The sequence below is a fragment of the Pipistrellus kuhlii genome, unplaced genomic scaffold (assembly GCF_014108245.1).
Source record: "Pipistrellus kuhlii isolate mPipKuh1 unplaced genomic scaffold, mPipKuh1.p scaffold_m20_p_6, whole genome shotgun sequence".
Taxonomy (NCBI): Eukaryota; Metazoa; Chordata; class Mammalia; order Chiroptera; family Vespertilionidae; genus Pipistrellus; species Pipistrellus kuhlii.
In genome coordinates, this window is record NW_023425562.1 from 33138820 (window position 1) to 33210908 (window position 72089).

At 42.4% G+C, this 72089-nt stretch overlaps 1 protein-coding gene across 1 annotated transcript; it reads right to left on the reverse strand.

Annotated features, from left to right (window-relative positions):
- Nucleotides 1-20284: 20284 nt before the first annotated feature.
- Nucleotides 20285-28235, reverse strand: ADCYAP1 (adenylate cyclase activating polypeptide 1). The gene is made up of 6 exons (XM_045574550.1): nt 27158-28235; nt 26715-26825; nt 24578-24709; nt 24081-24179; nt 23295-23345; nt 20285-23016 (listed from the first exon to the last, which is right to left on the reverse strand). Exons 2-6 carry the CDS (start codon nt 26816-26818, stop codon nt 22827-22829), a joined length of 576 nt encoding a protein of 191 aa, XP_045430506.1. The 5' UTR covers nt 26819-26825; nt 27158-28235; the 3' UTR covers nt 20285-22826.
- Between the last annotated feature and the right edge of the window lie 43854 nt (nt 28236-72089).

Consider the following 72089-nt stretch of genomic DNA (forward strand, 5'->3'; position numbering starts at 1 on the left):
AAACACAAATTACTTACTTTTCTTTTTGCGGCCAAATATATATACTTTTGATTATGGTTTTCCAGACATTTCTTCAAATGGAAACCTCTATTTCTTTCCAGAATAATTTTCAGGAATTGCAAGTTAAAAGATTTTTGTGTTGTTGACAGTGTCACAAAGAGAATAAACAGGCTCATTGAGGTAAAGATTAAACTTTGTCAAGGAAGCTACAGGTCCAGGACTTGACTATCCACCAAGACTAGACTTTAGTTAGGAATTTTTATGTTTGTACCATCCTATGTGGTTACTTCTGGACTCTGAATTTGTAAGGCCCATTACTGAGGCCACTCCTGAGCTTGATTTATTATGTGGCTCTTTTTCATCTACAACATGGAGCAGAGCCAGAGAAATAAGGAAACTTGCCCAAGGATACAAAGCAAGAAAGTACAGGAGTCAGGGTTGAAACTGGTCAGCTGACTCCAGAGCCATATTCATCAGAAATTACTCAGTCACCTAGACCTCGAAGGAAAATTGAAAGAGGTCACACACTATACTTCAGATATTTCTTCAAAGAACATTGGGCTGCTTCTGAGGATATACCAGATTTTCCTGGTGTATAACCTATTATACTTCTAGGAATAACGTAGCCTCCTGAAGCTCTGAGCTGGGGGCAGATCTATAAAAGGTCTGAGGCTCCCTGAGGACCTCCTCCACCTGTCAGCTACTCTGTCTCCCCCAGAGGTGGCCTGGTCTTCTTCCAGAGCCTTTGAAAGAAAGACTGTAGAGTGGGTCTATGCTGGCCACTGCACACAGTCAGTTCCACTGGTCATGAGCTCAGTTGGATGAGCTGATTGGGGTTAGAAGGACATAGCTAGTGGGTCCTCTGTGTGGTCAGGCACTCAATGAGAGGAAAGTGACCCCTACTCCAGAGCCAAACCACTCAGTCTCTGCCAAAGTCTCCCACTCAAGTTCCCCCAGGAGGAGAACACTGCAGGCTCAGGTTGGGTGCAGCCATCTGTCCCCTATGCGGGAGCAAGGTCAACAAGGCAGAGCCACCAAGAGAGTCTCCCATTGGTGGTGTCAGTTGAGCCCCCAGGATGAGGCCAACCACTTCGTCCTGATCCCAGGCAGTATCTTCCAAGGAAGCTACCCTGAGAACATCCCAGCTCTAGGCAGGTCTTTCGGAGTGCTTTAAATACAAAATAACCCTGAGAGGGTTTCTCCAGCTTTTCAAACAACAGAATTAGACATGTAAGTGCTCACATGCAAAAAAATAATAAAATAAAATAAGCCAAATATTTTAAATGAGAGTTTATAGAAATCTAAAGAGAAACAGGAATTATCTTAGAAAAGTTTCCCTACCATCTTAAGGGCAGGTCACGCTTAAAATGTTTTGGAATCCAGTCAGCTGAGGTGACTGCTGATGGCAGGGCAGTCCTCTGGGTGGAGCAGATTTTGCAAGGGGCCTGCAGAATCCTAAGAAGGCACAGTGGAACCTGCAAAAGCCCATGAACTGGGCCGAGTGTTAATCATTTTGCTTACACCATCAGGAACTTGGGAAGCAGAGCAAGGTATGTATGATTTGCCACTCACTGCCCAAAGAAACAAAATGTGTCTAGCTTTATCAAGTCTACTGTTCGTTTGCCAATTCCTAGGATAAGACACCCTAACGTCCAAATTCTTTCTGGCCTCCAATGCATTCTTGTAGTAATTTTTTCAAACTAGCTGTGCGCTTTAAAACTTTATCCCTTCTGGATTCATAATGCACTCCATTTATTTTACAATTTATGCTCACAGCTCTATCCTTATCCCTAAAATATAGGTGGGGAAACTAAAATTCAGAACTATAGTTAGGATTATCCAGAGCCAGAAAGTAAATTCCAGATGGGCTGGACTAACCCAAATGCTCTCTCTAAGTGGTTACACAACTCTGTAGTGTGTAAGTGAATGTGTATACATATTTTACTTGCTATTTCTTCAGGGATAATTTCCACAGTCAGAGTAGCTATCTTAATAGCCTCTTGTTCCAGACTCAATTCTCTAGAGTTCAAAATGTATCCAGCATAATTTGAGCTAATTGCTAGAAGGGAGCATAAAGGTGTCATTTAATAAGCCTATTCATATATGGTAAAATAGGTTTTGAATTAAAAATAAGGCATCTCAAGGTCAGACAATGTAGCAGAAAGTGTAAATATCAGAAGTGTCCTCAAACCTAGTCTATGTTTACATACATCCACAAAAATATAAAAATAAAAAAGACATCCGCATGTTTATATGTTCAATATTATCAGTAAAATCATTGTTGAAGCAGTTTAAGATTGTAGTTTAACTTTGCTTGTAGTTTAAGATTAACAAATGCCTGATAACTATAGACTTGAAAATACACAAAGCTATCAAACAGACTACCTTCCTACCTTAAAGGAGCTGAAAAGATTATTAAATATCCAAGTAACACTGTCATCTTCTGTGCTTAAAGGAAAATGACCTTTCATTAAGAATTTATTAAGAAGCCATACTTGGTATGGTTCAGTGGATAGAGCATTGACCTGCGGACTAAAGGGTCCCGGGTTCCATTCTAGTCAAAGGCATATGCCCAGGTTGTGGGCTTCATCCCCAGTAGAAGGTGTGCAGGAGGCAGCTGATCAATGATTCTCTCTCATTATTTATGTTTCTATTTCTCTCTCCCTCTCCTTTCCTCTCTGAAATAAATAAAAATGTATTTTTAAAAGAATTTTTAATTTTTTTTAAAGAATTTACTAGGAAAACTGAAAATTTTAGGGAGACCCTCCTATGTACTGAAAGTAGATTAAATGCTTTGCAGACAAAAGTCATTCCACTTATTTTCAATAAGAACTCTTCAAGGTAAATATTGTTACTGCCATTTAGCAAATGAGAAAACTGAGATTCAGAGGGTTTGAGTAGCTTTCCCAAGAATACACAGCTACTAAGTGTTTCTTGAATAAAACACACAAATAAAGAAAAGAGGAAATTAACAAAAATCCCACTGGAAGGAGTTCCAAAGGCTTGCCTATCATTTCCTTATGGCAAAATTGTGCTTCTTTATGCTGGCAGAAGGCATATGTCTAGCCAACTAGACCTGAACATACCCAATTTTACTTTAGTATATAATCAAGTAAATCAAATTATAGAGTCCAATAGGGCTATTCTTTTCCTCTGCCCCTATCTTTTTGGGGTAGTTATATTTAGGTGGAAAAGTATAATTTTGGGAGCATAAAGGGATGTAAAAATTACAGAGAATCTACTATTTGATGAAAAAAAATTAAAATGGTAATAGTTGAAGTTGTAATAATTATAACAAATGATATTTTTATTATTTAGCATTATTTTAAGCACTTTATACAAAGAACTTATTTAATTCTCCTAACAGTCTATGAGGATATTATGATCAAATCATTTTACAGGCAAAGAAATTGGAGAACAAAGAATTATTAATAACCTGCCAATGGACAGACTGAGCAAGTGCAAGAACCAACATTTGAGTTCCCAAGTCTGGAGTTTTAGAAATGCAAGGGATTCAGGTCCTCCTGGCTTTTCTTCTCACCCCCACCCCTGCACAGAACAAGGGCTCTTAATTCTTCCCTTTCTTAAGTGACGACAAAGGTTACAAAAGGAAAACTGGCTTTAAATAGGAGCTCCGTTATATGAGAGGCAGTCTAGTCTATTTTGTTACTTGGGGGAAACTGTCCTACCCTCACCCCATTGCACCTTTCCAGCAAACGTATCCTTCCTTTTTCCACCCCAATAAAACACATCCATCCTATCTGTGAGTTATAGCAGCAAAGTATACTGATGACGCAAGGCATGTCACTCACAGAATGCCCATAACCCAGACATGTGCCCTGACTGGGACTCAAACCCTTACTTCCTGGTTCATAGATGGATGCTCAACCACTGAGCCACATCAGCTGGGCTTCATTCCAGGTTGCCAAGAAGGTATGTGTCAAGATGGAAAGTAACAACAGTTTGGTAGCTTCATGGTCAACTTTTCAGAATTTAGACATGTTTTGTGAACCTCTATTCAGTCTCATGCCCCCTGGCTTTGCAAATTTTAAGAATGCTTCCTTCAAAGTCTTTTCTTAAACTTCAAATATCCAAATACAATGAATACACTTAATGAAATGAAAACCTGCCCACTTAAACCTCTGAGATTTTGTATGTTCTCCAACTTAGCAACGGAGTGCTTGGTCCAGGTGAATAGGTCCTCTTGAGGCAGATTATGAGCATCACAAAATTCATCTCCAGTGGTAATAGTATTCATAAATATTATTAAAGTTTTGAGCATTTAGCATAGCCCAGTATAGCAGCAAGGAATTTGCATACAATATTCTATTCAATTCTCAAAACTCTAAAGAAAGTACTAATATTATTTTATTTTATGGACTAGAGGCTTGGTTCATGAAATTCATGCACTGGATGGGGGTTCCTCAGCCCGGCCTGCACCCTCTTGCAGATCAGAACCCCTCCGGGGATGTCCTCCTGCTGGCTTAGGCCTGATCCCCCCAGGGCCAGCAGTCAGACATCCCTCTCACAATCTGGGGCTCTCCCGGTTGGGGACCCTTGCTCCTTACCACCTGCCTACAGTGGAGGTAGAAGAGGCTGCTGCCACTGCCGCTGCACTTGCTTCTGTCTGAGCAGCACTCCCCCTGTGAGAGCGCACAGACCACCAGGGGGCAGCTCCTGTGTTGAGTATTTGCCCCCTGGTGGTCAGTGTGTGTCACAGCGATTGGTTGTTCCACCGGTCATTCTGCCAGTCATTCCACCATTCAGTCGATTTGCATATTAGTTTCTTCATCCTAAGATAGAGGTAAGTTCAATACTTGTTCAAGTTTGCATAGCCAAAAAAGACAACATTCTGGGCCAGCTGGATTCCACAGCCTGCAGAGTACCCTCTCTCTGCCAACTACTCCACTGCCCCCAGAATGACAGTCCTCTCTCAGTCTCTGTCTCCTCTCTTCCTTTCACCCTCTCAGGCCTCTGGCCTCCAACCCCAAGTTTCTAGTTATAATTATTTATTGGGTTAAACAGAGAGATTATTTGAGGGGGCTGATGCTTTGAAACACATACATGGAAAAGGAAAGATACTATGGATTTAGGGTCCCCTGGAATCAGGCAGCCTATGCCCCATGAAGGGATGAAGGAACTGGGGCCGTGTCATGGAGATTCCCAAGGGAGTGGTGGCAAGTCAGAGCATGGGGCATGTACAGTGTACACTGGTGCTGGGAGTCTGCTATGAGTGAGCGTCTGTTACACCTCGCAAAGAAAGCGACAGACAGAAAAGGACAGAAATGAGAAGGTACATAGACATTAGCATCAGGACTGAAGCAGAGGAAAAAGGTGTCCAAACTGAAGGAGAGTCTCAGAGTAGGGAGCACAGTTTGGGTCAGGGAGGAAAAATCAGTAAAATTCACTCTTCCTCACTAAACTCCAAACCAAACTCACTCCTGTTTATTTGTTTAGTTCCACCCTATGTTTAAAGAACAAACCTAACCTGTGTGTTTTTGAAATATGGAGCTGAGGAGGGAGTTATAAATTTCCTCAAAACAGTTATGTGTTTGGGTTATAGTTCATGAGCCCAATAAAGAATCAAAGTGTTCCCAGAAGCATGTCCTGAGCATTCGCAAAGCCAGGGAATGCCCCTGAACCTGAATTGATACCCCCAAGGGACAGCTTAAACCCATGCATGACGGACAGGTGCAGAGGATAAAGCCCTGCTTCTCTACAGCCTGACGGGAGACAACTCAAATGAGTGCTCCCCTTTCGTAGGACTGCTTCATACTACAGATGAAATCACTTGGGAAGGAACAAGGGGACAAGAGGAAAACCTCTTTCCTCTATCACCCTTTATCTTCCTTTCTTTCAGATTCAAATGCTGTCTATGCTTACTTTGGGGAATAGACTGAGGCACAGTCCTGAGATCTGCCCTCTACATATAGAGAGTGGAGGTATTTTGTTGTAAGCCCACATTTCAATTCAACCTCACTCTTTTTCTGGTGCAAAAGCATCTTGGGCACTCAAAAACTTGCTCTTGTTTCTGTTACCACGACAACAGGCATGTGCTCTGAGTGGACTGGAAGGATAGGGAAACAAATACGTTTCAACCTACTTGAATATTTTCCTGTTGATAGCGCTCTGCTTCCAGTGTTGCTGGCTTCCTATGCATAGTAAGTGGTTAATGAAAGTGCCTTCAGGAACCTTATTCTTTTCAGGATCTAAGCTAAGGGACAACACATTCAATCCAGTTCATCAGCTGATGGGAGGCTGCAGGTGGGGCTCACCAGGAGCCCTCTGCCAACTCTCAACAGCAGCCAATGTCCACAAGGCCTGTGGTTCTGCATGGACTCGGACATGTGCATGGCTTGTTGGAGACAAAGTCAAAAACCCTTCATAGAGCCTAAGTCCCTAGGTATAACTCAAAGAGGAAATAACTAAGTTCCTCTGCCAGCAGTATTTGTTTTGTATCAGATCCTATTCAATACTATTGAGTCCTGTTGTATGTTAGAGCACTATATAATTATTGGATCTAGTCATCTCAACACCTTTTTTCAAAGCAGGTTTAATTATCCCCACTTTTTACCAGACGGGAAGAAATAATGCTCAAATAGATAAATGACACGTCCAAGTTCACATAGCCATCAAGAAAAAAATTTAATCTTCAAATTCACTTTGGAAAAAAGAAGAGCCTACCCTGTGGTCTGCCATTGTACAGAAAGTGGGGGAAGCTGGGTAGGCCACTTATTGAGTCACAACCCAATAATCATTGTTGAACTAATAGCTTGGCCCTTGGTCTAATGCAGCGTTTTTCAACCGCTGTTCCGCGGCACACTAGTGTGCCGCGAGATGTTGCCTGGTGTGCCGTAGGTGCAGACAAGAATTTTATAATTTTTCACTATTTTGTTTACTTAATATTTCATAATAAAGTAATTATAAAATACTTTCTTTGTGTTTATTTGATTCCTATTCAAGAGAATTACTTTATATATAGTCAATATAGGCACAGAGTTAAATTTTTTAACATTTTCTAATGGTGGTGTGCCTCGTGATTTTTTTCATGAAACAAGTGTGCCTTTGCCCAAAAAAGGTTGAAAAACACTGGTCTAATGTAACTTAGACTGAGGTATTCAGACATGGACAAGTAAAAACATATATAATTACTAACCATAAGTATTGTTTAGAAAATGGTGCCCTAAAAAATAACTGTTTTTTCATCCTTATGAAAAAGTCTGCCTTCAGGTGCCCTCCTATTTGCAAAGAAAAGCTAAGGCTTTGATCTGCAGGTCTGAGACAGTGTGTGGAGCTTTGCACAGTGACCAAGAACATGAACTTACTCTCAGTCTACAATTTAAGCCCTAGCTTTTCTACAACCTGAGACTAGCAACGTAAAATTCTGTGGGCCTTGCCAAATGCAAAAATACCTGTAATGCATATAGCAGAACCTGTCACATAACATAAATTTGAGTTTTCTTAACTATGTTAGTATTGTTATTACTTTTCTCCCACCCACACCCAAAAGTCTCCCCCCAACCCGCTGAGGAAAAAAAAAAAAGAAAAAAAAAGTCTTTCCAGATGTTGCCTGTGATGGCAATGTGGCAATGAGATGGCCTCTAGAGATTATGCAACGAAAGCCATGGAGTATCAGCTCAACTGGATGAAAATGTCTTCCTCTTCTGCCTGAGGGAATCCAGCTCTTTTCCCTCACCTATTTTCTGGGGGCTGCTGTCAACAACCTGTTCACCTGACCTCAAATCCCCTCACCATGTTCATGCTCACTGGATCCCACTGCACATTCACTCCCAACTGCAAGTACCTGTGTTTCTCCTCTGGTGGCCGGCAATCCAGCTGCCTGAACCCAAATTGATGCCCCTTGGGGACATCCTAACCCCATGCACAAGCAACAAGAACAGAGGATAAAGCGCTGCTGCTCTGTAACCCAGTGGACTTTGTTTCCTACCACACCCTCCCTTGGCCTCTTCCGCTTATAAGTCACACTTCCAAACCCCCTACCAAAGGATGCTTCCTAATAAATGAATGTCTTTCCAAGAGTCCTCTTCTCAGAATCTGCTTCTGGGAAACCAATGTAAGAGGCTGAAGTTAACTGACCCACGTACTTGCTTTAAGACCTTGGTTAGAAATCAAACACTTGGACAAGAAACGTTTCCGTCTTAGCAAGGCTTCCCACACAAGCTTTAGTATTCCCTGAAAATTTGAGAGAGTGGGATGAGCATTTTGTCCTTCATGGCAAAAGATGGAGGACTACTAGAGTTGAGAAGTGAAAACACAATGAACATTTTGGGACAAGATGACCTTCTGGGTAGCAATCACTCCTGAGTTAAGAGTCATCAGACTTTTCGTTGTTGCTTGTTCCCAAGTGAAATACTTTCTAAACAAAATTCAGAATGTGCCAGAATAAGCAAGGCTTTCTTTGATGTACAAAATAACAAGGTAATTGTAACCTTCTAAGTAAAATACAATTAAGTAGGAGTAAAATATTCATCATTTGAATGTTTAATGGATTTTATCTAAGAAAATCTCTTTATCCTTAGAGCTTAACTGTTTTCTAAGAGCTGGAAGGCTTATACACTTTTTCTATAAATAAAACCCTGAGCCCTTCACAGTAGAGGCATTTATAGTTTATCTTTGTGTCTCTAATAGTCAATGCAAAATGTGTTAAACGAATAAGTAAATGGACTTAAGTTAACATTTAGTTATTGGTATACTAAACAACCAATGGCTTTTATTCTTTAGAATATTATTTGTTCCTTTTTTGCTTTCCTTCTGTAAAGGTCCTTTTGAAAATTCCAATCTGACCAGGCTGCAACTAGTGAGGAATTATCCAGACCAAAAGAAAAGAAGAGACTTTTTGTAGTCATATGGGGTAATGGTAGCAGTTGTCCCAGTTGGAAAATCAGTGAAGCTTGGAGACCAAAGATGTCTCAACGTTAGCATGCTTACCTAAGAGATTGTGAAAGTGTTATGCCCAGACTTCGTGATCCCCAAGGACCACCAGGGAGCCGAGTCCAATGCAATAAACAAAAGAGCCTTCTCCATGCTAGCATGGGCCCCTCCCACCCACGCCGGCAGCATGGTGGAGAGAGCACGAACTTCTCCCAGTCCAGGGGTTTTACTCCGGTCGGTGGTGATGTCACTGCCTCGGCTAACCCTGATTGGTTGGGTGAGGGCTAGGGATAACTCCGCCCTGCGGGGTGGAGTTGGGAGCTCATCCTCGCCCCGCCCTGCCCTCTCAAAAGCACAGATGGTTGGGCCCCATCTCCAGAAGTTCTAATTCAGCAGGTCTGAAGTAGGAATCAGGGATTTGCATTTCTAACAAATTCCAGATGAAGCTAATGCTGCTGGTCCAGGACCCACACTTTGCCTAAACCACTGATGCCCAATCTTGGCTTAACCTGGAGTGCTTTTAAAATGTTGATGTCTGAGTTCTCTCCAACCCTGATATTTTGATTAGTGGTCTAGATCAAGAGTCTGGAAATCTTGACTTGTAAAATGTACCATTGCCCTATCCCATGGTGCATGAGGCATGTGAAAAAGTGTATAAGCCTTCCAGCTCTTAAACTTCTCAGGCCCTCCTCCCAGTTCGCCACAGTAATGTGTGGGGGTTTTTTTTAAATATGTTTTTATTGATTTCAAAGAGAAAGGAAGAGAGATCTAAAAACATCAATGATGAGAGAGACTCATTGATCAGCTGCCTCCTGCATGCCCCACTCTGGGGATCAAGCCCACAACCCAGGCATGTGCTCCAAATGGGAATTGACCATGACCTCCTGGTTCATAGGTCAACGCTTAACCAATGAGCCACTCTGGCCAGCCCCACAGTATTGTTTTTAAATACACTTCAGTTATGCCTCTCTTCCTGTATCACAATTTCTTGTTTTACTTGTTTGCATTTCTATCTTCCTCCCATAATAAGGGAGCTCCTTGAAGATAATTTATCTCCCTTACCACCCCAGTACCTACCTAGCTCTTAATAAGTGAAAGGTTTTTGAATGAATGTTGAACAATTGTATTATTCAGATTATTGACTCCTCCCTTTTGGGCAAAAAAAAATGGTTCTTACTCTTCCCAATTGACTCTCCATTTCCACCTAATTGCTGGAGGCCTTTACCTTTAGCATAATTTAAAGATAAAAATCAAGTTAGTAAAATCTCATACCATGAATTGCAAAATAACCAAACTAAGCCCAAACTATTTGAATGGCTTCCAAAAATAGAACCCAAAACAGAGATCTCTATAAAATGAACTAATTAAATAAGGAAATGAGAATTTTGCTATTGCATTACAAGTTCCTGGTTTTACCTAAATAAATGATTTTTTTTTTAAACTGTGGAAGAGCAAAATGACTTCATGGTAAAACTCTAAGCCCTGGAAGATCCTAGCATCCCTTCTAAACTTAGCTCAGCCACTGGCCCACCATGTGAATGAGTCACTGCTCTTCCTTGACTTAAATCATCCCTCTTATAAAACTTGTTAGGGAAAGACGTCACTGCAAATTAGATGTTGTAGCTAAGTTTAGCTATCCTTATGACATAAATATTGTAACGTATGTGAGTTCAATCATTTTTGTCTCATGACTTATATTTGGGCAGGTGCTTGAATATGTGTTTTTATGCATACTGTTGCTAAAGATATACCTTTAGCATAGACCTAGATTATATATACATATATAATTAATATATATGCAAATGGCCACAGAAAGCACCTTGCACAGAAACATCCTTGAGCTATTTTAAGAAGCAGCATTATTTTACTGACAAATGTTCAGAATTTAGCTCTTCTACTTGCACCCAGCCTAATCTCTATGAATTAACTGTTCTCCTCAGAGAGGCTGTGTATGAGTATATAAGTGTGCATGTTGGAGGAAAGATAAGAAAAACTGTGCTCCCCCATCCCTGACTTCTCCTCAGGCGGTGCCATTCCCATTAAGCCGTACACACAGGTGTCCATGGTATATAACCTAGGGGCCAATGGGGTCTCTACCAGAAGAAATCCCCCACAGGCTTCTCAAAGAAGCCTGGGGTTCCAGTCATCGAGAGTATTACCTTCATTTTTTAAAGAACCTTTTCAAAGAGATCATGCATTTTACCTGGATCAGGACATGGGGTTATCTGGCAAAGGCTGCCCATTTAAAATACAAGTGACAAGAGATTTTCTGATCAATCCCACTACCACCCACTTATTGTCACTTTTTTGGGATTCGGACACTGAAAGAATGAGGCAAAGGAAGGCTACATACAGATAGACTTGAGAAGGCCTGAATCTTTGTTGGGAGGAGGAAATTAGAAACCAGAAGCCCCACGAGGGTCTAGGCATCAGGGAGCAAGAAGCAGAGAACAGTACTGGGAACACCAGAAGCTAGATAATTATGAACAAAAGGTTAACTCTGGTCAGCAGTGACTAAGACTGATCTCTGCATGGGAATGCAGTTTATGGAGAACTTTCTCAGCTCATTTAAATCTCATAAAATCCCGGTGATTTAAGTATTGTTATTTTCATCCTCATTTTATAGAGGAAAAATGTGAGATTCAGAAAATCTGAGTGGCTCACCCAAGTTCACCCAGCTAGTAAATGCAGAGACTGGACTGCAAACCATAGTCATCAAAGTCCAGCCAGTCTTCTTGTTACACCTTTCTGTCTAAGTGTGTCAGGTCATCCAGTGGCTATGCCAAACGATTCTGTCCCTTCCAATACACACAGATGTGGTTTTATTCCACCACTGAGTTTTCACTTACTGTGGCCAGAACTGACCCATGCTCCCAACAATAGTCAACAGGCTGCTTATATCAAGGGAACCAGTACATACCAGTAAACCCTAAAACATGGAGCAAATAACTAAATGGAAAAACTTAAGAGGGAAATAAATATTAAGATAGGTAAGGAAGGTATCCCAACCCCCCTAATCCAGAAGAGTATGTTGTTAACATCATCCTATGAGTGAAAGGAATATCTGAGACCACAGAATGTAGGTTTTGGGAGGGGCCTCAAGGGTGTGGACTCACACCTCCAATATCAAACCCATTGGCCATCTAGCCTGTCCATCAATACTTGGGGGGGGCTGGGGGGGAGAATCCTTCAATTTCCTTCAGAAACCCATCCCCATGTCCAGTCACCATTCCTATGGAAAAGGTACTCTTTTTTTTTATCTAATTTAAATATTTTCTATTCATTAGTTTTCTTAGGTCTATTTAAGAAGAGATTATCAATGCCATTTAAATAATACATTTAATATTTTAAAGCCTACTAAGCATCCTTTCAGTATTTCCTCCCTCGTAAAACAGGCACATTTCCTCTGAGATCTCATAAGTCCTATTTTTCATGCCTTTAATCAATTCCATTGCTCATCTGTGGTCCCTTTCCAATTTTACCACATACACCTTAAGATGTGAAGACCAAAATACAGTACCCTGGAGGCAATACTCTGCAGAACAGACCAATAAAAGGCTGGTTTCCTAGCTTCGTGGGGGGCAGGGGGGGGGGGATCACAAAGTAAAACCCGGCATCAAATATCGTGTCCAAACATCACTAATAAATCACAGCACCACCTTGCCAATTCATCGAACGTGAGGCCCATTCACTGCCCCTTTCCTGGTGCCCTCCTCTCCCTCCTCAGCTGTTTCTCAGTGGTCCTTGTTGAATGCTCCTGCCCATAACCCTATCCTGACCCTTCCCGAGCAGCATCTCTAGAGAAGAAAGATCCACAGCAGCTCACACATTTAAAATATAAGAGAAGCCACTTCTCATTATCACAGATGACTGGAGAGTCACAAAATTTTAGAACAAAAGGAATGTTTAGTCTAGCACCACAATGGGGTAAAAGGAATTCACAATATGCGTAGGTGCTCAATGAAGCCTCTAGACTAGAGGAACAAATAGCCTAAGGACATTTGTAGGTGATTATACACTTAGGTCTGCCTATATCCAGGGAAGCATTATCCTTATTCTCCCTCTCACAGGTTTGATTAGCAAAGGAAGCAAAACTGAAAAACCAGTAGTACTTGGAGCTTGTTAGAAATATATGGCGGTAGGGCCAGCACTTGGCTATTTTCTCCCTTTTTTTCCCTTTCCACCTGCATATTAAACCAAGCTATTTGCTCCTCACAAAGGGAAACTACTGTAACCTGAACATTCCCATTTTTCTCCCTGAAGCAAAACAAGATTGTGTAAGTAAAAGCCTCAGAAATGCTCTAATCAAGAACGAGAACTAAATCCCCAACAACTAAGATTTAGCAAACGAGATAATAGATTCCAGAATCAGCAGAGCCTGCTGATGTCGCTAGCAGCATTGCTAGCACACAAAACTCAATCCTTGGCTCTTAATAGAGACATCCTCAAAGCTGGCTGCCCCAGGCTTCTCTGCCTGGAGGGGCACGGACCCTGCTGACAAATATTTACTCAGTCTCAGAGCCTTCTTTCCCCAGTGGTGTTTTTCTTTACTCTGCTGATGGAATGCAGCCCTATGGAGGCCAATGAAGTAGCACTATGTGCCACTGACCCTCCTAAAGCATCCAGTATAGAGCCTAGGCCATCTCACATTCTCCCAGAATGCATTTAGTTCTCTGAAAAGTTAGCATGTTGCCTGCATTGCCAGCTGGGTAATCTAAGGTAGTCATTTCAATAGAGAAGAGCCTGAAAAACAGGTAAAATTATTCTATTACATTTATGTCACAGTTAAACTGTATCTATTTCCAAAAATACACACAGTTATTTATTAGCCATATTTACACTGATTAAAACACAATGAAGATAAGAAATACTGGTACTCCCATGTGCAATGAAGCATTTTTCAAAATAGCCAAGAGGAGGAAACAACATAAGTGTGCACTGACAGATAAGCACATAAAGAAAATGTGGTATAGCCCTGGTAGGCGGGGCTCAGTGATTAGAGCTCTGGCCCAAGAATCAAAGGGACAAGTGTTCGATTCCGGTCAGGGGGACATACCTGGGTTGCAGGTTTGATCCCCAGCCCTAGTTGGGGTGTATGAGGAGGCAACCAAACAATGTGTCTCTCTCATACTGATGTTCTTCTTTCTCTCTCTGTCTCACTTTCACTCTCTTTCTCCCTTCCCCTTCTCTAAAAAAATCAATAAGCATGTCCTTTGGTGAGAATTTTTTTTTTTTTAATCTATTCTCTTGTACTTGACTGTGAATGGCAAGCTGAATTTACAACAAAATTATGTTCATATCAAAACACACATAAACTAAAGATGAGGATTTAAGAACAAATGAAGATAGTATCTAGGGTAGGCTCTGGTCAAGCATGCTGTCCTCAGCATTCTTAGATCTATAACCAGGCCCAATTTCATGGCCATATTGATTTCAGAGAGGAAGGGAGAGGTATAGAAAGATAGAAACATCAATAATAAGAGAGAATCTGCAAGCCCTCTACTGGGGATCTAGCCTGCAACCCAGGCATGTGCCCTTGACGAGAATCAAACCTGGGACCCTTCAGTCCGCAGGCCAACACTCTATCCACTGAGCCAAACCAGCTAGGGCTCAATTTCCTTTTTCACCAGCCTTTCCACCAGGATACCTAGCAATCAGCAAATTGAACTGGTTCACAATTTTGTTTCTTCTCCTTTACCATCTCTATTGAAGCACAATAAATAATCAGAAGATAAAATCTGCGAGTGGGATTATCAGCTCCTTACATAATTATAAAAGTTATGTGAGCAAGATGTGCCCCCTGCAAAATCACAATCCCAAGATAGTTAATACTAAGAGCATCATTTATTTTCCCAGTTCACTAAAGGACGGAGCATCTGGTTTCCACAGACAAAAGAGTATATGGCTCCTTTAACTGAGTGATATGCAATTAAGTGTCTTCCATGGCTTTTCTTGCTAAAAGCTCATTGCTTCTTAACGTCGCATAATATTCTATTGTCTGGATGTATCACATTTTATTTATCCATTCATGTACTAAAGGACATCTTGGTTGCTCCCAAGTTTTGGAAATTATAAATAAAACATGGGTGTGCAGATTTTTGTGTGAACATAAGCTTTCAACTCCTTTGGATAAATTCTAAGGAGCCTGATTTGCTTGATCTTATGGGAAGAATGTGCTTAATTTTGCAACAACAACCAAACTGTCATCCAGAATGGCTTTTTATTGAGTTTTATCTTAATTTTCATCAATATAGGGAATAGCAAAATTTTTAATTCCTCACCCAAGAATATTTTTCCACTGATTTTTAGAAAGAGTGGAAGAGAGAGTGAAAGACAGAGAAAGATCTATGTGAGAGAAAAACACCAATTGATTGCCTCCTGCATGCACATGCCCCCAGCAGGGCCCAGACCAGGGAGGAGCCTCCAATGGAGTGACATGCCCTTCACTGGAATCGAACCTCAGACGTTTTGGTCCACAGGCCCCACATTCTATCCACTGAGCCCAACTGATTAGGTTACAACTTTTTTTTTTTTTTTTAATTCAGGGTAGAGCAGTTAGTTCTAAGCCAATAGTGGTTCAAAGAAGTAGCTTAGTTGATGACAAAGATAGTCAAGGCTCCTCAAAGGATATTTCTTACCATAGTTAAAAAAAAAAAAAAAAAAAAAAGTTGCTATGGTTCACATCTATATGTTTTGTAATATTTAAAACTTGAAATATTAAAATAAAATTTTAGTAGAGAATGTGAAATCCTTGGGACACTGGAACGTGTAACACTTCCTGTTCACTGGAAACTCTGCACACCAGTCGTAACACTTTCTTCTGTATTCTAAAGATACTAAACCAATTTGAATTGGGTTTTCCATTATTTATAACACAGATCCTAACTTATATTACAAACAACAAACACCAAAACTGGTTTAAGCAACGAAGGGGATTTATTGGTTTATTTAATGGGGAAGTCCAGCTGTAGTTCAGGCTTCAGAATTGATTTGATTCAAGGGCTCAGTGATGTTGTCAAGGACATGTTTCTTCCAGTTCATCCTGTCTGTCTCTTATGGTGTCAGTTCCTCTACAAGGCTGCCTTTTATACGGTGTGTTGCATTATACATTCAGAAGGAAAGAAATAACTTCTTTCCCAGAAACTTCAAGAAAAAAAAAATCTTCTCTAATCCAACATCTTAAAATGGGTCACATGTTAAGTCCTAAACTGTGGTCATGGAGTGCAATTATCCAGATTAGTTATGGCTAGAAGTGGAGTTAGTGTCTCATAAAAGCCAAGTCCTGCATGAGAGACATGTGGCCAAGACAGCAAAAATCAAGATAGTGAACAAGAGAAGGGGAAATGTGTGCAGATACACACTAGACTATTTTCTTTTAGGTTTATAGGTAGTATTCCTCCCTGAATTAGGATTCTGTAATATATATCAAAGCTAAAGCTAAGAAGAAAATAAACTTAGATCAGACGATATCACCTAGATATAATGTTCCACTGTTAAGAAATATTTTTCGTTATATCCGTTTTCCTGTCTATGAACTCATGTTTCAAATTACATTTCTGTTGATGGGAGAAGTTTCCTTGGCAGCTGCAGCTAACTGCTCTGTAAATTATCGCTTTGAGGGCAGACCAGTTCCCAGTCTGCATCTCAAGAAAACCTTTTCCCTTTATTCTAAAAAAAAAAGGTATTACTGTCTTGAGACATAAGGTGAATTCTCTTTAGTTTGAAAATACAATTCTTATTTTTCAGAATCCTATATAATAAAAGCTTAATATGCAAATTGTCCCCTGGACTGGGAGTTCTAACAGAAGTTCAACTGCTCACTATGACATGTGCTGATCACCAGAGGGCAGTGCAGAACATGGCGGGAGTCAGCAAGGCTGCGCTATAAAGAGGGGAAGTTAGGGTTAGACCCTGATCATAGCAGGGCAGAGCCCCAGGCTGGGATAAGGGGCTGGAGATGGGTGGCAGTGACCAACCTCTGTGGTGCCTGGGGGGGGGGGGGGGGGGGGGGGATGAAGGTGTGGTGAGAATGCAGGATGTCTGCCCAGCTCCCTCTCACTCCCCCTACTACCCTCCCCCAGGATGTCAGGGCTATTGTGCTGGGGAAGTCCCCTGCACTCAGGTGCCTGGCACCTGCGAGGAGCCCACCCCACACCCATGGGGCCTCTTCTGGGAGAGCCAGGCGACAGCTGCTGGGACCACAGGGGCTTCCCGTGGGCTTGCGCAGGAGCGGGTCTGCCAGGCTGGCCAGGAGAGAGCATGCTGCCCACCTGGCTTCCATGCAGTGCTGCTTGGCTGCCCAGAGACCCACGCTGAGACCCAGCCCCAGGCATCCAGCCACGCTCACTGCATCTCCGCATGGGGACTCAGGCACCATGACTCAAGCACCATGACTCAGGTGTGGGGACCCGGAGGCTTAGGTGCTGCCCAGGGCCCAGAGGTCAGCTGGGACCTCCCCTTCCACTCCAGATATTTGCACTTCTATTGCCAGCCAGGTCTAGGGACCTCACCATGCACGAATTTCATGCATCAAGCCTCCAGTGAAAAAATAAAGGCCTAGTGGCTTGAGTCTGTTGCAGCTTTTTGCCTCTATGTGAATTTAAAGTTCATTTTTTTCTTACGGCAGAAACACACCTAATTAATTTGGCATTGTTTTCTATGAGGCTTGGGGGAGTGGGGGGTGGGGGGGAGATCTAGTTTGATACATGATGAATACCCAAATTAAATTCACTCCCTATATATGTTTTATAGTTGTCCTATTAGAATAAGGGAGAAATGTCATAGTGAATTCCCCAAGTCCTCTCATTATTTCCATCACCCAAAAGAGATATTTATTATGTTCTCAGAAGTGTGTTGTATCATCTATGCCCGTCAGGAGGTCATCTGACTGGGGAGATGAGCCATCGTCTTTCAAAATAGTTAAGGAACAAGGCAGAGCAGTGTGCAATTAAAAATCACAAGAAGTGCTACGGAGAGTAAAGGTCACAGGAAAAGAGGGCAAGAAGGATGGTGATGGGGAATGAAGATGTGGTCATTGCGGGAGGCTGAGGAGAATCCCTAGAAAAGGAGGGCTTGAGTTGGACCTTACAAAATGTGTAGGTTGATAGGTAGAAAAAGGACATTCTGGGTGTGCAAGAATTGTTGACCCACCAAAGATGAAAAGAAGCCTTTACGTTTCAAAGATTGATAAGAACCCCTCCTGCTGAGGAAGGAGGACCCAGGTTGGGGAATAGTAGGAGGTGAGACTGGCTACACAGTGGGTCCAGCGTATGAAGAACTTTGCTCCCTGTAACAGTAGAGGCTTCCCTGGAACATCGCACGAGAGGAATATGGTAAGAAGGAATTAAAACTGCCAACTGAAGGGAGAACCAAGGGCAGGCTGACCAGTGTAGGAAGCCAGGGAGACCATGGGCAGCAGCAAGAGCAATGAGCATCTCCTTTCTTCAAAGGGTTACAATGAAACAGACGAGTTCAGATTTGATCTTGGTTTCCAGTCTTGTAATGGTGTGAACAGTAGGGCTGAGTTTAAGGTCACAGTGGGGCACCAAGTGAAATCAACTTATAAATAGTTGAGAAGGGGGTGCACTCAAGCCAAATTTAGACAAAATGCAATTGCAAGTAGACTTCTGGATCTGAAGAATTACTGCTAGCTAGCTGCACAGTTTCTCTCTAATATTTCAATAATCTCTCAGTCATGTGATTGAATTTCCTTGACATTATTTATAGGATCACTCTCCTTCCTCTTTAACAGACAGATCCAACCAAAACATGTAAGTAAAATAATGCAAACTGTGGCCTTAGTGGCCTAAAGGAAAATATTGCAATTCTCGAAGAACCTAATGTCCATCCCAGGAGAATATGGCTCATTGATGCATTTATTACTTTGTGCAGACAGCATGACCTGTTACCTACTTAATGTGGGGAAAAACACTCAGTCCCAGCACACATAGATGCCTACGTGTCACCAAATTCTAAATCTATGTGATCTCAAACTTTAGTGCCTATTAATCTAGAATTTTTTGTTATAATACATATTCGCTGTTTCTGTTAGCGCCCTAAAATCTGCATTATTAACAAGTCCCCCAAGTGATCATGTTGTAAAAAAATTATTCTTTGGAAAAGTTAACTCCCAGCTGTTAGGCTCTCTCAACCAGCATGCCTCGCCTCTTTTAGGTGTCCCATAAATTGTATTTTATTGAATGTGTTCTCAGCCTTTACAGCCTTAAAGCCCATTTATAACTTTTCGGATACCTAAATATATCAAGCCTTCCCATGAAAAACAATTTTTTTTAGTTATCCTACGTAACAAAATAGCCAGTTGCTATACAAATACACTTGACTTGAAGTCAGACAATTCTGGGACTTTTCTCTACTTTCTGGACAAGTCATTAGCCCCAATCAAAACAATTATCTTTCTTAATTTTTTTTTCCATTTACCACACTAGGACATTATATACAATATGTCTCCATGGAGAGGAAGTCAGTTCTGTAGATAGTGTTTTAATTCTTGCTGATCTTTTGATTTTTGCTGGTCCTTTAGTATAATTGTGACATATTTACTGACTTATTAATTTACTGCATTAATTTAAAATAAAAATCTGCCAACTTAAATAACATGACTAATTATAAGTGACTTTCAATACAAAAATGTTTAACCCAGATATCATCAAAGGCTTCAAAAATAAACACCTCTGAGAAATTTATAAAAATTTCATATGAAGGCTTTGTTTTAAAGTCTGCTAATATAAATAAATAAAACAAATAATTCACAAATAACTTTTCATATCGTGTCCTAGGCTTCAAACTACATTTTCTCTTAAAGATATTTAACTAACTCTTTGCTTACTTATGGGTTGTTTTTTTTCTTCTATCCAAAGCATTTTAATCAGAGATAGTTGTCTATAGGTCCCTAAACATATGTTAAAACCTTCAAAATTAATTATTTAAATCATCTTTATCCAGAACTTTACAAAGTCCAATTTAGTCTGCAGAGTGACTTGCAAGAAAATAATGTTAGACTGATATTTTAGAAGCGTAATTATTACGCAGGTACTCTCTCCCACCACTGGATAGTAACTTTCTTAAATACTGAACAATGTATGTAAACATTAGGGGATAGAAATCGATCTAAATTGTACATCCTATAAATGTCCCAACATCAGTGCCCATTTATAAGCTTAATATCTCCTCGGGCATTTTCTCTGAGTAGCTACTTCATATTTTTAGTTGAATCCATAACCCATCAAGCAGATATTAAAGAACATTGATGGTTAAGTAAGTATATATCCCAGACATTAAAATTCTTATGGCTGGTAAAGAAAATATAATACTTTAAGAGATTTTTAAAAGTAGTTATTTCCTGATGTCTTTTTTCTCCAAACATTAGACGAAGTTGCATTGTTTACAAAAATTTATTCATACAAATTTCACACACTTCATATAACAGTTATCAAAGACCTAATTATAGATAGCATGTGTGTAATACTTGGTTAAGATGTTTTTATAATCATTTGCACACAAAATAAAAGCTTCAAGACTAACATCTACCTAAATTTTCACTATATCATAAATCTGCGTTAGGTTAGTAAGGCTCTTGGCATTTCTAAAAAGTATACAAAAGATTAAACTGGATGATCACTGTAAATGCTTGCAACTCGCCACAGAAACACTAAATTAGACTTCATAAATAAAAAGGTTAACTAGAGCCCTATTTCACCACTAACAGCTGACACAAATACAGAAAATTCTGCCCATTATCCAAGAAACAAATAAGACTAAAATGCAAGCCGATGTGTTGCAGCATTGTAGGGCCACTAAATAGCCATCTGTGATTCGTGGCGATTTAAAAGGCAAAGAAAGGCACTACAGCTGCAAACTGCGTCCCAGGTCACATTGCCTGAGGAGACTGCAGAATTAAAGAAAGATTGATCCCATACACAGGGCTCAGGCATAGATCGAATGCCTCTGTGCTTTCACTGTCTGCAATGTGATCTCCTGGCAGCATCCATCCCGCCTGGGAATGCAAATTCAATTCTGTTTTCTTTGATTTATGACTTCATACCGATCGAATCCGTAAAGGAAAAAGGAAAGGTCCTTTAAATTTTACAGGCTAATGTTTAATCTTTTCTTGTTCTTCTTCTTCTTCTTTCTTCCTTTTCAACAGAATCTGTGCCTGAAAACTGGGAGTTTGTTTTGCGTGCTGTTGCTTGATCTGGTTGTTGGGTGAAGGTTCTTTTGTTATTAGAGATTACTTGGTATGTTCAAGAATTTGAGAGGAATCAGACAGACATGCTTTCTGTCGCCAAGAAAGGATACACAGGGAAGTTCTCAGGGTCTGTTGGAGCTTGTTTACCTTACTCTTGATCACAAATACAAGATAATACTCATACATAAGATGAGGTTTAAAGGATTTATCAGTTAGTAAAACTGAGCAACATGTGAACACTACACATTCTAATATGACAAAGGTTGGTTTATGAAATAACTTTTACTAAGCAATAAGCCATGATGTAGAAAAATACATTTTACCTACAAACACAAGAAACAAGAAACAAAAGGTTCATATTTAGTGCATAATTACTTAGCGATAACTACACAGGGTTTCCTAAACTTTACAATAAGCACTTGCATCAATCAACGACAAAAATAAGACACATTCACAAGTTTAAGAGAAGTGAATGAAAATGGTAACCAGTATTTAAACAGTGCAAGAGGGTAGGAAGGCAGAGTCTTCAGGAAAAAAAACAAACAAAACAACAAAACAAAACAAAACAAAAAATAACCAGAAACACCAAAGAAAAGGGTGGCTCCTATGGAGCAGCGTTCACAAGGGAGAATCCTGGCCATTTCACAAGATGAGAAGCATGGACAGCACTGGAGAAAAACACATTGTACTTTGCACCCGTTTCAAACACCCAGCACCCAGTCAGTCAGGCTGGGGACCTCAGGTGGGGACTCGGCTTAACCCCAGCGTCCCAGATCTGGGGCAGCCCCAAAAGAGTCCCTCTCCGGGGTCCTCCTCCTGCTGCCTTAGGCTCTGCCTCTTCCAGTATACCTGCCTTTCTTCCACTTGGTTCCAATTGCCCTAACCTTGGGATAGTGGGTTTCCTGGAAGTACAGAAAAGGGAGCTTCTACTCAAGTCTCCCTTCTCTGTATAATCTCCCAACTCTTGCCCCCAGGAAATGGTGTCAATTCTGGGGAGAAGCACAATTTAGATAGAGCTGTTGTTTTTTATCGGGAGAATTTTCTTGTGGGCTGAGAGTCTAAGGAGAGACGAATACACATAAAAGGAGAATCAAAGAAAGCAGAAGTATTAGAATTGTCACCCAGCGAGGGAGACAGTGCCCAGTTGAGTTGGGCTGGGATTGTAGCAGCCTGCCCCAGAGACTCGCTGGGAGAGAATGCCCTACAGCAATTCTCCCAAATCTTGACCTCAAAATCTCCCTGAAGCAGGGAGTCTTTGTTTATATACAGTAGCAAATGGTCAGTATTAACATCTTCAGGCCTGTGGTGGATAAAAATACTATCCTTTTAATTCCAGTTTACAAAAATAGGAGTAATATTTAAAACAATGATTGTCTATTTTTCTATCTATTTTATATATAAATACATAAACAGCTCAGGTGAATTTTTCAATCCTGGTGCACATTTTTATGAACTGCTCTCTATTATATATATATATATATTCTTAAATATATATATTTATAATATATATATCAATAATTGGTCCACAAAGTATATCTGTGCATTCTCTAGTGCTTTGTAAAAAGAAAAAACAATATTATTATCAAAATATTCATTTAATGGCTTTACTTCATACATAAATACATGTTTGGATAGAACACATGAGCGATGACTGTTCCAGTTTGTAAGGAAAATGACTTTTCATTGTGTCAGGGTTGTATACACAAGGTAGCCGGTAAACTCATCGCTGCTACAAATACGTTATTCGGCGTCCTTTGTTTTTAACTCTTTGTTTATACCTTTTCCCTAGGACGGCGGCCAAGTATTTCTTGACAGCCATTTGTTTCCTATAGCGGCTGTAGCTGTCCGTGAAGATTCCGTCTGAGTGGCGCTTGGAGAGCGGATCCGAATCGTCTTTGGCGTTGCCGCTTCGAATGCCACTGCAAGGAGAGGGGTCGGGAAAGGTTGGCAGGCGGAGCGGAAGACACAGGTTCAATAGCTGCCAGGAGCAGGCGGGCCCCACCCCACGAGGGAGCCTGCAGACGGGCACGGGGGTCTTACTACCCTCTGCCAGGCCTTCCTCTGCCAGGAGGAGCCAGAGGGGAGCTGCCACAGAAACCTGCATTTTCCCTCCCCGCCCAGGACTTCCTGGCACCACTCGCTTAGGAAAGGGGCCCCTTCTGAGGGCCCGGCCAAATGCACACAATTCAAGCCTAACCTCTGTCCGTGCGATATGACCATCCCGTCCATGCGATTGCGCTGAATTGTCCTAATAGGAAATAACAAAAGAGCGGAGTTTTGCATCAATCCCGTTATTGCTACCTGGTAAGACACAAGCACTCCCCTTCCGCACGCTACGTTGCAAAAAAAACGTGATAATAATACAAGTCGACAGGCTGTGCGCAATATTTTTCATCCCATGAATTATTTATTACGAAAAATGTAATCTGTTCTCCCACGGGCTTTATTAAAACGCTGCCTTCTGCTGAGAGGGGCTCCCCGCACCCTGGGTAGGTCTGGCGCAAGCAAAAGCGGGTTCCCTGGGTGTCCAGAGTGGAGGGAGGGTTTGCTGGCTTCCATTTGAATTTACAACAAAATAATCTTTTAAGTCAAACTTAGAGGAAATTATAGCAAATCATCCCGTGAAGCTTGAAGGTGTTGAATGACTGAGGGGGAGACTATTTGGTTTCTCTCTCTCTCTCTCTTTTTTTTTTTTTTTTTTAATTCAAAACGGATCCAACTCCCCGGTTCTTCTGCCCTCTGCTTTTCTCTGCTGGGTTCCCCAGCTCTCCCGCCAACCTTCAGGAACCGCCCCAGTAATCTTGGCAGATGGCTCGGGGCTGGCCCCCCGCCGTCCCCGCAGACCCCGCGACTCAGGCCCACCCTCGGCCCCACGTGCACGCAGGACGCAGGCCCCGCCCACCCCGCGCCCGCGCGCCCGGCCCCGCCCACCTCGGCGCGCGCGCGCCCCCTCGCGCCCGTTAACTCTTTCGCCGACACTCACCCCACGCCCTGGGCCACGAGCTTCTGCAGCAGTTTCTTGCGGGACAGCTGGTCCAGCACTTTGCGGTAGGCCTTGTGCAGGATTGCGTGGGCGAAGTCCCTAAAGGGGAGGCAACGTGCGCGCCCGGGGTCATCGCCTCTGTCCCCCAGGAGCTACCCCGCTCCCCGATCCGCCCCCGCCCCCTGCATGGCATCCTCTCCAGTTGGCGCTCCTGGAAGCTGCCGGGGAACCCTCAGGGGCCCAGAACTCCCCAATAACTCTCGTGGGACGCCCCAGGAACGGGAGTTCCTCCTGCCCTCCCAGGTGGCCGGTGTGGAGTCTGGGCCCCTCGCGCATTCACTGCCACCCCTTGACCACAGACTTTCCGCGACTCACTTTCTGTCGCAGTCGTTAAGAACCCGGGAGGAGGTAGCCTTGAGGACTTTGGTGAAAAAGAACCTACCCGCACCTGCCCCTCCCACAGCCCCTGCCCCGGGTGCGGAGGCCGCGGTCGGTACCTCATCTCCCCCGGGGGGCTGGGCGCGTGGGCCTCGCGGGGCCCGGAGGCGGGTCTCTCCACGCGGGGCGGCTCCCAGTCGTAGAAGTTTTGCAGCTGGTTTCCGTCCTCGTCGTATGCCTCCTCCTCCGACCTGCGGGGACAGCCAGGGGAAGAAGGAGGGCTCAGGACCGGTGCCTCCTTAGGCTCTGCGGGAACATCCCCCCCAAAAAAAAGGGGGGGGGCTCTCTCTGACTTTACTTCCTCCCAAAAGGTCTCCCACGGAGAACTGCCTCTTCTTCCCGGACAGGGGCCGAGGGAGAGGCAGGAGGCGGAAAACTACATCCAAGTGAAGGCCCCGCCCCGCGAGGAGGCTCCCCATCCTCCTGGTGCGGGTGAAGGGGCGCCCCGCGGGGCCGCAGCCGCCGATGCCCGGGGAGGCGGGTGCGTGTCCGCGGGCCGCGCACCTGGTCTGGGGGAAGGACGCCCCGCGGCCCGCCCTCCGCCCGGGGCCTGGGCCTGCGGACCCGCAGCGAAGGGCGAGTGCGGGGAGGATCCCGGGAGACCAGGCGCCGGCCAGCTCGGCGCCCCAGCCCAGGAGGCCGGAGCAAGACAGAGGGGTGCGGGGGTGCGCAGCGGCCCCGACTCCGCCAGCGCCCCGCCCGGCCTCTCCGCCCCGATGTAGGTCACGGAGAACCTCGCCTGCTATTCTGGGCCGGAGAGGCACCGGCAGGAACACGCGGGCTCGGTGCCGCTAAACTTGGTTTGGCGGCGGCTCCTTCGTGCCCTCCCCCGTGGCCTCTCGCCGGGGAAAGGGCCTTTGAAAATAGCTGGGGGAGGAGGGTGTGAAATAGGGCTTTTTAAGTCTACGGGGGGGAATGTTCTCGCTCATCTGTTACGATGGCGAGGCGACGGGACCGCCTCGCAGCCTTTGGGGATGGGAAAATGGGCAGCAGCGGACCGACCGAGCGCCGTTCGGGGCGCGGCTGCCTCGGCGAAAACCCCCGCCTGCGGCCCCCAGATCGATGGTACAGGACGGGGCGGCGGGGAGGGGGTTTCAAACACACACACTCCTCACTTCGGGCCGCTAGAGAGACTCGGGAATCGGCCCCGGAGTAGTCTGGCTCCTGGGAGGGGTGGAAGTCACGCTTCGTAACCCCGCACCCGTTCCCTCCATCCCTGGAGGGGTGAGGGCGAGGCCAGCATACACACCCCTTTGCCTGCCGGCCTGGCGCCCAGCCGTCCTCAGCCCGGACCCGCTGGCCACCTTCACCCTCCTCTGGACCCAGACGCTGGAGGCAGAGACCCAGCTCCCGGGCCAAACCGCCGGTCGGCGGCCCCGGCGCCCCGGGGCGCGGCTCGGGGAACCAGCTTTGCCGGCGGAACTCGCGAGCTTCCACTCCCCGGTGGCCCGCGGGGCGTTCCAGGGCTGAGAGGGGGAACCCGATTGATGAAGGGGGGAATGGGGGTAGGGGGGAGCCAGGCGGGCAGGGCTGTGCAGACACCGCCTGCCTGCTCGCTTTCTCTCCCCGCTCCCTGCATCCGTTGCACCTGTTTCTCCCCTCCCTCTCGGGCTCATTCCCGTTCTTCCATTCTTGTTCTATCGCTTTTCCTCAACCTCACCCAGCCGACACTCCCCTTCCTCAAGACAGTCTGAGGCGCGAAAGGCAGTCGGGGAAGAAAAAAAAAAAATCCCTTGGAAGAAAGCTCTTCCAGGAGAAAGAAAGAAAGAAAGAATCGGCAATAGGCGAGAGGGACCCCTCCGCGACAGCGCGGCACCGGCCGTAACAAAGCCACATCCCGGCGCTCCCTCCACGCTCCACCTTGCAGCCCGGCTCGGGGAGCCGGGGTTCGCCCCACTCCAGCGGAGGGGGGAGAGGGGGCGTCCGGCTCCAGGCCATGCCCTGCCCCCTCCCGCGGGCGGGGCGGGGCGGGGGTGGGTAGGTCTCTCCGGGCGGAGGCAGCGCTCGGTCCCCCGGGCCGCTCGGCTGCCCGGCGCTGGGGGAGGGGCGCCCTGCCGGAGGCTCCCCGGAGCTCAGGGGGGAGATGGTCGTGAGCAAGGGACCGGGGCCGGGACCAAGGAAATGCGGGAGGACTTGCGAGGAGGTGTTGAGGGAAGAGAAGCCGTGCCTCGGTTCGTCCGGGCGGCCAGCGCCTACCTGATCCCGGGGAACGGGAGTCCGGTGGCGTCCGGGGAGCAGGACACGCTGCTGTGCATGATGATCCCGTAGACCAGCAGGGCCAGCCTGGTTCCGCCACCCATGGCCGTTCTGTGCGGGACGGGGGAGAGGGCGCCGCGGTCAGAATGCCCCCCGCCCCGCTCCCCTCCCCTCCCGCCCCAAGAGCTCCCGGAGCTGGGGGGTCCGGAGCGAAAGGCTCCGGGTTTGAAGACCCCTCAGTGACAGCCCGAGCTCGCCCTGCCGCCACTTCCTTCTCTCTACAGGTAAATCTATGCCAGACCCGGCGCGGAGGAAAAGGAACTAGTACCCTCATGCCGGCAAAAAAAAAAAATAAATAAATAAATAAAAGAGGCAGCAGTCCCGTGTGCCGTTTGGGTTGGAAAGACTCCCTCCCCCTCCCTCCGTTGCCATTCAGTTCTTACCGCCGCCAGGAAGGGTTTGCTGCCAAGTAGGACGGTTTAGCCGAGCGATCCTCCAAGTTTCTGCGCTGGAGTCACAGCCCCAGGGGCATCGCCGTCCGGTGTCGGCGTCTGGGGGACGAGCGGGAGCAGCAGGAGGAGCTGGAGGACTTGTTTGCTGCGTGCGGCCAGGCTTCTGTGCAAAAGTTTGGAGCCGCACAGAACTAGGAGGGAGCGTGACAGCCGCCAAAGGAATGAATGAATGGGGCGAAGAGAGGGAGGCAGAAGGAGGGAAAGAGGAGGCGACCAGCGAAGGAGGGGGTGGAGGACCAAGTGACCTGAGTCCACCGGGAGAAAGGAGTCAGGGATGAAGGAAAGGAGGGGGGAAATCAAAGAAGAAGAGGAAGGAAAAAAGAAAAGGGGGTGAAGGCGAAGCCGGCGTCCGTAGTCCCAGGGAGCCGCCGGGTCAGGCAGCTTCTTGGGTAGAAGCAGTGCCTCCTCCGCTCCGAGGTCCCTCCGGCTGCGGCTGCTTCTGCTGCTGCTGCTACCGCCGGTGGTTGCAGAGGTGACCGGCCCTCTGCTCCTGTTTATATAGCAGCGGCAGAAACCTATCTATCTGAAGATGGTTTTAGGAGAGACTTCTCTGTCAACATCTGCCTGCCCGTGGCCCTCAAGTACAGAATATTTGGTTGCACTGTTGCGCTCATGAAATGACTTCCTCTTTTTTTTCCCCCCCTCCTCCCTCAGTCACGCAATGACCGGGTATCAGAAAAAGACGTCAGCATCCTAGTCCCTCAAGGAACATATTAACTATTCTGTGCTGTCCTCATGGATGATGAGCTCTGGAGTCATCCACTTCCCATAAACACCTTTCACTCACACAATCCAATTTTTTTAAGACGTCCAATGATTTTGATGGTTTTTTCCAGTTTTACCCTGTCCTCAAAGATGGGTGAAGAATTAATTCATAGGATTTCGGGCATGGTGAAAGTGATGTTTTTAACGACTACATTCCTACTATTTCTCTCTACTTTTCATCAAGCCCCCAGCAATCAGAGCTCTGGTCTCTGGAATTAAGCACCATCAAGCTCTCCTATTAATAAATTTAATTTAATCTCCTAATATCTTGCGTCTGTTCTTTCAGATAGACAATTACATGTGGAAGTCGTTTTGTTTTTAAAGGGAAGTCTTGCGGGGTTCTCAGTAAATTGCTAATGAGTCTGGCTGGCGTTGGCAGTCTGGCTATGAGTGGATTAATTAGAGTAAAGCCGCATCCAGAGCATGGCTCTGAGTACTGAACCTGTTTGGTCACAGATGCTATAAACATTGACAATTGCCCTGATTCCATCTTTCACCACTGCCTCTAAATCTGAGAATTCGGCAGTGGTGCTATTAATGTGGCAGTCCATTGCCCAAGTACCCCACTCCTCAGATACTGCCTCCCCTTGCAGTGTCTATAAATGCCCTTAAAGCTCAGAATGGTCCGAGCATTCTAGATTTCAGTAAAGAGCATTCTATGTCTCCTGTTAGTACTGGATTTAGAGCTCTACAGATGACCCATTTGGACACTTTCACACTTTCTGTAGCTCTTACTGATTTGTAGAATTGAAAGTGAGGATTGTGCTTTCCACAAAAATTCGAATTTTAAGGATTTTGGAGTGAGAAATGTTTTCCCCCTTTATTTACAACATGAGTTGTAAACTGGGAAAGTACAAGGATTCCCAGTACAAGTTCACCTACTGAGGGTTTCTATCAGGAATCCCTCTGTTGGGGCTGGTAAAAAAAAAAAAAAAAAAAAAAAAAAAAAAAAAAAAAGAAAAAAAAAAAAGAAAGAAAGAAAGAAAGGGAAAATTAACTGAAAATGAAATGACTCATGAAATGAGTGGGAAGAGAGAGGAAAGCAATAAGGGAAGACCACAACACCAGGAGACTTCCAAGTCCCTGGGTAACTTAAGAAGATTTGTAAATTTCTATTCCAGTGAAAGGTCTATTTCTTTCGCAAAGGAAATAGAGTCATTAATAACCATTAGTGTGTACAAGTTAATTATTTGGATCTCAAAAATTTGAGGAAATGGCAATTTAGTGAGAGTGTTTCTTGATACTATGATTTGGATCTAACCTTTAAATAAGCTATGTTAGTGCTGTATGCCTTTTCTAAGACAAAATTATAATGCTTCGTTTCAATGCCTTAATTGCTCTCTTATTTGAGGTTTTAATTCTTCCTCCAAGAAGACAAAGTTTTGCTTATTCCTCTCCATTATTGATTAGAAACTGCCACTTCCTGTTTGTTTATTCCTGGGGACGTCCCAGATTGCTTGCCTGCAATTAAGCTTCAGACCACATCTACATGGAGATGAATCTCTTTGTCTCCGTTACTGGAGTGTTAGCACGCGTGTCTTCCGTGTTCGGCTCTGCCTCTTGAGTAAGCTCGCACACAGAGTGAAAGGTGAGCACCGTTGATAACCAGGCAGATATCTTTCTCACAGAAGCGCCCAAAGCTATAACGGACTCTGGCTTTTCGTGTCTTCCGCCTTGCTTCACGTCAAAGATGAGCTCCATTAAAACCCTTATTCTTTCCTCCCACGCGAATTCTGAAATGAGTTCAATCTGTAGAAATACTTGAAAATTTCCAAGACTCCCTGTACAAATTCACTAGTCAGCTTTAGTAAAGGGAGCCACCATGTGGGGAGTTTGTTGACTTCATGGCTTATTAAAGGGGGGAAACCACAAAACCATTAACTTGAAAATTGGGGAAGACAGACGGGGGAACTGCTGGCTCCACCCGCCTGCAAGGCTGAAGGCACCTCTGGCTTGCAAAGGCCGTGCCACTTCCCCTCTCCTCGGTGAAGCACTTTCAGAGGCACTCGGGGCCTGATGAAGGGAGAGACTAAGTAGAGGATTTAATTTGAGATTTTTGGTTACTGAGCTCCAGAAAAAAATCTAGCTTTGGAGACCACTCATTTCTCAGCCCAACCTAGAGTCCCGTACAGCCCCCTACCACAGCTTGCTTGTGGGACAGGATTGTGCTGCTGATCTTTCCTATCTTCCCTGCCATGTATGTCTCTGATGAGGTGATTAGGTGAGTTTGGTGCCAGTGGGGGAAAGGAAGCTTTCCAGTTCTGGAAAGTTCTGGCCTGGGCCAGGGGAAGTTGGGAAGGCTGAGGGAGGGAACTAGAGGCTGGAGGAACTGCAGGAGTCTGGGGCTGCACCCCTGCCTGACCAAACATTCAGGCCATTCTTGCTTTCTTTTCAGTGGAGGGAACTGCGGGGCAATTGAAGTCTCAATGACTAAAACTACCGCCAAGAACCCCTGAAGATGGGAATTTGCTTCTCAGCCAGGCTGCAGAGGCCCAGAAGCATCCCTGTTGTGGGACAGGGCTGTACTTACTCCAGTACAAAGGCAGGCACCAACCTGGCTTACTGAGAGGGATGGGGCCTGGACTAGGGAACCTGAGGGCCCCCCTCCCCCCCCCCCAAGTGCCCTGTGTGGGTGGAGAACGGAGAGGGGGAGAGAGTGTGAGAGGGTAATTGGGAGGGGCAGGAAAAGGGGGAAGAGCCTTCCAATTTTATCCTGTTCTTACAGGGCTTCGCTCCCAAGGGGACTTTTACATCCTCCTGAAATGACTAAGGTCAAGGGCCAGAGAGAAACCTTCAGATGTCCTATATGTGCTTGAAAATGACATGGCGGGAAGAGGAAGAGGGTGAAGAAGGGACCAAAGAGTTGAAACGTCCTACTTATAGACAAGGCAAAGGAACTCTCCAATAGCCCCACCCCTTATCCTAATGCTCCTCAGGCCAGTGGAATTCCCAGGCCATGGAAGCAGAGAACGGCATGTAACTGGGATCATGTTCAATTAGAAATGTTAGTGGAACCATGGAAATCTTCACATTGGAAGGCTTCATCCATGTCCTCTGTCATGCCAAGGGAACTGAGGGAAGGCGTCAGTCTCCTGCTAAGGAGTGACTCAAAAGCTGCTTGGAAATTCTTGCTGGAAATGATAAAGGCCCTGAATTCCAAGCCCCAAATGCATTGACTCCTTTTTATCCTGTTTGTCCTGAAGGTCAAACATTTGGTCTGAAATGATGAGTACTAGCTAAAAATCTAGCATTATTTTGCATGGGTTTTTTTTTTTTTTTTCTTGGTCACTGGCATATCTGTCTTCCTTGAAGTGTCAAGACTTCCAATCAACATTTGGTTTAAAGAACTCTTTAGCTTTTGAAAAAGTAGAATTTGTATTCAAACAGAAGAATATGTCCAGCATATTCACTGAGGGTTGGAACTTGCAGATGGCTTGACAACATTAGCAAATACCTGGCATAGACAAGAGCCAGTTTTCTAGGGTACAGAGATTTCTACTTTCCTTCTGGCCTAGCTATCCATCCTACACATAGTTTCCATGTGTCCACCTTTTTCCCCCCTTTCTTTGTGCTATGTAGCAGCTTTTTCCAATGCCTGTACCATCACCACCCTCACCCCCAACCTCAATACATAGGAAAGAGCATCTATTATGAATGTGCACATGGCATATTTATGCATTTCTAGTTTAAATAATACTAAATTGGACTGGGAAAGTCTTAGATTCTATTAATTTCTAATGAGTGCATAGCATAAGAATCAGGTTACACTCAGTTTTTTCAAGCTTGATGGAAAACATCATCCTCTCATATGAGTGACAAAAGTAACTTACAACACTATTTTCTATTTCACTCTAATCTTTTTCTCTTCTGATTCTTCCAGGAAATGTGATGACTGATGACTCACTTCATACTGATTCCACCTGTAGGGAAACCCAAATGTTCTGCCTCAGAACATCATGACCGTCGCTTACTGCACTGCCTGCATCACGCTCTCCTGAACTCACTATGCCGTAAGGAGCTGATGAGCTTACCCATAATGTGTCATGACTTATACCCCTGACCTTCAGAATTTAGTATTTCACACACTGTGAAAACAACCAGCAACGGAAGTCTTCCCAAACCACAAGAGCAAAAGCATCTCTCTTATTCAGGCATAGGATTTGCATGTTCACAGGATCAAGAGATTTTGCCAGTTATTTTAAGACAAAGCAAATACTCAAGAAGCAAACCTGCTGCAGGTTTGAGTGATTTCATCTACCTTACAAACATGGCTCTATGAAGGCTGTGTTCTCTGAAATATTTTGGGAACCAAAAGTATATACCCCAGACTTCACTCCGCAACATCTGTTAAATTCTCCAGAGATTTCCAGAACATGTCCTCTTAAAAGTCAAGGGGAAGAAAGTCTTCTCTCTAATTCATTCTAAATCCTCTGCTCATATAAGGCTTAAATGCAGGAAGAAAAGATTGGAGAGGATCCAAGAAACTCAATATCCTAAGTGAGTTTTGTGATGGCTTCTGAAAATGTTGGAAGAAAGGTCTGTGTGCACAATAAAACAAGGTTTTAGCATATAAATAAAAAATAGGATATTGCTCTACATAGCGTTCCAAACCTTTGTCCTGTGAGTTCAGACCCAGCCTTATCATTTGTGAGTATAGGTCTATTTGTAATAATTTTGAAGCCTCTGAATTTTATTATCCTTATTACTCTCACCTTGTGGTAATAATAATAACTGCAAATATACAGATATGATTTTGATAAAAGCTATCATCTGCTTGGAATACAATTATATATGCCATGAGTTTGCTATTTGGAAACTTCCAGTTATTATTTATTTAAATTCTCTTAAATTCTTCCTTCCAGTGGGGCTGCATGATTTTGCTACTTCCCAGTTAATAACAGCAATAACAGCAGCATTAGTAACTATTTACTAAATCCTTACTTGCTGAATGCTATTTCCTTTACCCTCAAACTCTCCTCTGTCTAGACACTATTAATATTCCCTTTTACAGGCGAGATATTGAGGCTCAGAGTGATTAGGCATCTTACCCAAAGTCACACAGCTTCTACCTTGTAATGCAGAGATTCAAACTCAAGTCCCAATGACTCCAGGTAGTCATTATATTGGTTTACATATTTATTTTCTTTAGAGTTGTTATAAACACAGATTACTAATTTGATATGAGCTCTAATCTGAGACCCACCTGAGAAAAAAAGCAGGTTTCTTACTAATTTTCAAATGTAAAATTATGTTTAATGTAATAGTAACCAAATTGCTATTAATACAGTAGAAACTGCTTGTTAGATTACAAACATGTCACATACATATGGGCTTTGATAAGTAGATATGCTTCTAAAATATGTGCATTAATAGTGCCCATATTCTTATTTACGTATGTCAAATTGTTGAAAGGTAAAGAAAAATACTGCCATCCTAAGACATTATTTAAAATTATTTCATACCTAAAAATGTAGCAAAAGTTTCAGTGACGTGCTTAAGTTTGAAAAGAAAAAACTATTTTCTAAGATCATCCATTTAATAGTCATTCTGTCATCATCCTATTTTATTAAATCATCATGTAATTCAGTGTAACAGAAACCATATGATTTTCAGTGAGTCAAAATTTCTGTGAGTCAAAGAGATGATATATGTAAAAATGTTTTACAAACAATTGATTCTTCACTAATATAAAGAAGAAGAAATTAACATTTACTGAGCTCTTTCTTTGACAGCAGTGGCATGCTCTGTGTTAGCAAACAATGCCCCATTTAATACTCTTATTGCTGTCAGAAATATAATAGTTATGTTAGCAATACTCCTATTTTTAATAATGGTTAAACTGAGACTCTTAAAGGTGAATTAACTTGCCCAAGACACATAGCTAACAAATGACTAAGTCAAGTTTCAAACCCAGGACTAGCTATTTCCAAAGTTTTTGTGCTTTCTCCTACCATTTGACCTTATTATTGCAACCCAAGGTTATGATTTCCCTTATTATAAAAGGGGAAAGAAATACAAACTTCCATAAAAGCACATGATTAACAAAACATGATGGTTTTTTCAGTTTTATAAAGTTATAATTGACATACAGTATCAAATTAAGGTGTACAGCATAATGATTTTTACAATATACTAGAGGCCTGGTGCACGAAATTCATGCACCGAGTGGTTTTTCCCTCAGCCCAGCTTGTACCCTCTCTAATCTGGGACCCCTCAAGGGATGTCCAAATGCCCAGTTAGGCCCAATCCTATCAGACTGCTGGTTCCCAACTGCTCATCAATATTTCTAACTCTCTATTCCTCTCCCTTCCTCTCTGTAAAAAAATCAATAAAATATATATTTTTTTAATTATAAAGAATTTTAAGTTTGGCCCTGGCTGGTTTGTTTAGTGATTAGAGTGTCAGCCTGTGGAACAAAGATCTCGGGTCCAATTCCTAGTCAAGGGCATATACCTGGGTTGCAGATTCAATCCCCAGCCCCTGTCAGGTTGCATGTGGGAGGCAACCAATGAATGTGTCTCTCACATTTATGTTTCTCTCTCCCTCCCTCCCCTCCACTCTGTTTTAGGATCAATGAAAAAAGTATCCTTGGGTGAGGATTAACAACAAAAAAGAATTTTAAGGTTGGGGGGGGGGAGGTTAAGACTGATTATTTAAAAGAAATTTTAAAAAAGGGAGGTTGGTTAATTGACTAAAATATTTTTAATTTCTCTATTAAAAGAAAATCCACAAATAAAGGACATGGAAAATTGGGGGAAATGTTGCCATTGTTCATGAAAAGTAAAGAATTCACATTTTCAAAATGTGAAGAATACTAACAAATTCACATCTAAATGCAAAGTTGATAAAGCACAAACAGGAAATTCATGAAATTAGAAATATGAATGGCCAATAAATTTGCACAATCAGCTGTCCCAGTATCCTATTCTTTCCATTGGAAGTTGCATAATAGTGTTTAGTTCCTCGTATTTATGTATTTTATATTTATTTCTTTGATTTGATCTATACTATGGTCATACAGATGCAAATTAAAAATGTATGTTTTTTAATTTACCAAATTGGAATGATTTTTTTATATCCTACTATGTTGTATTGTCAAACATGCCAAGAAATGTGTGTCTCAAGCCCTGCTGGCAGAAGTGCAAATTGATCCAAGTTTCCCAAGTTTTCCAAATTAATTATGCATTAATTTGACCCACTGATCTTATGCCTATGAATTTATGCTGAGGAAATAAGCATGGATCTATCCAAAGATTAACCACAGCCCCTATTCACAGCATCATTGATTATTATAAGGAACATTTGAAAACAACCATGAAATGCCCAATAGTAGGGGACTGATGAAATTTCTTTTAATACCTCCCTACAATGGAACATCATTTCTATTGTAGAATGATGAAATGAAGTAATGTTGTAAAAATCCTTCATGGCAAAAGAGATGCTTCTAATATGTTGTTAAATAAAGAGATTTATTATAAACCCTCATGTATTGTACAATACAATACCACTTTTGTAAAACCAAAACATTTAGGCATGTGCATCTGCAAGGACATACACCAAAACATTAACTCTGTTCATTACCAATGTTGGAATTACTAGAGAGAAAATAGTTTTTTTATTTTCTTTTTATTCTTAGCCATTTTTTCTTTGAGTTTTTAAAATGAATAATATAGTTTTATAATAAGAAAAATATGTATGAGATTTATTTTCAAATATAATACATAACTTTTCTTATCACATTTTCAATAAATACATACTTTCTCTTTGTTAGCATTTCTTTTGTCTTATACTGAGCTAAGCATCTATTTGATTTTCTTCATCATACTAATAATCTGTGACCTTCACTTAGAAGGAAAGCTAAAGACAAACAGGACAGAAGAAAGAATAGAACCAAGGCAACACATCTAGGAAGCAAGTTTAGCAAAGACGGTGTGAGAAGAAGCACAACAGAGGGGAGAGCCAAGCAGTGCAGCCATCAAGAGTGGTTGTTTCTACCCTGGCCGGGGTTGGTTCAGTGTGAGACTCTCTCTCTCTCTCTTTCCCTCTCTCTCTTCCCTTTCACTCTTTCTCTCTCAAAAAATCAGTGACAAAAATATTCTTGCGTGAGGGTTAACAACAAAAAACGATTGGCTTTTTCCACCCTGGCCAGTGAAGCTCAGTTAATTGGGCATTGTCAAGGCAGCCAATCAATGTTTTGCTCTCACACTGATGTTTCTCTCCCTTCCTCTCCCTTCCTTTCTCTCTCATAAAAGAAAAAAAAAAAAACAGGAATGGCTATTTCCAACGAATATATTGAATCTTCCTGTGTGTAAGTCAATACAGATAAGATTAATTAAATGTGGTAAATCAAATTTGTTCTGAGTGAGGTTACACTGTATCTTGGAAATACACTCTATCCTACATTATTCAGAGGTGGATCATGTAGCTTGTAGTTTAGACAGAATTTGGCTACTTTTTTTTTTATCCATGTCTGTTGACTCATTTTGTGGGACCAAGAAGGTCCAGACAAGATTAGTGTCTCCTGACCTCTATCTCCCCTCCATGAAGTATATCCTTTGCATGCCAAGCTTTAGAGGTAGTCATTATCAGGGCTGAACAACGTCTACAAGCAGGCTTGGTCAGGTGTTGTGTTTGGGACCATTAGACAGAATTTTCAAGAGGCGGTGTTATGGGATGAATTGTGTTCTCCGAAAGGGATGTGTTGAAATCCTACCCCAGTTATTCAGAATGTGACCTCATTTGAAAATAGAGGCTTTGCAAACATAATCAAGTTAAGATGAGGTCATTGGAGTGGAATACAACTGGTGTGTTTATAATATGAGGAGATTTGGGCACAGGCACAGATATATATACAGTAAAGGGAAGATTATGTGAAGAAACAGAGAGGAGCACTATGGAAAAATCAGAGTGACACTGTCACAGTCAAGAAATGTCTGGGGCTACAGGAAGCTAGAAGAGACCAGGAGGGTTCCTTCTCCTATATGTTTCAGTAGGAAGATGGCCCTGCCAACATCTTGGCGTGAACTTCTAAGCTCTAGAATTATGAGACAATAAATTTCTGTTGTTCTGGGCACCCAATATAGCATATAACATGCTTGGTTACAGCAGCCCTAGGAAACTAACACAGGTGTTATAATCACCCCCTCAAAAAAAAAAAAAAGTGCAGGTAATTCTTTAGGAGTATTGGGAAATACTGAAGAGCCCTGCTGTAAGGCAAATTATAAAGTATTGAGGATCTGCCCAGCCAATGTGGCTCCTGGGTTGAGCATCATCCTATGAACCAGGAGGTCATGGTTCAATTCCCAGTCAGGGCATATGCCTGGGTTGCAGGCTTGACCACCAGTGTTGGAGAGGGCAGAAGGCAGCCAATCAATGATTCTCTCTCATCATTGATGTTTCTATCTCTCTTCTATCTCTCTCTCCCTCTCCCTTCCTCTCTGAAATTATATATATATCTTTTTTTAAGAAAAAAAAGGATTGAAAATCTGCCTCTACCTGCATATGCAGGCAAAAATTCTGTCTGTTTATACATACCCTTACATATAACTTCATTTTGTCATCATTTTTCAGTGTTTAAATTGAGATCAAAGCCTGGTCTCCCTCACAGGAATACTGCACAGCATTAATATCTTAAAGCATATTGGGAAGCACTTTGCAAAGGAAGGGAGTACATAAATATAGCAGAACCAGGTAACGTGGCAGCCATAATAAACATGCTAAACAGAAGTGGCTATGAGACCTAATAGATTAAGGCAATTGTTAACTCCATCTAATGTTTTTTAAATAGCTTGCAATCTTCTGATGCTTCACTAATGTGTTAAAATAACACAGTGCACCCGCTGATTGTGTGGTGTGCAGACAGAGTCATCTTGTAGAGCTGTCTACTTGGCTTACAGGCAACAGTGTGTGATGGCCATTCCCTAGAGGTTCACACAACACACAACTCGTAAATGAGGCTATCTTAGGAAGGCAAATGTTTTGCTAACTAAATAAAATCTCTTTAGGGAAACTGCCTGTCCCAGAATAACCGGAAGAAAGCAAAAGGAGACCCCGGGCCTTTTAGATGGAGCACCAGAGTGCCTGGAGACACATGGGTTCTAGATTCGGTGGAAGACAGTGTTCTGTGGAGTCATCCCGCTCTTTTATCCCCAATGTCTCTGGTGTGGGGAAAAACACATGTTTCCGAGTGGGAAATTTTTTTACCTGTTCTCTTCTTATACTTTAGTAATTCTGAGCAAACTTGTATATTTAGGATCAAGCTTCCGCCCTGATATGTAAAGTAAATATCCAAACTCTTGAGCTCAAGGAACCTAGAGTTATCTAGAAAGCTAAATATAGTCACACTACATTTCACTGCACGTGAAGAGCTGAGGTCCACAGTTTAGTACTATATGACAGATACAGAGTGGCACCAAGAGTGGTTCTACAGGGTCTAACTAGAAATAGAGATGGGAGAGAGATTTCAAGGAATGGGATTACAAGATTATGGGGGCTGGCAATCCTTAAGGAGGCTGATAGGCTGGGAAATCTCAGGCAAGAATTGTTGCTACTCTCTTGAGTCCGAATTTTTTCTTTCTCAGGGAAACTTGCTTTATTCTTAAAGCGGAACAATTTATTGAAGGAGGCCCTCCCACATGACCAGCATAATCTCCTTTACTTAAAGTCAACTAATTTTACATGTTAACCACATTTACAAAATACCTTCACTGCAAGACAATGTTTGAATAACAGGATACCATAGCCTAACAAAGATGATATATAAAAGTAACCATCATAATCTCCAATAGTGATTTCTGTTTCCATTATAATTAACAGTACAATCCCTTTGGACATCCAATCACAATAAGACATCAAGTTTTATCTAACTTGTATTCTTTGTTCTCAGTTTTACCAAAATCATGAAGAAACTATCGTTTAAATTTAATTTACATTAATAGTATTTTCTCATGGTTAAACACTACTTCCAAAGTCAACAATCCTATATAATAAAAAGCTAATATGCAAATTGTCCCCTCCACCTAGAGTTTGGGAGTTTGATTGGGGGGGGGGGGGGGGGACGGCAGCCAACCATCTCCATCCCCTCCCCCTGGCTTCCCCTGCCTGGATCAGTGCCTCCCACCCCAATCAGGGGCCTGGCGGGCCAGCCAACCACCCACAGCCCCTGGCCCAACCCCACCATGAACAAATTCGTGCAAGGGTCTCTAGTTTCATATATAATAGCTCTACCACTAGGACAAAATCCTTAGTGGTTTGTGGATGTTTTAAAAACACTTATTTATAGCAGTGGATTGCCAGAAATAACAGCCAAATTAATAATTAAATAGAAAGCTTTTATTGCAAAATGAATAAAGCTAAAATAAATAGAAACTATCTGTAATTCTTCAGTATACAAATTCATAGAGCTTTTATTTAACTGAACAGTTATTACAATAATAACTAACAGCCCGACATCTTCCAAGTCCCCTGGAGCTCCTGTCCTCTAAATCGGAGAAAGCTTACAAGGACAGTCTGTGTGCAGAGAAATAAGAGAGAAAGCAATGGAAAGAAACATGGGGGCCGGTGGGAACTACTCTGATTTGTTCTGTATTATTACAAAAAGGAGAATCAATTTTTACAGTCATAAACTCAAATATGCAAAACTATATTTTATTTTCCTGTAACTAAATTTAATTTCTACCCTGAGCTTCCATTACTACCTAAGAGCGTAAAGTTTAATCTAATAATTTCCAGGTAAATTCAGTCAAATCAATGATAACTCAATCACTCCATATTTTTTAGTCAATTCAGGAATTCTTTTATCAGTAAAATCTAGGGATCCCCTGTTCCATTTTTTTTATATTTTATTGATTTTACACAGAGAGGAATTGAGAGGGACAGAGAGTTAGAAACATCGATGAGAGAGAAACATCGACCAGCTGCCTCTTACACACCCCCCACTGGGGATGTGCCCGCAACCAAGGTATATGCCTTTGACCGGAATCAAACCCAGGACCTTTCAGTCCGCAGGCCACTGAGCCAAACCGGTCCCAGTCCCCTGTTCCATTTTAACCCAGGAGCATAATTGCCAGAGAACTTATACAAGTGCCTGTGCTTGAGCTGGTGAGGTGTGTAGCTCTAGATGATCTGTCTTCCATGGTGTCTACAGTGACATAACTCATCTTGCTGGATCCTTAGTGGTGGGCATCTTTTCCAGCTGTCATTGCTCATTCAGATGGTTCATGCAGCATCTACTGACTCCTTCTCTTCATCAGGATTTCCCTTCGTTCATGACCACAAACACACACACATCAGGACTATAATGCAATTATGCACTAACTCTCAGACACACACACAGCCCAGAGAGGGGAGGCAAAACATTGGGACCCTTTTCATCAGAAGTTAACTCTATTCTCAGCTATCACTGGAAAAAAAGTTTTCCACTAGTTCTCTTGAGTGGGGGATTAGTATATACACAGACCCTTGCTTCAGTATTCAAAGACTTTTATCACCAACACATTTGCACTGTAAGAGAACCCCTAAGGATATTTTTTACAAAGAATATTTTTATTTTGGCTATATCACCCTTTGCCAAAAATAGCAAACTTACACTGATATAAAAAAAAAAAAAATTTTAAGTTGGGAACTTTGGCAAAAAAAAAACAAAGTGCAGGGGTTTAGCCTTTCATGTCACTGTAGTTACTCTGTTCTAACAGAGAAGCTATTATTGTTCTACCTGGACCATGGTACACCAGTACCGAAGCTTCCTTGTTTAGGAGGTCTGACAGGTTTATATTTGAATCCCAGGTCCATTAAGTTCTCTCTAATTGGTCTTAGACCAGTTAGTTAACCTTTCTGAAACTCATTTCCTCATTTTCCATACCTGTCTCATGGAATTATTCTGGGAGTGAAATGAAATAACAAGGGATAAATTGGTGCAGAAATCCAATAGGGCAAAATGTGAACGTTACCAGTTGGCGCAATCTAAACATCAACAATGTATAAAAGCTAAAGTTCTTTGTAGATTAGATAGAGGTAAGAGTGCCGTGACAAAATAATCACCTTTCCAGGATGATTTTAAAGATATTTTAATATCTAAGTATTCAGGACTACTGGACTTCTTAGGCCAATCACTCATTACTTCCTGTCCCTCCCCACACAGACACATGTCCATTATATCTGCTCTATAATCCTACTTCAATGCCAGTAAAGCAAAATATAACCAGATTGGTGAGTTTCTACATAGCGGCAACTTTTAAATGTTGGCTTGGCTGCGCCCTGGACAAAGCAAACACTGGGCCCTGACCTCTGGGATTATGTAAAAAGTTTTCTGTAGTTCGGAGATTCCTTGATCTATGGATATCATACTTGCTCCTGACTTGGTACTTGCTCATCTCCTCTCAGGAGAGTTTATCACTTGATCTATTCTCAAGCTATCCCTGACTCACCTCTGCTATTTCAGTCTTGCTTCCAACCTTTCCAGGATCCACTGCTGCCCACAGTGTCCCTACCTTGGGAGATGACCTCAGACCAAAGACCCAAGGAAGCTGTACTCCTGAGTTTAAAACCAAAATCAACAAGAGGAGTTTGAAAGGTTTAAGAAAAAAAGATGATTATGAAAGTAGAAGAGAAAGATGATTTACACTAAGTATGGTGACTCTTGAAGAGGATGTGATTAAGAACAGAAGGCAGAGTTATGGAATTTTTTTTTAAAAGAAATGAGGGATTTCACTAAAGGAGGAGCTCAAAACCCATGCATTATATTATACTGTATTGTATTGTTCCAGCTTCTCACAAAAGATTGAATCACATTCAATATATTCACTATTATCAGATGAGAATGTTAGAGCTAGATGATGCTTTAGAAATTAGTCATAAAAAAAGAAATTAGTCATCTAATCTGATTTTTTTATGAGTTCCTTGAAGATTAGCCCAGGAAGATGTAAATGACTGGACCAAGTTGATACTCCCATGGCAAAGGGGAGACCAGAACCAGCCCTTTCTGATTGGTATTTCTAGTTTCTTGGGATATATTCCTAGAAATAGGATTACTGGGTCAAATGGGAGTTCCATTTTCAGTTTTTTGAGGAAATTCCATACAGTGGCTGCACCAGTCTGCATTCCCATGAGCAGTGCAAAAGGGTTCCTTTTCCTCCGCATCCTCCACAGCACTTGTCATTTGTTGATTTGTTGATGATAGCCATTCTGACAGGTGTGAGATGGTACCGCTTTGTGGTTTTGATTTGCATTTCTCGGATGATTAGTGACTTCGAGCATGTTTTGTTTGTCTCCTGGCCTTCTATATGTACTCTTTTGAAAAGTATCTATTTAGGTCTATTGCCCATTTTCTTATTGTGTTATCTTCCTTTTGTTAAGGTGTATGAGTTCCCTGTAAATGTTGTAAATTAAACCCTTATCGGAGATAACATTGGCAAATATGTTCTCCCATGCAGTGGGCTTTCTTGTTGTTTTGCAGATACTTATGTCCCTTTATAAGACAATAAAGAAATAACATACTTGCCCTAGCTGGTTTGGCTCAGTGGTAGAGCATCGACCTGCAGACTAAAGGGTCCCAGGTTTGATTCCAGTCAAGGGTACATGCCTGGGTTGTGGGCTTGATCCCCATTGGGGGGCATGCATTAGGCAGCCAATCAATGATTCTCTCTCATCATTGATATTTCTATCTCTTTCTTGCCCTCTTCCTTCCTCTCTGATATAAATAAAAATATATTTTTTAAAAAAAATAAATAACATACTTTCAGCTAATGATAGATGAATCACATTATTGTTCCAGGCAAAATGAGATGAAAGGAATAAAGTCCAAATTAGTAAAAAGCCCTAAGAATGAGTTTTGAGAGGCAAGCCTTCTCTAAGAACTGGCCAGCCCTCAAAACTAAAGCCTCCAGAATTGATCATTCCTACTATCATAACCCACAGACCTACCTACCACTGGGTCTTTCCAACACCTCCAACTTCTTGAAGTATTTGTTTTTCAAATAAGTTGACTTGCGCCTCCATCCCACATGATGTTCATAGCCCTTCTCAGTATTTCTGAGAATTCTTGAAGGTAAGAAAATATATTTCTCCTGGTTGCCTTTCACTCTTACTTCCTACTCTATTCACTTCCTATAGCAACATCTGCAACATGGAAACTAGCCCTGTTTCCTTTATTCTCCAAAGTACTATTAACATAAAACAGTTACATATGACAGAATTTTACCAAATTTTTTTTAAGTGGTGAAGGACCATACATTAACTGTTTCTAGCTTCTGTAAACTCAGTGCTTTCATATCTGCCCAACATGCATATGATGGGTATGTCTCATTCTGGACAACCCAATAATTTGCTTGAGTTACCTTGCCTTGACCCCAGCTCCCTCAAGAGGAATCCTTCTTTTGGGGGCATGATTTTCTAATACAAACCAGCCAATATAGAGTCCACACCCCCAAACACCTTTTTTTAAAAAAATATATACATATTATTGATTTTTTTTTTTTTTTTTTACAGAGAGGAAGGGAAAGGGATAGAGAGTTAGAAACACTGATGAGAGAGAAACATCAATCAGCTGCCTCCTGCACACCCCCCACTGGGGATATGCCCAAAACCGGAGTATGTGCCCTTGACTGGACTCAAACCCAGACCTTCAGTCCACAAGCTGACACTCTATCCACTGAGCCAAACCGGCTAGGGCCCAAACACCGTTTTATAGGTCTCCCACACTCTTGGCCATTACCCACCTGCAATAATCACCCCAGGTAACTCAAAACAGCCCCTTTCTCTCAGAGTCTGATAAAATTATTCAAACTAACAATCTAAGCCTATTTATCCATCTTGACTGTTGCTTCCTGAAATATAATAATAAACTTTTGCCTGTATTTCCTCCCTTTCCTTTGCTTCATTGCCAGCCCTGCTGTTCCCTCCTGTGGTCCCAGGTGGCATAGTGTGCCCACTTTCCTTGGGGACTTGAGTATTATAGAAAACTATCTTTTCAATGGCAATCATTTGCAGTTGTCCTCACTCTACGTCAAATTTCCTATTAATACACTATATTCTAGAACAGATCATAAAAGGGTACACAGAACAGGAATCAGCCTACTGTGTATTGCTAACCCTCACTGTTCCTTAGCCATCCCCTTATAAGGAATTTCTTAGTAGCTCTATTTGTGTGGGACTAATCTCCCACTGGGCCCATTACTCTCCATGGTTTCCTTTCTTCTCATCCTTGGGGCTCCCCACACCCTGGCACAGATAGTCTCTTCATGGTGTTTGTTTGTTGTTTAATGAGAGAGTAAATGAGTTGAGTGAGTGAGAGTGAAATGCTGGCTTACTCAGATTTGGACTGGTACCCTTTACTTTTCTAGCCGTAAGGACTAAAATTAAATAAGGTGTATCCCAGAGTTATTGCAGTACATTCTTCATACAGTATATAACAAACTCTCTCATACCTTCTCCTCTTCTCTGAGTTCTTGTTGGAGTTCCACAACCTGTAATATATGTAACTAAACTCAAGATCTGATCTTTTATATGTAAAGTAAGTGATTAGATTATCTTTAAAGCCACCTGCACCCCTAGCTTCCTCTGATTCAATGTACACACCCTGAAAATTGTCTCTGGGAGAAGGGGTCACCGTGCTTTCTGGTTGCTAGGATTGGATGTGGCACTTAGAAGGAGCCCAAGTTGTGGCTCCTTAATATAGAATAATATCAAACATCAAGCATTCTATTTGGGAGGTGGGAAGAGGAGTTAGTTGTTAGAACATATATATCTCAAACAAAGGATCATCCTTAAAAATCAGATTACTCATCAACAAGAGTAGGGTTTTATAAATGTAATGTTTCAATTGCATCAAAACTGGCCTTGTGAAAAAAAACCTCATTTCCTCCTCCATTCAGCTGTGCGTCTAGCTGTGTCATCCGTGCACTGTGGCATTTGTTCAGTGAACCAATGTCCTTCTCAAAAGATTGTTTTTCACCCAAACAAAAATAACTCTGAATCACTGGGTCTGTGAGGGTTTTTCCCTTTGTTTTGTTCACAGCATGAATGACATATTTCGGCGTATTTATTTCTTGCATAAGCAAAAGTTGCCATTAACCTAAAATGCTCTGTATTGCAAATGAAAATCGTTGCTTCTTAATTTTGAATATTGGGTAACCATGCAGTTCTAATTAGGAGTTCATAATTCTCCTAAAGGAAGGATATGAACAACAGGGAAAAATAAAAGAAGTTTCACAGAGAATGGGAAAACTACTAACATTCAACGTTTTGTTTTGTTTTTCATATACAACTAAAAAAAATTCCCTTAGTAATTATTTCTATAGCTTTCTATAGTGGCTTGGATCAAATCGTTGAAAGAATTTTACATATGTTTCCAGAATTCATAAAGAAAAAATATTTAACACAGACATACAATGCTCTCTTCTGTCTCCCCTATTAAATAATTATTTTTTTTCTATCTACATGTAACCTAATACTCAGTTTTTCCTTGTGAGTTTGCTATGAAGTATGGTAGCAACCATAATTAAGTAAAAACCCGCTGTTTGAATTTTAACCCTGCTATTCTGGCTTCTGCACTCGCTTGCTTAAACAATAGGTAGTTACCTCAGCTTCCAGATTGAGACCTGGAGGCTGAGGCAGTTTTCCTGTGCCTGTGGACCAGGACCACAGGAGATTGATTCCTGCTGACTCAGTAGCTCCAAGAATTGAAACTGCAGATAATCTTTAGAGATTAACTCGGCTCAGTTGTGCTTCTGTACTATCTGCTATCGCAAGATAGGTGCACATTCCATTGTCCAGCAGGATGTAGCTGGGAATGACCCTGCGGGCTGTTCCCAGCCTTTAGTATTTAGAATTTAGAACAAAGGAAACTTCTTGTGGTTTACACTTTTAAAAGAAATGCCTACACCTGGAATGGTGCGGTCATGAGTGTGGACTCCACCTACGTGTAGTGCTCTCGCGGCCATCCTGGCCAGTTCAATAAATCCTTGCCTGCTTTTTTAAAATCAGTTAGCAGCCTTCGGTGGTCTTATTTATTTTTTAATATATTTTATTGATTTTTCACAGAGAGGAAGAGAGAGGGATAGAGAGTTAGAAACATCGATGAGAGAGAATCATCCATCAGCTGCCTCTTGCACACCCCCTACTGGGGATGTGCCCGCAACCAAGGTACATGCCCTTGCCCGGAATCGAACCCTTCAGTCCGCAGGCCGACACTCTATCCACTGAGCCAAACCGGTCCCGGCAGTGGTCTTATTTTTTACTCCAGGGTTCGACCCCACAACAGCTACAGATAGTAATTTTCATCTCTACTGCTATGTCCTCTCAGAAGATATATCTCTCCACTCAGATCACTTACTATACATTCTTGTAATTGCTTATCTAATTAATTGACAAAAAAAAAATATATATATATATATATACATATATATATATATATATATATATATATATATATATATATAATCTCCTTGAAGGCAGAGCCCATTACTGGTTCCTTTAATAAATGAATAAATTGGATATAAGAAAATTGATAAGTTAATTCAAAGGGAATACTGTATATATAACATATACAAAATATATCATGTCCCTAATAGAAAATTTTATATTTCTTTAATGTCAGATTTATGATTCAAATATTCTAATGTAATTTTCACCTTTTCAGCCTCATTGAGATATTAATGGCACATGTACGTTTAAGGTGTACAAGGTGATGATTAGACACATGTAAATATTTTCAAGTGATTACCTCAGTAAGGGTAGTTAACACCGCTATCCCCTCACATCAGTGCCTTTTTCCTGGGTGCGGTGATAATTTTTACGATCTCTCTTAGCCATTTTCAAGTGTATAATGCAGGATTATTAACATTCTGGTAATCATCATTCTACTCTTTATTCAAGATTGGCTTTTTTATATTCCACATATGGGCGGGAAACTACAGCATTTGTCTTTCTCTGTCCGACTTTCTAATGTGATTTTAATTGTAGCAAACAGAAGGCCAGTGGTTTCAAAACATTTCAAAAACACATATAAAGCACGAAGATTCTATCCTGATAGACAGTTCCATTATCTCTTTAACTGAAACTTCAAAGTTTTCATTCTGTATCTCGGAATTCCAGGAATGGACATGACCTCTGACATTAAGCAAGAGCAATAGCTCTGGCCAGTTTTTTTTACAGCCTTGGCCCAGGTCCCAGGTTCGATCATATGCAGGAGGCAGCAATTGATGTGTCTCTCTTACCTCTCTCTCTCTCCCTCTCTCTTCCTCTCTCTCCCTCTCTTCTCTTCTCTGCCCCCCTCCTTCCTCCTTTCCACTCTCTCTTTTAAAAAAAATCAATCAGTGAAAACAAGAGCAAGATTTCTGCCAAAACCGGTTTGGCTCAGTGGTAGAGCGTCAGTCTGCGGACTGAAAGGTCCCAGGTTCGATTCCAGTCAAGGGCATGTACATTGGTTGCGGACACATCCCCGGTTGGGGGGTGTACAGGAGGCAGCTGGTTGATGTTTCTCTCTCATTGACGTTTCTAGCTCTCTATCTCTCTCCCTTCCTCTCAGTAAAAAATCAATAAAATATATATTTTAAAAAAAATTTCAGATGCCTTTACAGTAAACTGGAATCCAATGGTTTTGCAAATGCTTAAAATCAGGTCATCACGGACCATTGGCATTGCAGGGGCCTCGGTGGTCTCCAGTCCGCTCTCTACCCTTGCAGCTGAGAGCAGGCCCTGCAAACAGGAGCCTCCCACAGCCACCTTCCAGCTCCTTCAGAGCCATGTCCTGCCACCTGCTGCCACTCTGGCCAACAGGCCTCTACTTTTCCATTCAGTCGCCAAACTTCCTCAATCTCAGGGAAATCTTAACTACCCAATGGAAAACCTACATTAATGTTTTAAAAAAAAATGAAATCTTACTTATAAACCTCGACACATTCTGAATCTTGCCCTTAAGTTTCTTTCCAATTTAAAAAACATATGTATAAGCCATGATGGCCTCCAGACAAGCAATGGTCTGCTGACTTGAACAAATCACAGCCTCAACAAAACCTTAACAGAAATTAGCTATATAACCTATAAAGGCCGCCTCTGCGTGGGCCACCTTAGTTGTTCCTGGCACAAACACCCGTGATCAGAATTCTCTCCACAGAAGTATTCCCAGCCAGGAAAGTTTAAAGGGCAGGCAACGTCCTAGCACTTACGGGGCAGCAGCGCCACCTAGTGTCTCTTTTGAAGGACTCTTTCTCTCCCTGCCAAAACCACAGCCCTTGCCCTTTCCAGGTGGTAGAACCTGAAACTGCTTCTATCTTATTACAGGAAATCCTTTCATTCGCAGATTACAATCAGCAAATAGGAATCATCCTATCTAATAAAGGGGGAATATGCTAACTGACCATCACTCCATCACAAAGGAGCCTTAATGAGCGATCAGCAGGGACCTGAGCCTATGCCCCCTGTGGGGCTTGACAGGGGACCTCATGCCATGCCCCCCACCCAGCGGGGCTTGATGAGGGACCTCAAGCTGCACCTCCAGTGCTGAGTTGGGGGTACTCAGGCTGCACTCCTGCCCAGGGGGACTTGAGGGGGGATCTGAGGCTGCACCTCCCTCCCGGTGCTGGGCTGGCGGATCTGAGGCTGTGTCACCCCCACCTGGTGGGGCTTGACAGGGGACCTCAGGCCATGCCCCCCACCTGGCAGGGCTTGATGGGGGACTTCAAGGCACACGCCCCCCCACCCTGGTCTGGGCTGGAGGACCTCAGACTACGACCCCCCATCCTGGTGCTGGGCCAGAGGACCTGAGGTTACACCCCCTGCCCAGCAGGGCTTGACAAGGGTGGGACTGGTCAGGTCTGGATCTAGCACAATTGGGGGGGAAGGGGGGATTCAGCCGGGTCTGGGTCTCACGTGATTTGAGGTGCATGTGGGTGGGCAGGGACTTGACTCTGGGTCCCATTGTGTGCCCCAGATTCTGACAGGAGGAAGGTTTTCATATACATTTTACTACTTTTCTTTTATCTCTGACACTTCTATTATAGAGCAAGGGCAAGGAGCAATATTAAATTATTTCCTCTAATTAATCCCCTTTTAATGTGCACGAATTTTGTGCACCAGGTCACTAGTCTATCATAAAGCCAACTGGGACCAGAAACAATTTCTATTGGTGAGCAGGAACCTCAGTCTTCATCTCTTTTATTTTAAATAAATACTTCGATTCTTTAAATTGCACTTTCCCCACCCCCCCACCCCCGACCTCAAGTAAAAGAAGGCAAAAACTGAAATCGACAGCAGCAATTTGAAGTGCACCCCTTCACAAAAACCCTCCATCGTGGGACAGAAAAGAGCACACGAAAATGAAAAGGGACTAGATAGCATTCACTTATTCACTAAAGTTAGTATCTTGAGCCACAAGGGAGCACTTGGCTCTCTCTAAAGACACAGCAATTAAGAAAAAAGAAAAAAATATCAGATTTTTCCCCCCCAGGTTTACTTGGCTGTCAAGGACATGCTGACATTCATCTTGAGAGCCCTTGCCCTTGTGCCGTGTGTTTACTTGGGTTCGTGTTCTCTGATGCAAGGCAAAATGACATTTTACGACAGTGAGTCCCCTTGCCCTTAAGGAATGGCTGTTGAGGGATTGTTGAGGGATCGAGCCTGAAGGGGCCTTCTTTGGATGATAGATTGCGTCTTCACTTTACACACTTTATCTCTGGGCAGTGCATATTCTATTCCAAATAAAAGAAGTTCACCATGCTCTAAGAAGTAATTTCCACGTAAGAAAAAAAAAAAAAACATAAAGATAACTTATAACAATCTTTTACTTAATTAATGTAAGAATGAACTTGGTCATTTCAGACAGAAAAAAATAATAATAATAATAGCACTGCTTGAGTTGGTACCTGAAGGGGAGTTCATTAATAAGAAAGAAACCCAGTGAGCCTTGTCAAGGTTGAAAAACCAAAAGCCATGGGTGCAAATAAAATGGCATCTCCCATTTCCCCTCTGTGTATGCCTCTTTCTGACAATTGTCCGTGACTATTTGAATGTGCCCAGGTGAGTCCTGTTAGAAGTCACCTGGGGTTCCCAGGAACAGAAAGATTGTAATTCTACAAGAGGAGAAGTCCTGAGACTGTTCCTCACACTCCCTGGGCTAATTCTTTATTTCTGTGTTTCGGGGAAGAACAGTTTCCTGAGGGCTGGGGTAGCCTTGCTCAGAATGAGATTCCCCGAGCTGCTGGTCCACATTCCACCTAGAGAGTGGCAGGTCAGAAACACAGAGCATTGCCTGGACTGTAAGCTTCGTATAATGGTCAGTCAGAAAAGAAAAAAAAAAGAAAGAAAAGGTGAAAAGAAAAATCTTAAATAACTTGTCAGTGCCCAGGTTTCTAACATAAGTATGAACGACCAATTCTAGGAACAAATAACTTTCTGTAGTGAAAAAGGAGCTAAAGAGAACCAAACCCCAAAACAGAGAGGGGGCCAGAGAAGGAAGGGGCCTGGTTTGTACGGTTGATGTTCCTTCCCTGCTTTTCTTATTCACAAAAGTAGTGGACAGCCGACCTGGTGGGAGTTAACTAGGGTCAGAGCTGCCCTGCAGTCGGGAAGACCCTGTTTCTTTCATGTTCTCAAACGGAAGCATTTGCTGCCGTTTCCATGGGAATAAAAGGAGAAGGGCACTTATTCTCTCAAAGGACTCTCGGAAATAATGGCCTCCTTCTGGAAATCTCCCCCACCTAGTGTATGAAAAAAGAACTACCACAGAAGCAGGGAACTCCCTTTGATTGAAGAAATCACCCATTTCAGAATAAAAATGAGAAAAGATCGCCATGGTATTTCTCCTCAAGTTCACTCAAATACAACCATCCTAAGGACTTGTCATTCTTTTCTCATTATCATCCTTTTTTTTTTTTTTTCCATAATGACAGCTTGTAAGAATATACATGTTTCTTCTGGCTCGGCCTCCATAGGACTATTTTTTTTATTTTGAATTTTTCATTGTCATAGGAGCAATTGTATTTTCCCTAGGGCCATAAAGAAATGCCATATTTCCTCTTGTGGAGCAGATTTCCTCTTGCTGGAAGAGATTCTGCTGAAAGACAAAAAGAGCCGAAACCGGTTGGGCTCAGTGGAGAGAGCATCAGCCTGCGGACAAGGATCCTGTGTTCCATTCCTTCACGGGCATGTACCTTTGTTGTGGGCACATCCCCAGTGGGGGGTGTGCAGGAGGTGGCTGATTGATGATTCTCTTGTCGATGCTTTTAACTCTCTATCCCTCTCTCTTCCTCTCTGTAAAAAAATCAGTAAAATATAATTTTTTAAAGAGAGAGAGAAAGAGAGAGAGAGAGAGAGAGAGAGAGAGAGAGAGAGAGAGAGAGAGAGAGAGAATGGAGAAGGGGAGACCACCATGTATGTGGCCCAAAGCACATCCCACTTTTATCCTTACAAAAGCGCCGTGTGCTCTTGCTGTCAGGTCTCGCCATCTGCGTGCTGGTTGTCACTGGGAAGGGAAAGCACACCCAGTGGCAGGCAGTTGGATCTTTAGATGTTAGAAGACCGATCGGGGTCTCTTTTCTATAATAGAACAAGCCAATGATCTTGGTTGCTAAGGATACCTTTTCACAACAAATACGTAGAGAGAGGCCTTGACAAAAGGTTAAGGATGCTGAATAGCATTCGACAATGAGGCTGCCTGTTATTGTTCCTCTCACACCTGAGTGTCGTTGTTTTTAAATGGTATAAGGCTTTATAGACAGCATAACAAGCCCATGTTGCTCAGAAATAATTCCCAGAATCAGCGAATCTATCTCCCCTCCCCTCACCCCCTGCCTCTGGGAACCACAAGTCTGTGGTTCTGAGTGGAAGCTGGAGTTCAGCAGATAAAGAGGCTTCCCTCAGGTGCCAGGCAGGTGAGGAATACAGTGGCCCTGAAATCCTACTTCACATCAATACCAATGCCCCATACGGATCTTTCTCCCCAGGGGGCTCTACAGAGGTATCCTCTTGGTCCAACAAGAGACTTTTTATAAAAATGGAGCAAACATTTACAAAATGGGAAGGATCTCAAACAAAACAGACCCCAGGTTTCTTGCTTCTATTAAAAATGAGAAGACAGCCGAAACGGGTTTGGCTCAGTGGATAGAGCGTCGGTCTGTGGACTGAAGGTTCAATTCCAGTCAGGGGCATGTACATTGGTTGCAGGCACATTCCCAGTGGGGGGGGGGGGGGTGCAGGAGGCAGCTGGTCGATGTTTCTCTCTCGTAGATGTTTCTAACTCTCTATTCCCTCTCCCTTCCTCTCTGTGAGAAAAAAAAAATCAATAAAATATATATATTTTTAAAATAAAAATGAGAAGACATCCAAATGCCTAACAGCTCCATGAAAGAAGCTCAGCATCACTAACCTTTGGGGAAATGCAAATCAAAACCATGATGAGATGTCACATCACACCTGTTAAGACTTTCTATTATCAAAGATGGGGGGGAAGGGAGGGAATAACGGGTTCACTACTGGTAGGAAGGTAAATTGGTACGGCTTCGATGGAAAAACAGTACAGGAGTTCTCCAGAGAATTAAAATAGAGCTATCATATGACTCAGTAATCCCACTTCTGGATATATATATATATATATATATATACACACACACACACATGCGAAAGAAACAAAATCATTATCTTGAGAAGATATATGCACCCCAAGCTTACTGCAGCATTATCTACAACAGCATGACATGGAAGCAACCTATGTGTCCATCAACAGACGAATGGTTAAGAAGTTGTGTATATACGCAATGGAAAAATATTTAGCCATAAGAAGGAAGGAAATTCTGTCATCTGCAACAACTTGGATGGGCCTTAGGACATTATATTAAATGAAATAAGTCAGACAGAGGAAGACAAATACAACATGATCTCTTATATGTGGAATCTTAAAAAATAAAAAAAAAATAAAAAAGATAAAACAGATTGTTGGTTGGGAGAAGAAATGGATGAAAATGATCAAGAAATACAAACTTCCAGTCGTAAGGTAACTAAGCCCAGGGGTATAGTATATATACAGCATGCCAACTTCAATTAACACTACTATACTGCATTTTTGAAAGTTGCTTAGAGAATAAATCTTAAAAAGTTTTTTTTATCATCATAAGAAAAAAAATATTTTGTTACTATATAAGGTGATTGGTGTTAACTAAACTTACTGTGGTGATCAATCCACAATACATACATACATGAAATCATTTTTTAAAGGAGAAGATCTAGAAGCAATGAGCAGCAACCGAACAGCTGTAGCTACCAAAAACTAGAACAAACTCATTCCACCTGGAAGTATCCACATATGATTGTTGTGTTGAGGTAAATGCTTTGAGGATGGAATGTTATTAAACAGCTTCATTTTTAAGTTTTTGTTTATTTTTATTCCATGTGTTGGAGTGGCATCGGTTAATAGGATCTTGTAGCTTTCAAGTGTATGTTTTGTGATGCATGAGCTCTATGTTGCATTGTGTATCTACCACCCAAAGTTAAGTCATCTTCTGTCACCAAACACTTGGCCCACTTTATTCCTGACTTCCTCCACTCCCTTTCCTCTGTTAACCACCAGACTACAACTTCATTTTTAACATAAGTATTGGGTAATATTATTTTATCATAGGATCTGATGTTGAACATGTTTTCTTTCTCCTAAAATTGATGGATGAATTTTATTTTTCATAAAGTCCAGCAATTCATGGATTCATGGTGAGCTAGGTGTGTTTTTTTTTTACAGTGGGTTCTATACTGATACTTAGAATAAAAGATAGAACATAAGTTTATTATTTCATGTTTACCGTATGTATCATCCAAACTGGTTTCTATATTCTAATGACACTATCTTATTGCAAATAATCTTTATAACCATTTTTTCATTTCCATAGTTAGGTCATTTATGAATTCTTAGCAGCGAAGAACCAATTCAGTCCCTAAAAATTTCCTGAGATTTTATTCTAACTGCTACTTTAAGCAAAAATGTCTTTTAGCACACAATTCTGATAAGCACCCTGGGCAAATACAGAAAGTGTGGCATTTAGTTCAATCTCTCTATAAAAGGGATAATTTGCTATGTTATAAAAACTGGGGTGTTTCACTTAACCCAGGATGAATAGGTCTGCCTCATCCTAAATGCCCCTACTTTACTGAAAATATAAAACCTCACTTTGAAAAATTGTATTCATTATGTTAATAAGTGAGGAAATGAGTCATCAAAAAGTGTTAATCTAATACATAACTGATGGTATTACAAGTAAATTGAACTCTCCCTGTGCCTCATGAATCTCAAACACAAACATCTTCTCTTCACTCAGGTCCATATTTAAAGTAATAATCATGGGAACTCTTTGAATAACAGGCTTAAAAGTGCTTTCCCAAAAGAATACTGAAATTACTTTTCCCATTAAAAATTCTATGGAAATTTCTCTTCCTTCTCCTCCCCCCCCCACCCAAAAAAAAAAACTAATTTAAAATTTTTAAATAATTCAGAAATCTAATTTTCCGAAGTTCCTAACGAGAGCAAATGCATATTCAACTTTGAATGAGGAAGTTAATAAGAAGGTGTTCACCGGTGTCATTACTAGGCAGCCAAATGTCTGACACGAGCTCTGCCATCAGTTCAAGCTGTCAGTCCCACCTGAAAACAAGGCCAGAGCTCCCTGGCTTTATCCTGATCCTCTTGACTTCCCTGAGAGGTCTCCCCAAATGTCCTTACTCCATCCTCTTCAATACGCACTGGCCCAAAGGGCCCAGAGGGTACCAGTTCAGAAAGTCTCATGTGACATTCCTTAAGCTCTAAATAAATGTGTTTATGGGATAGAGAGAAAACCTGTTGTGGGTTAACCAGTGAGAAGACATTTTCTTTTTTCTTTTTCTTTTTTTAATATATTTTATTGATTTTTCACAGAGAGGAAGAGAGAGGGATAGAGAGTTAGAAACGTCGATGAGAGAGAATCATCGATCAGCTGCCTCCTGCACACCCCCTACTGGGGATTATATTACACCACATGGCAGAAGGGATTTTGCAGATGCAATTCAGGTCACTCATCAGTTGGCAGTTTATCAAAAGAGAAGCCATTTTAGATGGCCCTGGCCTAATCAGAAGAGATTTTTTTTTCTTTTTAAATATATTGATTTTTATTGACTTTTTTTTACAGAGAAAGGGAGAGGGCTAGAGAGTTAGAAACATCGATCAGCTGCCTCCTACACACTCCCTACTGGCTATGTGCCCGCAACCAAGGTACATGCCCTTGACCAGAATTAAACTGGGGATCCTTGAGTCCGCCGGCCGATGCTCTATCCACTGAGCCAAACCAGTTAGGGCTCAGACACAATCTTAAAAGTCCCTGGGCCCTTCCTGAAAAAGAGATCCAGAGGAAGAGAGAGGTTCTCCTGCTGGCACACTGCCATGAGAAAGGGGACCATGTGGCAGGCAGGCAGACAGCATATAGGATATGAGAAGGGACCCCAGTTGGCCAACAGCAAGAAAGTGAGAACCTCCATCCTACAACCATAAGGAACTGAATACTACCAACAACCAATGAACTTAGAAGAGGTCCCCAGTCTCCAGAGGAGATTGAAACCCTAGCCAAAACCTTGATTTCAGCCTTGTGAGACCTTTAGCACAGGATCCAACAAAAACATGCCTGGACTACTGTGCGATCACAGAGAAACATATATGCTGGTCCCTGTCCCTGGCACAGCGCTCCCAAAGCCCTTGTGATTTTCTAAGCGATAAGAGCACTAGGAGCATATTTTGTTCTCATACATGGTTGTTTACCTCAGTGGCTGACGCAGAGTTTCTTAAGCCTGTGTTTTGTTCCTTTCAAACAATCTGTTTTTATCAGCGTGGGTTTTGCAGTATTTCTTCCCTATCCGTGTTGAAAGGGTAAAATCACTGTGAACCAGTGGCCATGACAAGGTGCTGTGTGTCTGTCAGGGAGTGTACACAGGTCTTAAAGGTACTGAAGAGTGAAAGCAGTGTCTGTCCCTACAATTTTAGGCGCTCCCTGACCTAAGAATGTACAAATCTATGAAGGGACTAAGCAAGAGTAATTCTATGCCTATTGCAAAAAAAAAAAAAAAAAAAAAAAGTGGGAGGGGATGTATTAGACAACTCACAAAATATTAAAATACAAGGTGACAATTAAAATTTTAAATATAATATTTTAAAGAACAATATGTGTACTTAGCATGAATTAAGCAGTAAAATTGAACACTCATTTGATCATAAGTTTTCTGGAAACCAAAACAGAAAAGCAAAGAAAGTTTAGTAAGAGATCTCATTTTCGAATAGAGAAGGGCACATCAATTCTTCTGACTGAGGAGCCAGATTCTAAATCTAAATAGAAAGCCAGAAGTTTTTCCTCCCTCAAAAATCCAGTTTTATAAGGCAGACCCTTAACAATGAGAAAGGAAAGGGACAGCTAGCTGTGAGTCCTACAAGTTTAATTAAAGCAGCTCTAGAAATTAGTAAAATGACAGGTTAGCCTAACAGTATTGTTTTATTACTCATAAAGGTATTTCTAAAGGAACTATAAACACACACACACACACACACACACACACACATTTTTCCTTTCTCTTTCTCTCCCTTAACAGATTTTGGAAGCAAACTTCCCGCACAAGTGCTGAATTGCAATCAAATCACACCGACAAATACTAAAATGCCAGTCTCGTGTGTGATTGAGAGGAGGAAAACACATATGTTTTAGATCTCAGACATGCAGATGGTGCAATTGGAAGTGTTGGGAAATTTTAGGAACCTCATTTTTATTCTTGCCAGAGACGGAGCATATCCTACTGTCTCAGGGGAGCTACCAGAACCACATTGTTTTTTCTCAAAAAAAAAAAAAAAAAAAAAAAAAAACCAGCTTTGGATCTATTCATGAACTAAAAAAGAAAAAGAAAGTGCTTTGTTGATAAATCTGTATCATAATACATGTTTTCAAATGTCACCTCTGGAGTTGGGAGAACAGTTTTAACTCCAGTTCTGATATCTACTGATAGGCCTGGACTAGTTACTGTCTCAGAGCTTCTGCTTCCATGTCAGGAACAATGCCCACTTCTCAGAGTTGTTCTGAATAAAGAAAATAATTTAAACAAAGTGCTCAGCACAGGGTAAGCCCTTCATAGATGGTGCTACTGCTGCTACGGAACATGCTCACGGTTCAGCTCTCCCCTTTCCAGCCGCTCCCTACCGCCCACTGCATCAGCCCCTTCTCTGCAGAACCCTCCTCCTCCGTCCTTTAGGCCAGCTGATAGACAGAACCCGCGCCCTGGGAAGAAACACACCAGGAAAAACAGCGGCTCTTTGGTCATAGCTGAACAAGCCCTTAATATAAATTCTATTAAAAGTGGGGCTGGAGCCCTAGCTGGTTTGACTCAACGGGTAGAGCAGGATGGCCTATGGACTGAAGGGTTCCAGGTTCGATTCCAGTCAAGGTCACATGCCTGGGTTGCAGGCTCAATCCCCAGTAGGGAGCATGCACGAGGCAGCCCATCAATGATTCTATCTCATCATTGATGTTTTTATCTCTCTCTCCCTCTCCCTTCCTCTCTAAAATCAATTATATTTATTTATTTTTATTTATATTCATATTCATATTCATATTCATATTCGTATTTGTATTCATATTTATAAAGTGGGGCTGGAGAGCCCTGGCTGGGTAGGTCAGTTGGTTAGAGCGTGGACCCCATAGGCCAAGGTTGGGGAGGGATGGTATTGGGTTGTGCTGGGATCCCATACTCGCCAGGACATTTAGCATACATACTCGCCAGGACATTTAGCATACCTGCTCCCAGGACACTAACTGCCAGGTGTACTTCCCATTCACTGTGACAACCAAAATGAGCCCATCTGTGCCTCCAAACACCCCTTAGAAGGTGCCCCACAGTTCACTGAGCGTCACTGGCTGACGGTCAGGTGGTCTTGCTGACAACAGTTAATCAGCAGTTATCACTCCTTCTTTTAAGCTGTTAGTTTTTGATATACAAGCCAAATGCTTTCATGATGTTTCTTTTTTTTTTTTTTTTTTTTTTTTTTTTGAGGAAAGAGGGAGGGAACAAAATGGAGTTACCATAGCCAAGCTAACAAAATGATGTAAATCAGAATGGGTGGAGCATGAGGAAGGTGCTGGTCAAAAGAGTGGGTGGCCTTGGAACCCCTGAAGTGCATGCAGTGTCTGAATTTAGGACGGTCACATGGAAAACTGAGCCCATAACTTGTGGAGCATGTACGACCCTCCTCTGGGTGGCAAGCATCAGAAATGAATGGCAGTACACCCAGTTGCAGGTGAAATACAATAGAAGGAGACATGGAGCTGAACCTCGCCAACATTGACTGTGAGGGAGAAATAAATCTTCGATGTCTTGAGCTGCCAAGATCTTGTTTATTTTGGGGAGCATCGTGTAATTTAATCTGGCTGGTACAAAAGTACTTAGATTCCATTCTAAAGGAATTGCGTCTGATTAGCTAAATGACTTTGTCTGGTGGGGAGCATGGTACACCAGATGGGCATACAATGGCCTGGGGTCACTCTTGCTTTGGGCTGCTCAGTCTATTTTGCCCATTCCCTTTTGTCAAGTAGCTGGCTCCCCCCCAAACCTGGCTCCGGGGGCGGGCCTGTTCCACAGCCAGGCCGATCTCAGAGAAGATCCACAAGAGGCGGGCCAGGTCCTTTCCCCGGGGCACCCGAGCTTGGAGTGCAGCTGAAGCTCCCGGTGACCCCCTTTCCCATCCTGTGGAGAATGCCTGTCTGCAGGGAAGCTGCGCAGAGATGGCAGAGATGAAAGAGACATCCATGAGGACAGACCTCTTGGCATTGCACCCCAGTTTCAGGGCTCTACCCCCATCCCCACCCCCCACCCCCGGTTTCTGCAGTTCAACTTTTCATTCCAGAACTCAGCCTGGAATCCTTGCCAGCTGCGTGAGGTTGGAATTATTTTTCTTTCAGCTGATGTGAGTTGGAGATACCTCATGCTAACAGAAGAGCCCAGACAAATGCAAACTACAGTTGAAACAAAGTTGGCTATAAGAAAACTCTTTGGGTGAATTTCGTGTTTTATTTTGGTTCTAATGGATTGGTATTGTTAAGATGATACATTTTCTGAATTCTAGCTTAAAAGAACTCTTGGAACTACCAAATACAGAGATCGCCAAAGGAAGAGAAAGACTCTACAGTGAACAAAATGACTTGTATTTCTAAGATTCTCTTGGATGGGCCGGGCCATGAGTAACTGTGGTCTAAGTATGCAAATATCGAATAGTATTATCTCCAACATCTAAGCCCAAGTTAGCTCATTATATCTAAACAAAATTTTCCACAATAGTAAGTCATTTTTAAAAGGATTACAGCTTGGTAATTTGCATTTGACTTTACCTAAGCTCCTTTTGAGGAATGATTTTATACATGTAAGGCTTATTTTCTCTCCCTGGCAGTTTTGAGCCAAGAAACAAAATAAGCACAGTTGCTTATACTGCACATACCAGTAGCACATGACTGCGTGTTTGGCATCAGACAGACCTCAGTTTGGGTTCCACTTTGTTGCTTAACACCCACCATGCCTTGGACAAGTTCCTCAGTTCCTCTGGGCTTCAATTTCTTTATCTGTAAAATAAAAGTAATATTTACACTATTTATAACTTGTAGATTAAATGCATGATGTATATATTTAGCAGGGCACATGTCCTATGCTTAATAACGGATAGTTGTTTTTATTATATCAAGCAATCCAGGCTGCTTCCAGACTGTCTAAAATGTGTTGCTGTATAAAATAAAACCCTCTGCCAAAACCATTTTGGGTGGAAAGTTACTCATGGGATTGGAAAGATGCCTACTTTTCCTAACATCTGTATAATCACTATCTTACTATTTGAATTAAAAATAGTCAGATACACTTTTAAAAAGCAAATAGCAACCATCTTGAGGGGCAGAATGTACTTAAAGAGAAAACGTATCACTTTTAATTTGATCTAAAATATCGACCTCAAGCTGATGTAAGTAAGGAACACCTTGTCATTACAGTCCTTTTCCCTCAAAGAAACCTTAGCCCTTCAGATCTACATGTAACTAACACAGGGTCATAAGCTCATGACAATGAAGTCACTTGACCAGATGGTTCCCATTTGGTTCAGGCAAGTATTCCGGAGAAATGGCCCCTAGGAAAGCATCTCTCTGTGCTTTATAAAGTTGTTCTAAGCATTAAATGAGATCATGTGTGCCAACTATTACAGTGCCTGGCACTTAGCGGAGACTCAATAAGTGTGTGCGCGCACACACTCCCATCCCTAAAAAGGAACTTGAGAAGGAAGTTCTAAAGCCGAAAAGGAAAGAGTCTGGGAGAGTGGTGTCAGCTGAGGAGACAGTTAAAAGACGAAGTCAGTGGTGTTAAATGCCACAAAAAAGTCTTTGTGGGGTTGTGTGGGTAGTTTGTTTGTTTGTTTGTTTTAGCTAAAGCCTACATTTTGACATCTCGCACAGTTGGCCTTCTGACCTTCATTAATGTGATGTCACTAGAGATATCAGGTCACCCTTGGAGACATGTGATTAGCAGGAAGAATGACCTCAGCGATGTTCGGGAAAGGAAATCACAACCTGGGAGTCTGGCTGTTCCGGCATCATTACATTCAATAAGAAAGAGGCGCCTGAAAAGCATCCATTGAATCTGGCGGCAGTGACTTTGGAGGAGGGGTTTCGGTAGCATGAGTGAGGGGGAAGCCTTACTACTCTCATTTGAAGAATTCTGACAAGTGAGAATAGAGATACAGAAATCACCTACTCTGTGAGAGGGTTGGCTAGGGCCAGAGGCGGGCGCCCAGATCAGTAACTGAAGTGGAGAATAGGATCAAGTTTGCTTCTTTGTTTAAAGATGCAAAACACACATGAGTGTATGCTCAGCAGGAAAAGTTGGAAATATAGAAGAGAATGATAGTTGGCATATCAGGTAAGAGGTTGTAGGATCCAGAACACAAGTGGAGGGTGCACACCTTTTACTGTAAAATGAGGAGGAAATATGGATGAGCACAAATGTCATAAACTTTGAAGAATGGGAGTAGAGAGTTTAAATTTCTCATGGTCTACTGTACTACATTTGCTCTGAACACTTAGACCTGAGATTGAGATTGAGGGGCAAGAAGTTCAAGGGAAGGTATATAAGACTGATGCATTGAATTAGAAAACAAGGTGATTGATTTGATATCAGCAAATAATAAATTTCGGGTACGATAGCTTTAAGCCCACAAACTTCTTCATAGAGTCAATAAAATGCCCGTATTTATTAAGGAACAGAAGCTCTTCTGAGCTTTTGAAACGAGCTCTTTGGAGGGTAAAATTTTAGTCTGAAGCTTTGCTGGGGGTAAAAAAAAAAAAGTGGGTTTAACCTAGGGAGTGGGTATGTGTAGTCAAAAACTGGAGTCATGGATCTCACTCCTCAAGGGTTTAAGGGTTAACACAATGATGGAGAAACACCCTCTCTTTTCTGCTCTATGATCATTCTACTGGTGCATGAATTCGTGCACGGGTGGGGTCCCCCTGCGTGGCCTGCAGGGATCAGGCCGAAACCCGCAGTCCAATGCTGCCTGCAGCTCCCACCTGCCTCTCCCGCCCCTCTCAGCCTCACTGTGCCTGCTGGGGGCTCATGCCCAGTCAGTCCTGATCTGGGGAGGCTCACTCTGCCGCAGCAGCATTTACCAGCCAGGAGCCCTGCACCTGTCACCCTCCTAAGGAGAGTGGCCTGTGGGATCCGGCTGAAACCGGCTCTCTGACATCCCCCAAGGGGTCCCAGACTTCCAGAGGGCGCAGGCCAGGCTGAGGGACCTCACCAGTGCACAATCGGGCTGGGGAGCAACAGTAGGAGGGCATCAGGGCATGTCTGGCCCATCTTATTCAGTCCTGATTGGCCGGATCCTAGCAGCAAGCTAACCTACTGGTAAGAGCATCTGCCCCCTGGTGGTCAGTGCACGTCCTAGCAAGCGGTTGTGCAGTCTTAGCATATCATTAGTATAGTACACTTTGATTGGTCATTTGGTTATTCTGCCATATGGTCTCTTTGCATATTATCCTTTTATTATATAGGACTAGAGGCCCAGTGGGGTTCGGCCAACCAGGCCCCAATTGGGGCAGCCTGGGGCTGGGCCTGTTGGGAGGAGGAGATGGCAGGAGGTTGGCCAGCCAGCCCGCCCTGATCAAGGTAGGGGGCCAATCTAGGGTGGGGCCAGGTGGGGAGAGAGGCTTCAGGAGGTTGGCTGGCTGGTCCCACCCCCAACCCGATAGGGCCGGGTTGCTGGCTGTAGTAACTTGTCGTTCTGGTCATTGGGGCATTCTGGTCACTGGCTTTTTATATATATATATATATAGATTGAATTTGTTTCCTGGCAGCCTTTGTGCACACGCCCTCTCTGCCCATGGGTAGGAAATTCATAATCCAAGGCCATTCCCAGAAGCTTGTGTTATGATAACCTTCTGAATTTTACCTGGATCTCCAATATTATTAGTCAGTCATCTAAAAATACTTTAGGGTCAAAAGCTGTTGTGGCTCATTGTAGAGTGAGCCTGGCTTTATTTCCGTCCAAAGGTGCCGTGACATAAACAGCACACGGAGAGAGCAATTTTATGGCTACCCTGGGAAACTCAAGAGATAAGCCTGAATAGGAAGATGGATTAATTTTCAAGGCCACTGTTACAATAAAGAAAAATCTAACTGAAGTAAACAGATTCCAAGTAAGTTTTGGCTAATATTGGCCTCTCTCCTGCCAGCTGTGTGTGTCATAAATTATTCACATGTGTTGATGAGTTACTCTGGTTGCCATGATAAGATGCTGACTCCATGTCCAGCTCATCCTCAATTTCTTCTAACAAAAGAGCACTCTTACCATGAACGGGGGGGGCCCCCCTGTCCCTGGAGAGATTTTTTTCGTATATAAATAAAGGCTGCCTGAGTCCCTGGTCTACAGTCTCTCTGAGCCAATGAACAGCACTACCCGTTTCTACCACCAGGTGGCGCACGCAAACCTCCAAACATGCGGCTGCGGAATGCCAGCCTCCACAGAGCCAGAAGCGGGTGTAGGAGCAGAGAGGATTATCTAAGATCGCCACACGTTTCACAAGTGGGAACACGAAGACCCCAAGAAAAGAAGCGACCCAGTCGGAACCACACGCTGCCTTGGCTAGGGCAGGATCAAAGTCCACTCTCCACATCGTCAATATCAAAATCATTCACCAAGAGGCAATGGTTTTCAATCAAAATCAAAGGGGCAAACAACACACGGAGAAACGACAGAAACACTCTCTTCCATCCCAGCGAAATTTTATAAAGAATGCATACTTCTTCCACCCTTCCCCTCTCCCCCTACCCCAACCCTTCCTTGAGTAGATAAATGAAAATAGATTTCACTAACTGAAAGAATTGTCCCTGCCCAGCCAGGGTGGCTCAGTGGTTGAGCACTGACCTATGAATCAAGAGGTCTCCGGTTCAATTCCCCGTCAGGGCACATTCCCTGGGGGGGGGGGGGGGGGGTAGGCGGGGGAGACGGGTGCTAGGAAATGCAGGAGGTGGCAGGTTGATGTTTCTCATCTCATTAATGTTTCTTTCTATGGAGAGATGAGAAATCTGAAGCATAAAGACCGCAGAGGGGGAAATGGAAGAGCTGGAATTGGAGCCTCAGCAGCCTGGCCCCAAAGCCTGTGTGCTCAATCCCGGAAGCTGGGGCCTCCGGGGAGTGTGCTGGCAGTTTTGCTTAGAAAATTGCAACACGCAGGCAGCCAGTCTCTCCACAGGCATCCCTTCTGTCTAGCAAGTATCTGCAGCTCCACTCATCCTTGAGTCCTTCCCTTTTCTGCCCATAATTTTGATCCCGATTTCTCCAGTGCCCCAGAAGATTTGCACCACTCTCTATCCCTCTCTCTTCCTCTCTATAAAAAAAATCAACAAAATATATATTTAAAGTAGAGCAGGCCCTACCAGGGCCATGCAGACGCCATGCCATCACTGTCTCCTTCACCTGAAATGTCTTTTCCTGCCGTCTGCCTTGCCTGATTGATCCCTACTCCTTCCTCAAGCTCCGCTCGGGGCTGGTGCTAGGCTAATCGGGCATTGCATTTTCTCTCTCTCCTCAGCAATCTTATTTGTTCATAGCTGCAGCTCTTCCAGACATATTATTCATTCCCAATCTGTCTCCAGCCCTGGCAGTGCTCCTGACTTCCGACTCAAAGTCCCATTTCCCACCAGCTGTCCTACACAAGACAGCCTCTTTCCTCGGCACCTCAGACCCAGCAAGTCCAAAACTTCTGTTATCCATCATTCTCCTTCTTTCTACCTTGCTTTTTCTCTCCTGTGTTTTCTTTTTCAAAAATTAGCATCATCATGTATTATGTGGATCAAATACTTAGAATGGTGCCCATACCTATTGGTATTATGTTGAGAAGGCTAAAAGGGGTAAATTCCAATGTAACCCTGATATTTGGGGATAGTGATCCGGATCCATGACTGCAGGCTCAGTGTACATTCCTGATAACCTGTAATTAACTCCCTCTCTCCTTCCCACATACTGGTTTTTAGGAACCTGTTACTGTGGACAGGGCACTGCCCAGGAGGGAGGGTTATTAATGCTGGCGCCAGACCAGACCATCAGATATGGCCTGGAGACCCCCCAATTCCTGGGGGCCTTCTTTCAAGGCCTGAGAAAAGGACCGGAAGCATAATCCATGTTTGTGGGACAAAGACCACAGGGAGGGAGACGTAAAGGAAAACCCCATGCGTGTTCCTTCACTCAGATTTGGAAGGCTGTTCCCTGAGTCCGCCGGTGTATTAAACAGTGTCCCTCCCTTTTCTTAGAAGCATCTTTGGTTTTCCTTGGCCTTCTGCAACAATGTGGAGGTTAATAATATTAATAGTGACAGAATTATAACCGTAGAAATATGATTAAAAAAAAAACTTTTAGGAACATGGTAAAACTGGTGATGAAGTACATACCACTCCACAGCATCTCCATGTTTAAAATAACATTTACAAAGTCAGTCTCAGAATAGCAAGGTAATCTTAGCAATGTAACTTGGGGCCAAATACACACTGTAATTGATTATCCCCAGAGCACCACTAGGTACAGTGAAGAAAACTTCCTTGGAAAAGTGGAGCCTTGCCAGAAAGTGCGATGAAAAATAGAAATACTAAAATATATATGTCAGCTATATAGACTAAGAAGACACAGGTGGCCAAAGGTTGAACAACTTGATGTCTCTCTAATCAGGATGTGCTATAGATTATAGGCCTTTCAAATTAAGTACTAAGATTAACTGACTAAACAAAATAAGTGTAATATTGTCCCAAAGATGAGCCAATAGGAATGAATAAACAAATTGTGGTATGTACCTATAATGGACTAGGCACCTGTTGCAGGAATATTCCTGCAAGACTTCCGGTGGGCTTCCCTCCCGTCACCTCCACCTCCCCCACCCCCCACCTCTCCTCCTGTGGGGGGGCAGGGCGGGGCAGGCGGCCACCTCGGCCACCGACTCTGCAGCCCCACCCACCTGACCTGCTGTGCCTGCACTGCCAGTGCTTTCCCTCCAGCAGCGGCAGCCGCCTTGCTTTCCACTTTCCCTCCCTCTTCCTTCTATGCTGTCTTCAGTCTTCACTCCTCCCTCCCTCTGTGTATGCAAATTAACCGCAGTCTTTGTTGGGTTAATTTGCATACTTGATCTGATTGGCTGGTAGCATGGCTGGTGGGTGTGGCTTGTGTGGTGGAGTGATGGTTAATTTGCATACTGCTCTATTATTAGGTTAGATTATTCAGACTTAAAAAGGAATGAAATTCTGACACATGCCACAACACGGAAGAACCTTGCAAACATTATGCTAAAAGAAATAAGCCAGTCACAAAGGGACAAATGCGATTTCACTTCTATGCGGTACTTAACGTAGTCACATTCATAGAGACAACGTGAAATGGTGATTCTCAGGGGCTGAGGGGAGCAATAGGAGTTAGTTTTAATGGACACAGGGGTTCAGTTCAGGAAGATAAAGAAGCTTCAGAGATGGATAATGGTGATGACTCCACAACCGTGTGAATGTGTTTAATGCCACTGAACTGCACACTTGAAGATGGGTACGGTGGGTGGAAAACTTAATGTAATGTATGTTTTACCACAAGAAAAAAAATTAAAATAAGACCCATTAAGCTCAATAGCTAATAGACAATCATAAAGTTTTCTTAAGTATACAAGGTAGCTTTACAGGTACAAAACCTTATATTATTATCTATTGCTCCACCCTATATTTCCCTACTAACAGGTATAATTTATAAACTCTCATATATTGATATATATATATATATATATATATATATATATATATATAATATACTTCTCAAGTTGAAAACTCAGTGAGGATAACAGTTTGGGAAACAACTTTCAAGTATGTCGAAATTAAAATTGGAAAGAAATAATTAAAAATAGAAGTATAACTTACATCTAAGAAATAGATGCAGGAGAAGGAGGATTTTATCTTTTAAAAAATAAAAAAACAACAACAAGGAAATAAGGGACACTTTATTTTAATACAAAAGTCAATATATCTCTGCCATTATACAAATGGGATATTTAATTTTGAGTGTCATATGGAAAAAGGAAGAACTATGAATATTAAAATTGCATTGTAATCTCTTTTTGATTGAATACCTTTCTACTGGAAAACGTCAAATCAAAAATATTTCCCAAAATAACGAAGTGAGCATGCCCAATGTGTCCTTCCCCCGCCGCCGCTCCCCAAGAGGCTTCAGCAGAAGCAGCTCATGCTCCCAAAACACCCACCCCTGTGCTTCTCCTGGGTTTGGCTGGGGCTGCCTGGCTGGGTCTGCCGGGAGGAAGAAGCTGGGAGCCAGGTGCCACTTCCCGGCTGAAGCAGTTAAAAACCAGTGAGCCTGGTCCCCTCCATATCCCTGTCCTGGTGACTGGCAGGTGAGAAGGTGACAGAAATCATAAGATACAGGAAGTCTAGATTCCCAAGAGGCTGCTTGGCCACAGACCTTACCAGCTTGCTCTGGACTTTCTGAGAAATAAAATTTTGTTTCTTAAGCCACTGAGATGTGAGGGTTTATTTGTTACCATCATATAGCCACACACTTTTTTAAAAAATATATTTTATTGATTTTTTTACAGAGAGGAAGAGAGAGGGATAGAGAGTTAGAAACATCTGATGAGGGAGAATCATCGATCAGCTGCCTCTTGCACACCCCTTACTGAGGATGTGCCCGCAGCCAAGGTACATGCCCTTGACCAGAATCCAGCCTGGGACCTTTCAGTCCGCATGCCGATGCTCTATCCACTGAGCCAAACCAGTTTCGGCTAGCCACACACTTTTACTGACATACAGTGATGATCGTGTAAAAAATTATTAGTAGCCTTCATTAAATACTGAGAACGCTAGAGGGCACAATTGGGCTATGGAAAACCTTGGCCTAGATTGTAAGTGAAGCAAGGTGAGGAATTTTAGTAAATCTGTTAGCTACATTTTGCCATTTGAGATCATTAAAATAAAAAAAAGAATTCACAATACTTTAATTTCGACACCAATAAATTCCAAAAACACGTAAAGCATGTGTGTACATTTACAAACATGAATATTTACATCGTAAAACTAGTAACGTGTTCTCAGTGTAAGAGAAGAGTTTGTTTTCCATCTGTTTGTTTTGTTTTGTTTTTGTTTTTCTTTCTTCAAATAGCCTTATCTACAGGGAGTGACCGTCAGGCCACGCAGTCCATACATAGTCTAGCCGGATCCCTTGAGAAAGCTGACATTTCCAAGGTCTAGTTATAAAAGGTGACCAGATGTTCCAAACATCAACTTGTGACAGGAAGCTCCCCACCCATTGCAAATGTCATGCTGAGTCCTGAGCAGACTTCCTTTTCCTGTTTCCTTTTTCCCCTCTCTCCCATTTTTTTTCTTCAAAGACTATTCAAAAGCTGCTGCCAAAACCGTCTTCCTCTATTGTTGTTCTGATGACATCATCCCCTTCCCTAGCTCACTCTTGTCTCAGGATCAAAGTTTGCCTCCATTTCCTTGGACTGTGGCTGTGCCTTCCTCTGTGTCATTCTCGCCTTAGACCTGCTTCTTCTCACCAACTGCTGCACAGGATTGTGATTTTTGATGTCTCAGAGCTGAGGTATCTTGTTTATCTGTGCTTTGAGCAAAGAGAGTATTCCTGGGTCTTTATCCCAGAATTCCCCGGGTCTCTTCCAAAAAACTTCATGTGCATAGTCATTGCTCTAGAACTTATTAAGCACCTTCTTTCCGCAGGCGTGGCATCGTCCTGGGTCCTCTAAGGGGGAGGATGAAAGAAGTGAAAGGCATGGTCCTTAAACTCAAAGTTACCAGGAAGCTGTGCAAGTTGGCACTTTGGGAGACCAACTGGAATTTATTCTTCTTTAGAGACTGAAGAAATAGGAGAAAATTATTCAATATTAAATAACTACACCATCAGAATGGCAGGTTTGAGGTAATTCTAATTATTTTATCATCTTACCAAGATTATAACTTCAATAAAAAAAAAAGGATTTGAGTCTTAAATTGGTATTAAGGATATAAATCATACACCAACTTATAAAAACTATTATTTCCACTGCATATCACACTCCTTTAAAAATATTTTTGAGTGAGTTTAAGACAGTATCATATCAGTATTATATCAACAGAGAAATTTTATTATAGCACCTTAGAAAAAGGCAGCTGAGTCAAACCCAAGACTCTAACTTTAATATGAGAAAAGTTATTATGCAGGCGTCCTCAAACTTTTTAAAGTGGGGGCCAGATCACGGTCCCTCAGAGAGCTGGAGGGCCGGACTATATGAACTACTAATTCCTACTGTAACACCTCGGCTGCGCTCACTGCCCAAAAAACCTGGCGGGCCGGATCAGACTCCTCTGCAGGCCGCATGTGGCCCGAGGGCCATAGTTTGAAGACCCCTGAAAGTATATGATATTATTTAGTGAGCCAAACTGGAGTGTAAAATTAGTTACTGTGGTTATAACCTATTGTTATTGATGTGATATATACAAAGTCCATTTTGCATCCCTATTAATGTAAAATTTTGAGATTTTAAAATGCCTAATAATCACATGTATTGAAAAAAACATCACTTTTTTTTTTATTATTAATTTCAGAGAGAAAGGGAGAAGGCGAGAGGTAGAATGTCAATATTGAGAGAGAATAATTGATCGGCTGCCTCCTGCACATCCCCTACTGGGGATCAAGCCTGCAATCTAGGCATGTGCTCTTGATCATAATCGAACCCGGGATGTTTCAGTGTGCAGGTTGATGCTCTATCCATTGAGCCAACTGGCTAGAGCAAGAAAATTACTGAAGACCTGGATGATATTTTTTATATAAGAGTTTAGAATTTATTCTAATTAAACTTGGTGTATTAGAAAGCATACTAAGTTAAAAGTTCCTAAGTCAGTCATTAATTTGGTGCTTGGTGCTTGGTGTATTAGTTTGCATCTCTCATTTCTCAGTTTCCTCACCTGTAAAGTGGGGATAGTGGCATCTACTTACCACTCTTTAAGATTGTTGTAAGAATCTAATGAAAGAAAGAAGAAAAAAAAAGATTGTTGTAAGAATCAGATGTGATAGTATACTCAAATAATTTGACAAGTATAAAGTATTATTTAAAGTAAGGCAATATTGTCATTATATTTATGCCACTGAGATTAAAGATGTGATGCAAACAAATTATATACTTTATTGACTGGATATCAACTAAAAGTTCATGCCATCTTTCGTTGTTTGTGGAAACTGTTTTAGACTTACAGGCTTAAATGGCAACATATTATTAAGTAAATGAAATGATCTGCCTCTGCTATTATAACTTCCTCAAATGTTTCATTTCAAATCAAGTTAATATTTGTGCATAAGAAAAAAATTATTTATTCTCAAAATATGTATATTTTTAGGATTATAGAATTCAAATTCTCTGTCATATTTTTCCTGACACAATAATATTAACTATTCTTAAAATTTTTTATTATGTGCTTACGATGTAGTAGGCATTAAACTAGGAAATAAAAGAAATGGAAATAAAATGAAAGGTACCTGCCATAGAAGAGTATTATTATTTTACTTGAGTGTTTAAAATTAAAAGCATGAGCCAGGACCGGTCTGGCTCAATGGATAGAGCGTCTGCTTGGGGACTGAAAGGTCCCGGGTTCGATTCCTGTCAGGGGCATGTACCTTGGTTGCGGGCATATCCCCAGTAGGGTGTGTGCAAGAGGCAGCTGATCGATGACTCTCATCGATGTTTCTAACTCTCTATCTCTCTCCCTTCCTTTCTGTACAAAATCAATAAAATATATTTAAAAAATAATAATAATAAAAAAAATAAATAAAATTAAAAGCATGATTTGATATTTTAAATGACTATAGCATCAAAGAAATACTATTAAGTATGCCACATTTATTAAATTGTATTAATGTTTCTTTTTTTATATAAAAATATATTTTATTGATTTTGTACAGAGAGGAAGGGAGAGAGATAGAGAGTTAGAAACATCGATGAGAGTCATCGATCAGCTGCCTCTTGCACACACCCTACTGGGGATATGCCCGCAACCAAGGTACATGCCTTTGACCGGAATCAAACCCGGAACCTTTCAGTCTCCAAGCCAACGCTCTACCCAGTGAGCCAAACCGGTTTCGGCGTATTGTATTAATGTTTCTTATTAGATATAACCTAAACATAATCCAAAGTAAGAGGCAACAGGCATTCTTTGAGATTAAAAAAAAAAAAAAAAAAAAAGCTATTGGAGAAGTACTGATTCAGGCAGTGTTCTGATTAGGAGTCAAAGGCAAGGAGCATCTGTAAGAAAGAGAAAGTGGCCTATTGGGCGTGGCTCAATGGACAGAGTGTCCACCTGCGGACTGAAGTTCGATGCTGGTCAAGGGGGAGCATGTTGTTTTTAATTCTTAGTACCACGTTCATTAGTTCCTAAGTCATCATGTCTACTTTCCTGTTATCCTTTCACACAGTTCTTTTGGACACAGGTTGCTTTAGGCCCAGACCACAGTTCATTTTGCCCCATTTTATTTTATTTGTTTATTTAAAATATATTTTATGATTTTTTTCACAGAGAGGAAGGGAGAGGGATAGAGAGTTAGAAACATTGATAAGAGAGAAACATCCATCAGCTGCCTCCTGCACACCCCCCACAGGGGATGTGTCCGCAGCCAAGGTACATGCCCTTGACCGGAATCGAACCTGGGACCCTTCAGTCTGCAAGCTGATGCTCGATCCACTGAGCCAAACCGGTTTTGGTTCACGTCATTTTAACATTCCGAAGGTTTGAGGCATAAGATGTCAGTTCTTTTGGCACAGCAGCGCCAGCTCCATTTATATTATTTTTTACATATAGTAGACAATTTTATTTCCAGTTTATAGAGAAAGAAACTGACACTAAGAAAAGTAACTTGTCAGGTTCACACACCTGGTGACTGGAATTTGTACCCGAGCAAAGGTGTTCTTCACCCCCATGCTGCACTATCTCAAGGAAAGGAAGGTGTATGCGTACATGCTTAGAACCGGTACATAGACCATGAGTCTGTGAGGACGTTTATGATGAGATTAACATATTTATGAGCAGACTGAGTGAAGCAGATTGCCCTCCCTAATTCAATCAGTGGAAGGCCTGAATAGAACACAAAAGTTGACCCTTCCCCAAGTTAAGGAGAATTCCTCTTGCCTGCCTTCAAACTGGGACGTTGGCTTTCTTCTGTCTTTGACCTGGAACTGAAACATCATCTCTTCCTGGTTTTCAGACTTTTGGACTCAGACTGGAACTACACAATTGGCTCCTCTAAGTCTCCCGTTCACTGACTCAGACTCACCCTGCAGATCTTGGGACTTGTCAGCCTCCATAATTACATTACTTACAATCTCTCTCTCTCTCTCTCTCTCTCTCTCTCTCTCTCTCTCTCTCTCTCTCTCTCTCTCTTTATCTCACACACACACACACACACACATCCTATGAATTCTGTTTCTCTGGAGAGCCTTAATACCAATTTCTTAAGGCCCACCCAAAAGCTAAGATGGAGAAGTTATGGTTCTGTAATATTTTATAGTTCATGTCTGAA

Bases quoted from the DNA above. Each gene is read 5' to 3' on its own strand.
- ADCYAP1 (XM_045574550.1), bottom strand. From the start codon at position 26,818: ATGGGTGGCGGAACCAGGCTGGCCCTGCTGGTCTACGGGATCATCATG. The intron at 24,710-26,714 runs GTAGGCGCTGGC...CTGTCCCCGCAG, and splicing joins CTCCCGTTCCCCGGGATCAG to GTCGGAGGAGGAGGCATACG. The intron at 24,180-24,577 runs GTACCGACCGCG...CCTCCCCTTTAG, and splicing joins AGCCCCCCGGGGGAGATGAG to GGACTTCGCCCACGCAATCC.